The following is a 59,042-nucleotide window of genomic DNA, read 5'->3' as shown; positions in this document are numbered from 1 at the left end:
GGGGCAGCTTGAGGACACCATCTCCATAGAGGCCTATGGTGGTAAGGCATCGTGGAACTCCGAGCCACTTCTTTAAGTAGCTCGTGGCTCCTCTTTCCATCTTCTCCACTGTTGAGATTGGAACCTCATACACTGCTAGGGGCCACAACACCCGGGGTAGGAGACCAAACTGCAGACACCAGGCCTTTAACTTTCCAGGTAGCTGGGTGTTGTCGATGGACTGTAGGCTACTACTGATGTCTTTGCGCAGCTGTTGCACCTGGTCTTTGTCCTTCAGGCTTGCATCATACCACCTTCCAAGGCTTTTTACCGGCTGCTCAGACACTGTTGGGATTTGGTCATCTCCGATGAAGAATTTCAGGTCACAGAGTACTCCCTTCACAATCGAGATGCTGCGTGACTTGGATGGTTTAATCTTCATACGGGCCCAGCTGATGTTCTCCTCGAGTTTTCTGAGCAGTCTCCTGGTGCATGGGACAGTGGTGGTCAATGTTGTAATGTCGTCCATGTAGGCTCTGAGTGGAGGGAGGCGAAAACCAGAGTCGACTCGCTGTCCACCAGCAACCCATTTTGAGGATCTGATGATAACCTCCATTGCCATTATGAATGCCAATGGAGAAATGGTACATCCCGCCATTATACCTACATTCAGGCATTGCCATGAGGTGGTGAACTCTGAGGTGGTGAAGCAGAACTGCAGATCCTGAAAGTACGACTTCACCAGGGTTGTGATGGTGTCCGGTATGTGGAAAAATCTGAAGGCAGACCACAGGAGTTCATGGGGCACAGAGCCAAATGCATTGGCGAGGTCGAGGAAGACTACATGGAGGTCCCTTTTCTCCACCTTGGCCATTTGGATCTGGTGCCAGATCATGCTGGAATGTTCCAAGCAGCCAGAGAACCCTGATATTCCTGCCTTCTGTACAGATGTATTGACGTACGCATTCCTTTGCAGGTACTCGGCCATCCTCTGGGCAATGATCCTAAAGAAGATTTTACCCTCGACATTCAGTAAGGAGATTGGGCGGAATTGGCTGATGTTCACTGCATCCTTCTCCTTAGGGATCAGGACCCCGCCTGCCCTACGCCACACTTTGGGTATTATCTTCTTTTGCCAAGCTGTTCTCATAAGCCTCCAGAGGAACCTCAGAACGTCTGGTGCGTTCTTATACACTTTGTACGGGACTCCATTTGGCCCCGGGGCTGATGCTGTTCTTGCCCTTCGAACTGTGTTTTCCACCTCTTTCCATGTCGGAGGGCTGGTCTCAATATGATGTTCCGGGGGTTCAATGGGTGGGATATCTGATGGGATGGCCAGATGTTCATGTCGCTTTGAGTCAAAGTTTGTTGTTCTCAGGTGCTCTTCTAAGTCTTTCTTTGTTGTTTTTAGAACTCCACTTTTTTCCTTCGTGAAGAGACTTTTAAGGAACTTGAAGGGATCTTTATAGAATCGAGTTCTAGTTTGTTCTTTCTTCCTTCTGCGCTTCCGTAGGTTCTCTGCTCTACGGAGGGATGCCAACCGGGTTTTGATGTCAGCCTGAAGTGCCTCTATGCCCTCCTTTTCCACTTCCGAGGCTTTCTTCCACTGTTTCTTAAGCTGTCTCCTTTCTTGAACTCGAAGTCACAGAGTTCGTTGCGCAGCGCGCTAACCACGGCGCCACCGCTCTCGGCATTTACAGCCTGTTCACCCACCACACGCACACAGTGACACGTGTGGGGGTGTGTGTGTATGTGCACTGTGAATTTTCGGTACTTTCCTAGACCCCGCCGAGATATATATAAGCGAGCCAAGGTTCCTGGTTGTGAGTGCTTATTTCATTATATGTTTTTTTTAATTTCCACTGCGGAACTGAAAGCAATTTGCTGCCATCTCGGCTGGACGAGAAGAGCAAAGGCAACGGCACTTGAACGGACCCCAACGAGTCACAACTGGGGGTGACTTCAAGGGATTCGGGGACTAAAAGCATCTGGGAGAAGGGGAACTTCCTCTGCGCAGGTAAGGCTACCTAATGTTTGAGTGCGTGTGTGGTTGTGTGTGTGTTGTTGTGTGTGTTGTTGTTGTGTGTGTGTGTTTGATTCCCGCTCACGGCCAACACCGGTGACGATTATTCTGAACCTGTTCTAGGTCTCCTCCTCTAGGTCGACTCAGCCTCAAATGAGTACCTGGTGCGGTGTGTAAACATCGCCACTGGGGAGACAAAGGCGGCCGGGCGTGGTGCTGGCCACCCACCCCCTCCTCTGTCGTTCCGGTCTTTATAGGTGCTACTCGCTAACAGCACTTGCCCCAACAGTTTGTTACAGGCTACACGGGGGATCTTTGTCTGTTTTTGGTGAGAGCGGTGGTGCAGTGCTTAGCGCGTAGCGGTGATGCCACTCGTTCTGACACCGTGGCCTCGACTAAGCATGGGCGCATATTGGTATCTGAAACCTTTTCATTCGTGGGCCTCCCCTAGGGTGACTCGGCGTTAAACGATGGGATTCTCTGGTGGTGTCTGCGTGTGAAACATCAGCAGCGCCTCGTGATGTGCCGTGCATCCCTAAACGGCACTTGCCCCAACAGCTCGTTGAGGCTATAGGGCGGGGGGGGGATCTTTGTCTTTGTGATGTGTGTGTTGAACTTCTTTCGCACCGTACGTAGCCAAACCCCGTTGCTCATGGGGGAGAAAGGATACACAGGAAAGAAGCAAGTAGTGAGCTTTCTCTGTCAAGAAATTTGTTTTGTTTTCACATCAAATCGGTGTCGCAATTGTTCTGAACGTACGCGCGCGTGCCACTCCTTGTTGCTAAATCCACTGCTGGATGAGTGGCTGCCGTGTGCATTCGTCAGTGCGTGTGCCACAGCGCGTGTTGTTTTATGTTTCCCAGCGAAGGGCGACTGCGTTTGTCGTCGGAACAAACAGCTATCGTGCTGTGACGGGTCCACCTGAAGACGGAAGCTTGTTCTAGATTTGAAGCTTTCGTGACTGCAAATATTCATATTCTTATGTTTTTTTTTTAGGTTTTTTTTTACCGAAAAAACCTAAGAATACGGAAGCTTGTGTTGCCTCTGAAACGTCGTGATTTTTATAAAAAATGTATTTTACTTTTATTAATTTAAATCTACATTTTTTATCTACGTGACTTTACCGAAAAAACCTAAGAATATGTCGGGCACGACGTTGCCACCGTAGGTTTAACCAGCCCTCTGGGTTGTTCGCAATGCCCTGTTGTTAACTCCACTGCTGGATGAGGGCAATTGCCACGTCGTGATTGGGGGGGGGGGGGGGGCTCACTGTGAAGTTCTCAATGCGATGTCATTGTCAGAGCTCGCGGGTGCGTCTCTACGCAGCAGTGTTTTCGTCGACGTTTCGGGCAATGGTCCTTCTGCACGGAACATGAATTGTGCTTGTGGATCATTGTGTCGATCGGGGCGGGGGGGGGGCATTGCAGAACAACAACAACAACACCGTGCGGCGTGAGTGGCGTTTGCTGCGGGACACGTAAACGTGCAACAGCTGTACTCAACAATACAGTCGTACTGTGGAGGGGTGGGTCCACATGTCTTGTGGTCCCCATTTAATTCTATGAAACTTATTATTTTTGTTTGAAATAAGTGTTGTTTAAAACAGAAATGAACGTCGTGTAAAGGGATAAACAAAAAAAATTGGTAAATTAATTGGGGGTCACAAGACATCTGGACCATCATGTGTACGCAATGCACACAGAGCTTGTCAAGGTGTATATGTATCAATGTGCATGGTGTTGGACCAGATGACGCCAAAAGGCACACGGCCTTTTGGTTCAACCCATGTGAGACTAGGCTCTAAGGAAAGCTGTTTCGGGTGTGGATCAATCAACTTCAAGGACAGTGCATACATTATCAGAGTTATGTTTTTTTGTTTGTATTATGACTGCAGGTATTGTGGTCTATGCAAACATGACTCATCGTAAAAAAGGTGTCAGTTGTGTTGCCAGATAAAAGGGTAAAAAAACAATTATATTTTTTACTGGCAAATGAGGTACCAAAGGTATGGCACTGATAAGGGGTTGACAGCTTCGGTGTATGAGTGTTAAGAGATTACAGTGGCAGCATAAGTCGGCGTGGTGGTCAGTGCACCGCGCTCCCACTTCACGTTCCCGACTCCAGCGTCGGTTGATTCCAGTCCACGCCTAAAATCCAATGGGCAAGTTGTGGTGAAGTATGGTCAAAACCCCCTCACCGTAACAAACCCCACCCCCCCCCCCCCCCCCCCAAGATATTATCACAAGAGACAGACGGCGATTTGCAAAAGATAATGAACCTCAGCTGGCTGTCACCCCCGCAAGAGAGAGATCCCGGTGCGGCGTGTGAACGTCAGCACTGGGGGAGACAAAGGTGGACGGGCGTGGGTTGTCCCCCCCCTCCCCCCGGCCACACCACCACCAGCCAACACCATCGTACGCTGTGCCAGCTGCTGGCAAGCGGCCCTTGCCCCCACAAGTCTGCTGAAGGCTATACGGGGGACCTTTGTCTGTGTAAGTGCACACAGGTCACCTGGAAATCCCCCCCCCCCATTCACCCATTCACGTACGCAGGCTTCTGTCATCTTCCACCACGGGGAAATGAACTCGTAAAGGTGCCGCTGTTCCGACGTTTGAGGAACTCTTAGCCGGACTCCGGGTCACGCTCAACCTTTAGTCCAGGGTGTGTTTAAACTGTGAACGATTTTGATTTGTGTTGAGTGGGGAACACAGGAGCTCCGCCTGCCAGTCACCTCCGGTCATTCTGTGGCCCCTCTGTGTATAATAGAGGCTTCTGGCTGTTGCCTGATGATGCCGGTTGTAATTACTGGCAAAACGTCGAACTCGGATTGTAAATGTTGTGGATTAGCTCTCCAACACACCGGTGTAGTGCTGTACGAGTAACGAATTGGCACGTTCTGTTTACGTGGCAAACCTTACGAATTGGCTGTGTCGGGTGGTGGCGGGTTTAACGACACATTTATATTTACGCGATCTAACCCCAAAAAAACCACGAGAGCTATACGGGGAACCTTTGTCTTTGTGTAAGGAGAGCTGGCAGGGTGGGTCTTGTCTGGCCTAGTGCGTCTTAAATGCGACCCTATGGGTTTGTGTTACCAGTACGTAACGCACGCTATAAATAGTAGAGGCGAGCTCAGTGTATGTGAGTCAGAGAGGCATGCCAGAGACACGCCATTGGCACAGACGCCATGGGAGTGGAGCGGCCGTCAAGCCCTGCAAGCCACCTGAGTTCGATTCCCGGGCCCGGCTATAAACTAAACTAAAACGATGCTTCTACGACGTTGTCTGCAACGTGCTGCTCGCAGCAGACATCACGGCTAGCGCGATTTTCACCTGAAGACGATGGCTTGTGTTGCGATCGAAACGTCGTGATTTATTTTGTTTCTTTTCTACCTACGCGATTTTACCGAAAGAACTACAGAGTATGGATTCCTGCAGTCACGAAAGCTTCAAATCAAGATTAAAACTATGCTATTGTTATTTTACCAGGTAAGGCCCACTGAGCTATGCCGCTCATTTTGAGAAGGGACCTGGCTTTCACGAATGATAGATCAGCGAAGTGGCTTATCGCGTGGAAATTTACATCAGCCCAATACTCTAAACGCGTGGTGATGTTGATTCTAAATGTGGAGGGGAGAACCGGAGGACCCGGAGAAAAGTCCACGCGACCACACTCCAAATATCCAGGCATCGAGGTCGGGATCGAACCCACCAACTCCTGTGTACCAGGCGAGGTAGTTAACATCTCACCACCAAAACATCAGTGGCGAGTAGAATCTGAACCGCCCCACTCCGGGACATGCTCTTTCATCAGCCCGCACCGACCGGCGTGGTGAAGTATGGTTAAATCACTGACACGGTGTGGGGGGATGCCTTCGTCCAGCAGTGGATTGACAAAGTAAAAAAAAATTTTACCCACGTCACTTTACCGAAAAAACCTAAGAATAAGATTGACAAAGTGTTGGAGCGCAGATGGACTAGGTTGGCACCGTTGTTACGGTAACGGCAGGTGAATGTGGACTCACATTGGCTCCAACATGCACTTTGACACTTTTATAGCTGGCGGAGGGGAATAGGGGAGCGAGTTGAGGTCACAGCAGACAACGTGTACTACTGTCGCCTGCATAACAAAGACAACGACCCCCGTGTAGCCTGTAACAGACTGTAGGGGCAAGTGCTGTTAGCGAGCAGCACCTATGAAGGCCGGAACGGCACACGAGGGGGTGGGTGGCCAGCACCACGCCCGACCGCCTTTGTATCCCCAGTAGCGATGTTTACTACACACCGAACCAGGTTCTCATTTGAGGCTGAGTTGACCTACGGGAGGACCAGATCTGTTTGAGATATTCGTCACGGGTCAGGAGTGCAGTGCGCTAACCACTGCACCACCACTCTTGCCCACCCCCCTCCAAAAGGGGCTGTACATGCACATCCCCTTCGATGGGAACATAGAAGTAGAGTACAACATGGACCACAACGTAGCGCCGAGTCTCGGCTCAGACTCCAGCGCAAACGAATACATAATTGCTTCGATATGAACGAGGATATTGACGTCGAAATTTTGGCAAGACATCAAGTTTCGCTTTTCTGCCAAAGTTCCCGTTTCTGCTGATGGAACTGCCACGTTTCACTTGGTAGGGTAGTGGCGCTGCGCCTGGGGCACTCGTGGTGTTTTGATTCCATCAAAGGTTTTATCCAGGCTCATCACCTGCTTGGCTTGCCGAGTTCAGTTCCCGGCCACGGCTAACATCAGTGGCGGCAGAGTCGTCGTCATCAACCGGTCCTGGGTGGCACTGCCCCTTCCCCCACGCCTCTCCCACAACTTCACCAAGCTGCACCGATAAGCGTCAAGTATGGTCAAACCACGGCCATGATCACAATGCCACTGGGAGGCCCTGTATCCAATGGTGGAGTTGCTGTCACACAAATCAAATCTCTGAAATGATCATTCCATCATTTCCGGTAACTCTAGAAATACTGTGTGAATATGTGTGTGCAGACGCTGCGCTCACAACCAAAAACAGTGGCGCATGTTTGAACCGGTCCTGATCCTCCCCGAGGTTGACTCAGCCAAAAACCCACGACGTGTCTCCGCAGCCTCCTTTGAAGCTGGCTGAAGGATGTGTTTTTGTGTTTCGATCCAACCCGGAGATAAGAGGGATCCGTGAGTCGGTAGTATCACAATTGCTGTGCACATGATACTCAATTTTACATCCGGTTAGGACCAGATTTTGCAACAGCATCATTTGCGCTATCTGCATCACTAACAGTAGTGAATTCGTGGTTGCGCCAAAACATTTTGCAACTAAATGCTGACAAGACCGAAGCCATATTCATCGGCTCCCCTCTGCATCTTTCTAAAATTGGTTCGTCTCGTTTGTTGATTGATGGTCACGATGTCAGTCCCACACGGGAGCTCAGTAACCTCGGGGTTCAGTATGAACGGTCATTATCCTTTGAGGCACAGATATCTAAGGTGCTCCAAATGTCATTTTACCACCTGAGAAATATTGCCAGAATGCATCGCTTCCCGTCACCTGCTGACTTGGAGAGACCGGTCCATGCTGTTGTGTTGTCCCGAATCGACCAATGCAAGGCCTCACTGGCTGGGATGCCGAGCGAAGTGCTGTGCAGACTCCAGCTCGTTCAGAATGCAGCTGCTCGAGTGCTCACATCACGTGCACCGTTACGTCAGCACATTACACCAGGTCCTCCATCTCTTCATTGGCTACCGGTCAAATTCCGAGTGGATTTTATGATACTGCTATGAACTTATGAGGCTTTAAATGGGCTCACCCCACATTGCTTGCAGGAACTAATAAATGTGTATGTTCCATCAAGGTGCTTAAGATCTTGTGATCTCCAACTACTCAGCACTCCCAGGTCTCGGTTGCGCTGTTTTGGCGATCGGTGCTTTTGTTAGCGTGGCAACCAAACTATGGGACGCCTCGCCACTTGAAATCAGGGCAATCAGAGTCGGTAGATAGATTTAAGTCCGCTTTGAAACCCCATCGCTTTAAAGTGGCCTTCCCTCTTTACTTCGGTCGGTTGCCCCTGGCTCTGTTTTTGTTTCCTGCTTTTCATGCATTGCGTATCGTGATCCTGGGATGAAATGCACATTCTACATTTTTATTATTATAGGAGGTGGAGGAAGAGGAGGAGGAGGGAGTCATGGACATGAACGGGGAGTTCTCTGTGGGCGCCGAGGAGGAAGCTCAGATGGAGGCTCCGCAAGTGTGCCCGGAGAAAACTGTGGAGGACTGTTCGGTGGACCTCTCGGACGAGGGCACCGGGCGGGCGATGTACGTAAAGGGTCCCAAGATCACTCGCGGAGACTCCGCGGGGACGAGCGCACGCAACGGCTGGAGTACGGGCGGCACGGAAACCATTCCCGGTATTCCCGAGAGGGTCCCAAGGCGCATCCCGCAGGTTTGTCCCGAGGACGAGGGGCGGGAAGCCTCGGAGAGCGCTCCGGAGGAAGAAGCAGCCGGAAGGTTTCCGCGGGACGGCCGCAAAGCGACGCCGCGGGGGGATCGGGAAACGTCGCCGGGAGCGGCGGACGGAGTCGCCGCTGCCACAGACTCGGCGGCGAGGGATCCCGAGGGGGGGCCGTCGCCGGCGCCCGACCCGGGGACCGGTGGCGCCGACGCCACCAAGCCGTGCGGCAACTGGTGAGAGAGGTGGCGCGTGCCGGGAGTCCGACGGTCAACTCGTCTTTAGCCGCTTTCCCGTTCCGGGAAGGTCTGCGGGTCGCAGGGTTGGTGGGTGTCCCGCTCACCGCCGTATCTCGCGACACGTGAGCCGATTCGGCGTTCGTTTTATTTAGAGATGCGTCGCAGCGCCCGTTGTTTTTTTAATTCGTTGTGCTCACCGCAGAGAACTGTAGCAGCACGACTGCGCTGTATGACAGCTGGCGCCAAACAGCGCCGCGCACCCTCCCCGTAGCCCCTTGTGGGAGCCGTGGTTCCAATTATTGGAATCAGAATTTGTATTTATACTGGAGGAATCGGATGAGCTATGAAGATATTTTTTTTACAGATGTCCAGTAGGGACGGGTAACAACGTTACAACAACAAACAACATAAAAACATGTTATGGCTCACGTGTGCACTTCATCGGAACGGAACAGAGAGGAAAAACTTAATGATGTCCAAGTACGTCTTCGGAATGGGAAAGGGTTAGGAATAATAGTCGTAATATTAGCAGTCATAATAATTAATTATTCAGTACTATTCGGACCCCCAGATTGTATTGCGCAAGGCTATCGCAAAGATGTTCACGACCTCACCTGGCGTGCAGGTGGTCGTTGGTTCGATTCCGACCCTGACGCCTGCTGCTGTATATTTGGAGTTTGCGTGTCTCTCTCTCTTCCCGTGGTCACGTGGATTTTTCCCAGGGTCCTCCGGTTTTTCCCTCCACACATTTGCAATCAACTTCACCACGCGTTTCAGAGTATTTAGCTGGCACTATAGATTTTGGCACGATAAGCCCACTTCGTTTGAGCCACCGTTTGTGATGGGCCGGGTCGCTTCTGAAAAAGACGCTACACAGCTCGGTGGGGCCTTACCTGGTCAAGTAAAAAATAGTTGAGTTTAGAATTAGTAACACTCCTCTCTGCTACTGGCCACATAGCGCTGCTGCTTGCGTCATCAGAATCAGAATAATTTATTTCGACTTTCAGGAGGAATCCGATGAGTTATGAAGCTCTTTTTCAGAGATGTCCAGTTGGGGCACGGGGTGAGCGAGTGACAACAACAACAACAACACAAAAGAAACCCGCTGGGAGCGCAAAGTCTAGGGACGCGAAGCAAGCCACTAAAAAATAAAGTATATAAGTAACAAATTCAGTGTGGCCTTTCCTGGTAAAGTAAAAAAGAACGAATTTTTATGAGTTTAGTTTTTATAGGCAGAGGCTGCGCTCCCGCGCCACGTTGGGGTCTCATTTATTGATTGGTCACGCGGACGGTCCCGTTCAGTCAGCCGTGTGGCGACGTCGCGTCGAGGCTCACCGAGATCCGTCGAGACGCACGGAGAGTCGTAGAGAGGTTGGTGGTGTACGCAGAGTCCGCGTGTTCCCGTTCACCCCGCACGCCCCCCCCCACCACGGCCACCAACACCGCTGACGATTATCTGAAACGGGTTCCTGTGCCTCCCCTAGGTCGACTCAGCCTCCATTGAGTACCTGGTGACAGTGTGTAGTAAACATCGCCACGAGGGAGACAAAGGCGGCCTGGTCGTGGTGCTGGCAACCCACCCCGTCGTGTGCCGTGCCGGCCTTCATGGGTGCGACTCGCTAACAGTACTTGCCCCAACAGCCTGTTGAGGCTACACGGGGGGTAGCTTTGTCTTTTGTTTGTCCCCGTGTCACCCCGCAGTCGGCATCTGATCGCCGTGAGCAACCTGTCCCTGCACGAGACGCACTGCTTCAGGAACCTGCTGGTGTGCGCGCGCTGTGAAGAGCGCGTGCCTCGCGCAGAAATGGAGGAGCACATGCAGAGCGAGCACACGGAGGTGAGGCAGCATGGGGCAGCACGGGGCAGCATGAGACAACATCAGACAGCACAGGGCAGCACGAGCTGCTCCCGATACGACGTAATTTTGAATGCTCTGTGTGTGAATGCGCACGTGTGTGCGTGCCTGGTACGGTGTGTTCAAATCATCAACAATGGGGAGACAAAGACGGGCGGGCAGGGTGCTGTCCACCCACCCCCTCGTGTGCTGCACTTGCCCCGGCAGTCTGTTTGAAGGCTACGCGGGGGATCTTTGTCTTTGTGCGTGCGCCGCAGGTGACGTGTAAGTGTGGAAAGGCCCTGGAGAGGTGCAAGTTGGAAGATCACGTGGTGAGTTGCGCGCTGTGTCCAGGCCTCCGTCTGCCGGGCGGCATGGAGGAGGCTGCAGCGACAATAATTATGATTCTATAATAGTTGTATTATAGTAACAGCGATAGAGGCACCCTCCTTTACGCCCGGGCGTCACGGAGCCGATTTACGCGCGGTAAATCCCATCTCATGTCAACACTAAACTACTCTGGATTTTCTCTTCTTCTCAACTAGAGTTGATGGTCGATTATCCAGCACCGCGCGATTATCCGGCTTGCAACGTTATCCCGCGGTTCCATTGCTGCCCAGCTAATGCTGCTGCTGCTGATACACTTGGGTGATGCCCATCTCCAAACCTTGATAAAGAGTTTCCCTTTAGAGGCTGACTCCTTTGCCTGATGACGACCGCTTGTGTTGTGATCAAATCGTCGTGATATTTTTATTCACTTTATTTTTATGATCAAATTTATCTACGTGACTATACCGAAAGAAACAAAGAATATACTCACACAGAGACACGTAGACTACTCACGCAAGACTCACAGACTCACACACAGAGACCCATAGAGACCCACACAGAGACCCACAGACTCACACAGCAGAGACCCACACACAAATCCAAAATGAAGCTTGCCAAGAGGCAGAACGACTTGGTTTCAAAACACGTTGGGGGCATCTCCATGAAATGCTTTCGACGCAAACCACGTGCGAAATCTGGAAAACCGTCAACCCTTCCCCCGCCGGCCCCACCGCCCGGCAATCCTCTCCCCCGCGCCGCCCCGCCAGGTCCAGGAGTGCCCGCGCCAGGCGGCGTTGTGCCGCTACTGCGGGCTGGAGCAGCCGCGCGCCACCACGCGGGAGCACGAGGACTTCTGCGGCGCTCGCACGGAGCGGTGCGCCGCCTGCCTCGTCTATGTGCAGAAGCAGGACGAGGAGGAGCACCGGCTCACGTGCCCCGGGCACCCGGTGGCGGCCCGCGACCCGGCCCGTGCCATCACGGACGCGGCCAACGCCTCCCTGGCCGCCCTGAGAGCTCTGCACGATGACCCCAACGTGATGTCTGAATATGAAGAGTTCCTGAAGCTCCTGGACAGCGACGATGGTGAGTGACGGTTATAAAAGTACAAAAAACTATAAAATGTTTATTTCGCCAGATGAGGCCCCGTTGAGCTGTGTAGTTCTTTTTCAGAGGTGATCTGGGTTCACAAATGACAGCTCAACAGAGTGGCTTATCGTCACGTGGAAATGTACAGCAGCCAAATACTCTAAACGCGTGGTGATGTTGATTATTAATGTGGGAGGAAAAATCAGAGGACTCGTAGAAAGTCACACGCGACCACGGGAAGAGAGACACGCTAACTCCAAATATAAAGCAGCAGGCGTCAGGGTCAGGATCGAACCCACGGCCTCCTGTATACCAGGCAAGGTAGTCAACATCTCCTAGCCACCGTGATGATGATGAGGGAGAGACACGCAAACTCCAAATATACAGCAACAGGCGTCAGGATTTGGATCGAACCCACGACATCCTACACACCAGGCGAGGTAGTCAACATCTCCTAGCCACCACGGCGCCCCTAACGGCGCGACGCTGCCGCCCGCAGACGAAGATGAGGAGGGGAGCCCGTTGGGCGGCAGAGCGTCGGCCTCCAGCCTGCGGGAGATGATGATGACGGCGGCGGCGGCGGCGGCCCAGTTCACCATGCCGGGGCTGCCATCCTCCACGCAGGGAGGGGGGGGCGCGGAGGAGGAGGAGGAGGGGGGAGAGGCCACGCAGCTCCTCCTGGAGGACGACCAGGAGCTGCTGCCGTGCGAGTTCTGCTCCAAGCCGGTGCCGGCGCACGAGCTGGTGCTGCACCAGGTGAGAGGGGGGGGGGGGTGTGAGGGGGGAGCTCGGGTTGGATGCATGGGGGACGCATGATGAAACTCGAGGACATGCATGCACCAACGCAAAGATCACCTCTCGTGTCGTCATTCACAGGCTGTTGGGGCTGTTAGCGAGCAGCACCTGTGAAGGCCAGCACTGTGGCACACGAGGGGGTGGGTGGCCAATGCCACGCCCGGCCGCCTTTGTCTCCCCCAGTGGCGATGTTTACTACACACCGCACCAGGTGCTCATTTGAGGCTTGATTTGGCGAGGTGTTAACTACCTCGCCTGGTGTACAGGAAGTCGTGGGTTTCAATCCCGACCCTGACGTCTGCTGCTGTATATTTGGATGTTCTCCCCGTGGTCGAGTGGCTTTTTTTTCCCCTCCACGTTTAGAATCAACATCACCACGCGTTCAGAGTGTTTGGCTGCTGCTATACATTTACACGTGATGAGAGCCACTTCGTTGAGTTATCATTGCTGATAGCCAGGCCGGTTCTGAGAAAGAGCTACACAGCTCAGTGGGGCCTTACCTCGTAACATGACAATAATAATTTTATAATTCACAGTTTTTTTTATAGTTTTGAGTTGACCTACAGATGCACTCATCAGGCTACACCCCGAACGGTGAGCATTCACGTTGCCTTGAGCCTCCCTCCCTCCCTCCCCGACCCGCCCTCTCGCAGAGTGGATGCAACCCGGACGTCGCTCACGCCCGAGTTCGATACTCGAACGGGGTGCCAACCTCAGGTCCCTCGCCGCCAGCAGCAGCAGCAGCAGCGCAGCCTCCGGGCGAGCAGCTGCCGTGCCAGTACTGCTACGAGCCCGTGGCGGCTCCCCTGCTGCAGGCTCACCAGGTGTGTGTGTGTGCGCCCACCAGGTCTCATTTGAGGCTGAGTCGACCTAGGGGAGGTCCACAAATACAGATTCCCCCCCCCCCACCATCGCCGTATAGCCCGGTACGAACTGTTGGGGGGTAGCGGCGAATGGTCTGCCTGTTTATTTACATAGTGGGTTGTACGCCACGTTGTGTATGTCGGTGTGTGTGTGTCGGTGTGTGTGTGTCGGTGTGTGTGTCGGTGTGTGTGTGTGTCGGAGTGTGTGTGTCAGTGTGTGTATCGGTGTGTGTGTGTCGGTGTGTGTGTGTGTCGGTGTGTGTGTGTGTCGGTGTGTGTGTTTGTCGGTGTGTGTGTGTGTCGGTGTGTGTGTGTGTATGTCGGTGTGTGTGTGTGTGTCGGTGTGTGTCAGTGTGTGTGTCAGTGTGTGTGAGTCGGTGTGTGTGTGTTGGTGTGTGTGTTGGTGTGTGTGTCGGTGTGTGTGTCGGTGTGTGTGTCGGTGTGTTGCGCGATCAGTGTGGGGAGCGGTCGCGTGGGGGTCAGCGTGCCGCGCTACGAACCCGGCGACCCGAGTTCAATTCCCGCTCACGGCCACCAACACCAGTGGCGATTATCTGAACCGGTCCTGGGCCTGCCCTAGGTCAACTCGGCCTCAAATGAGCACCTGGTGCGGTGTATGAAAAGCATCGCCACTGGGGAGACAAAGGCGGCCGGGATTGGTGCTGGCCACCCACCCCCTCGTGTGCCGCGCCGGTCTTCATAGGTGCAGCTACTCGCTAACAGCACTTGCCCCGACAGTCTCTTAAGGCTAAACGGGGGATCTTTGTCTTTGTTGCAGGATCGGTGTCTGAAGGAGCAGGAGAGTGCTTTCGCAAGGCTTCGTAATCAGCACCCAGTGTGGGCGCCCAGCAAGGAGGAGCCCGAACCGCTGGGTAAATTAGCAAGCGCCTAACGACCTGGAAATTAAAATGGATTCTTAGCTTTCGCGTGTGCAGGCGGTGTAACTGCACCACCCGTGGTAGTGTAGCGGTTGGCGTGCTGCGCTACGAACCCGGCGACCCGAGTTCGTCACCGGTGACGATTATCTGAACCGGTCCTGGGCTTCCCCTAGGTTGACTCCGCCTCAAATGAATACCTGGTGCGGTGTGTAAACATCGCCACTGGGGTGACAACGGCGGGCGGGCGTGGAGTTGGTCATCCACCTCCTCGTGTGCTGTGCCGGCCGACATCGGTGCTGCTGACAGCACTTGCCCCAACGGGTTTTTGCAGGCTATACGGGGATTTTTGTCTTTGTGTTTGGCACAGTAAGGGGGGACCACAGGTGGTGCATCTACCAGTGGCCATCTCAGTCAGTCAACCCATGGCACCTGCTGGGTCTGTCCCGTGACCTCCTGCCAGCAGAGAGCCTTCGACGCTTCACGTGGCCTCAAAGTGCACCTGGCCTGGCACAGGCGCCGTGGTGACGTCAACGCCACTTGGTGGCGAATGGCGGTTGTTGCCGTGTAGGAGCGGGAGTGTGGTGGAGGAGTGGCAGTGCCGTGGTGAGCGCTGCACTGCGCTACGAGCCTGGTGACCTGACTTACATTACTGCTCGCGACCAATAACAGTGACGAATATTCGAACCGGTCCCGAGCTTCCCCTAGGTCGACTCGGTGTTAAACGAGTACCAGGTGTAGTAAACATCGCCACGAGGGGAGACAAAAGGGGCCGGGCGCGGTTCTGGCCACACCACCCCGGCGTGTGCCGTGCCGGCCTTCGTAGGCACTGCTCACGAACAGCACTTGCCCCAACAGTCTGTTAGAGGCTATGAGGGGACCTTTTGTCTTTGTCTACTCCTGCAGACATCGGGGTGACGACGGAAGCAGCAGCGCCGGTCGCCGATGAAGGTGAGAGACGCGTCGCCTTGAATTGAGGGGTTCATTGTGCCGGGTTCATTACACGTTCGGGATTTCTAGCCTCTGCGATGTTTGTGTGTTTGCGTGCTGGGATACAAAAAAGTATAAACGGTCTGTTCTCCTATACCGCCGCGTGGTGTTCTCACGACGCGAATCGGATAGAAGGCGATCGAGTGAACGTTACTACGTCGCAGGAATAAGCGGTCGTGCGGCCGCCTCGGCGGAGCGTCATCGCACGAGGCCTCGGGATGTGGTGGATGCTGCCCAACACGCGCCTCGGTCTTTGTTCGGCCTGCGTACGCACCTCGCGCGTTTTATATATATATCATGATAGTAACGCGATTTTTCCACAAGGGGTTGTTCTTCAGGAGCGCAACTACTACTGCCGCGTTCTCGGAGAACAGACCGTACAGAGTAAAAGCGAGGGGCGGGGGCCTTCGGATGCCTCTTAGAGAATTCGGTGCCGACTCAACAGCGACTCTGATTCCCGGCACTGTGCGCATGTTTGCCTGCAGAGATGACGGAGATGGCGCCCTCCTCGTCAAGCGCAGGTAACTCGCTGCCCGGCTCGCTGGAGCGTCCCCAACGTGCAAGGTTCACGATGCCGCCTTCAGCTGTTACTCTGAGCCGAGTCAACGTCGAGCGGGACCCTCCCCCCACCGCACCCCCACACTCCCGGCGGACATCCTGAGCCGCTGGCGAAATTCCCTGTTCCCACGATTGCATTGGGGCGGCGACGCGGGGCCCAGCCGGTGGCGCGCTTGCCGGTCGGTGCAGCGATTTGCCGTTCAAGCCTCTTGGGCCGCACTCGGGTTGACGCTGCGGGGGGCGTTAAGCTGAAGTTCGCGTGGCGTTATTCTGAGTTAAGAACAAAAACGATATTTGAACGATCGAGATGGGCTGAGATCGTTACATATCGGGCTGGTCCGTGCCGCTGGCTTGCCCTCGAGGGGAGGCTCGTTTCCACTGACGACCGCCGAGGCCGAAACGGGCAGCGTCGGTGACGCGACCGGCGGTCGGAACGTCGTCTTTTGGACTCCGTTTGTGAGTGGCGCGTTTTGACCGCAGCTCGCTGGTGGCCGAGGCTATTGGCCAGGTGGCAGGCGAAGAAGAAGTCGCGCGGGGTCACGTCCGCCGTGGAGATGGAGCGGTGAAATCGCCTCCCGTGCAGGTGCCGGAGAACGGAGCGTCGCGCCGGGAGCCGTTTCGGAATGGACGGTGGCGGTGACTTGCGGGTTGGGGGGGGGGGAGCGAGAGAGGGGCCTTCATCCAGCAGTGGATAGATCGTGGCCGCTGACGATCATAGTTAATGTTTGTGTCCTGAGTAAATGGGCTTTTGTGTTTTGTTTCTGCAGATGCCGCAGAAACTTCCGTTTCACCAGGAGGTGATGCGAGATTTTTTAAATAAATGTTTGTTTTGTTTTTTTCTAATCTCTTGACGATTCCTCTCGTTCCTCGCTCCCGATGCCAAATTTACGAATCGCCTTTCTCGTCTCTCCACCCCTGAGCTGTGCGGCCGTGGTCACCACCCAGAACAGAACCACGGGGACACTCGCAACCACTCGACGCCCCATTCACTGAGAGGAAGGAGGCATCGTCACAGCAGCGATGATTCGCAACTCCGCGATTATCAACCACCTCAATGTTGCTCTACCTCAACATCAATCGTAGAAGACAGATCTATGGTTTTATACTAAGACCCATAGACTGACATAGAGGGCCATAGACTCACACAGAGACCCATGGATTTACACAGAGGTCTATAGACTCACATAGTGACCCAGAGACTCACACAGAGGTCTACACCACCGCATGGGGGTGGCGGCGGTGGTGGCGGTGGTGGCGGTGGTGGCGGTGGTGGCAGTGGCGGTGGTGGCGGCGGTGGTGGTGGTGGCGGTGGTGGTGGTGGTGGCGGTGCAGCGTCACGAGTCGACATTATCATCACGAACTGCCACCGGGCAGTGCCATGGCGCGCTTGCCCTGCACTCTTTGCGTTTGGTTGTGATGGGGGCGGGAAAATACTTAAATGATCTATCTTGACCTTCGCGGGTTTTAAGAGCCTTTGTATAAACTGGGCAACTCTAACCGGTGAACTCTTAAACCCTGCGACACTTTTGATGTTGTCTCCCCGCCCAGTCGCCCCTGACAAAGAGCTTCTCAGGGGGGCTTTACTCGGTGGGAAACAAACTTCGGATTCTTCTGAACTTTGCCCCAAATTCCCCAGAGGGAGACTAAGAATCGCGCACCTCAACCATCACCGTTGTAATTATTGTTGAACTGGCCAATGGTGTTCATGATAATCATAATAATAATAATCGCTGCTTATCGTCAACGCCATCGTCATCGTTCATGATCATCACCACCGCCGCCCGTGGCAATAACGTGCAAAGGTGTGCAGAAAGGCACGAGGCCCCACAATGCCGTGCACGAATGTCACGTGGACACCACGTCCAGGGCCCCGTTTAGGCTTTTGAGGGGTCGAAGGCTAATAACAATAACGATGCGTTATTATTACATATTGCAAATGTGTACTATGAACTCATCAAGCATTTATTTTCTCATGTAAAAGTAATGAATTCGTCTCTCGAGGTCAATTCGTACACCATAAATCATTCACTCCACTAATTTATTCCAGCAAATAACAATTTCCCTACTGTTCATGCCCCACGTGAATGTTTTTGTTTTTATCTCGCTGCAGATGTCAAGGACATGGAAACGTCCGCTCCGTTTGAAGGTAAGGCGTGGACTTATATGCACACATGCATAATATACAGTGTGTCCTTTAAGTCCCTATCTATTTTAAAACCAAAACTATGTTTATTTTTCTTGGTTCTTTCGGTAAAGTCACGTAAAAGGGAAATAATAAAATAAAAATATTTACTTTTTTCAAATTTTCTTGCTGTGGATTTCACACCTGATGATGATTGCTTGTGTTGCAGTCGAAACGTCGTGAGAATTTTATTGTTTTATATATTTTTTATTTTATTATTTCCCTTCTACGTGACTTTACCGAAAGAACAAGAATATGAATCCCTGTCGTCACGAAAGCTTTAAATCAAAATTTATGTTCATTTTACCAGGTAAGGGCTGTGTAGCTCTTTTTCAGAAGCGACCTGGCCTATCACAGATGATAGCTCGACGAAGTGGGCTTATCACCATCACGTGGACATCTATAGCAGCAGCCAAATACTCTCAAACACGTGGTGACGTTGATGTTGATTCTAAATGTGGAGGGGAAACCCGCAGGAGAAATCCACGCGCCCACGGGGAGAGAGACACGCAGACTCCAAATGTACAGCAGCAAGCGTCACGGTCGGGATCGGGATCGAACCCACGACCTCCTGTATACCAGGCGAGGTAGTCAACATCTAGCCACCGTGATGATGATGAGAGAGAGAGACACGCAAACTCCAAATATACGGCAGCAGGCGTCAGGGTCGGAATCGAGCCCACGACCTCCTGTATGCCAGGCGAGGTAGTTAACATCTCCTAGCCACCGTAATGATGATGAGATAGAGACACGCAAACTCCAAATATACAGCAGCAGGCGTCAGGGTCGGAATCGAGCCCACGACCTCCTGTATGCCAGGCGAGGTAGGTTGGGTTGAGAAACGAACGAACGAAGGGTCCTGAAAAGAAACATATATATACCATTAGTTCAATAAACATTGATCGGGATTCTTACGTACTGCGGCCAATGTAACTGTTGTTTCACTGCCCTTGATGCACCGCCACCGTCCCCGCGGTCCCCTCTCTCAGACCCAGGCTCCGCGTTTTAGCCGACGGCTTCGGGAGGACGAGTCCCGAGCGGAGTGCACTGGAGGAGTCAACGCGCGAGACGAGGGGATGCCGGATGTCTGTGGTTGTGAACTGTGAACCGCGGCCGCGAGTCACGAGCTGTGACCTGCGAGTCGGAGCCCCTCGCGATGTTTCTTTGTTTCGCACTATGGTGGGGCGGCTTTCAGACGCACTCTCTTCTATTAGTGCGTCAGCCTCAACGTGAACCCACAGCCTCAACACTGACACACAGACTCAACACTGACACACAGACTCAACACTGACACACAGACTCAACACTGACACACAGACTCAACACTGACACACAGACTCAACACTGACACACAGACTCAACACTGACACACAGACTCAACACTGACACACAGACTCAACACTGACACACAGACTCAACACTGACACACAGTCTCAACACTGACACACAGACTCAACACTGACACACAGACTCAACACTGACCTACAACCTCAACACTGACACACAGTCTCAACACTGACCCACAGCCTCAACACTGACCCACAGCCTCAACACTGACCCATGTTGCAATCTCGAATGAATCAATTTGTTTTTCAAAAAAATGCACATAATCACAACTGTCATATATCAAAGGCCTCTTTTGAATCGGGCTTTGTATAGTTAATATTTACACGTGAGCATCATTGTCCAAGCCAAAGCACCTTCATGGTTCTGTATGGAACGGGAGTAAGGATTCTGTAATTAGATAATTGTAATTCGTATACTGTATATCTAGAGGTTTGTATTGATTGGTACGAGGGTTTCCATATTGCATGAGATGCGATCTCTATACCGGGCGAGACGAGGGATGCATGCGGGACGAGACGGCTGTTTTGTGCCAGCCCAGGCAACGGGTTGAGTGCTGGATGTGACGGAAGTTCCGTCCTCTCTGTAGCGTGTGGCAAGTATGTGAAAAGCCTGCAGTTCTGCACTGGATGTGCCGGATGGGAAATTGCATTTGACAAATCAGAAGGGGGATGCGGGTTCCGTATGGGATGAGGCAGGTTTTGCCTCGGATGAGACGAGGCTTTTGTATCGTACAAAATGTAACACATCTTTGTTCATGTAACGTTAAAGTCCCTTCCGCTTCTTGATGCTTACCGTAAGGTTACTGTTCACGCAATGATTCTGCCGCTCTGCCCGTACCGAGCGCACGTACGAATGTTGAACTTTCTTTCGCACCGTACGTAGCAAACCGTGAAGCGGCAACTGTTGTTAGCGAGCACCTGTTAGGGGTGGAATGGCACACGGAGTGGCGTCGCGTAGCCGTTACACGCAACCGCGAGCCTTTCTTATTTGACCAGGTACCAGAGGTCGCAACCGGGTACCCGATACCCGTACCCTACCCGATACTCGGCTACCCATACCCGGCCGGGTACCCGTTTGCGACCCTGGTGCGGCCGGGTACGGGTACGGGTAAGGAATCAAAACCCGTTTGCGACCTCTGCCAGGTACGGCCCCCTGAGCGATGTCGCTCTCTCTCGGAAGAGACTTTTGCTACCACAGATGGTAGCTCAACGAAGCGGCTTATCACCACGTGGACATTTGAACCTCATGGCGGGACCCCGTGGACCCATAAGCCCCGGGCTCTCGCATAAACTTCGTTGCGACGTTATTTTACGTCTGTTGAAGGCGAACGGTGCGGGGATCTGTTCCTCTGGACGAGCTCTACACGATGCGCTAATCAAAGTTTAAAAGTTTTGTTTACGACTACGGCAATTTTGGCAACGGCGGGTGCTTGGTGAAGAACGAGAGGATTGATTCCTGGTGGGTGGCGGCGTTTATGTGAGCGGTGTGGGACGGAGTCGTCAAAAATAAATCAATAAATTGCGATTTTCACTTCCGTTTATTCGGGATCCCGGGGTCCCGCCATGAGGTTCATTTATAGCAGCCAAATACTCTAAACGCATGTTTCGAAATGTGGAGGGAGAAACCGGTGGATCCGGAGAAAAATCAACGCAGCTGCGGGGAGAGAGACACGCAAAACTCTAAATATTCAGCAGCAGCAGGCGTCAGGGTCGGGATCGAAGCCACGACCTCCTGCACACCAGGCGAGGTAGTCAACATCTCCTCGCCACCGTAGCGCCCTCATCCAGTTTTGAATCCAGTCTGGTCACCGAAAGCTGCACAAACACCACCGCAGTAAATCTGGTGCTGCACTTCATGTGGCTGAAGTTGCAGCTCTGGTGAGAAGGAGCGGCGCTCCTGCCCGTGCCGGGGATCACCGGGACGAGGAACTCTCGGAGGTTCGATCCGCGGCTTCCTCTTCCGTGGGGCCCGTTTTTTTCCTGAGAGATCCGAGTGGATTCTTCGTCTCGTACGTCGCGTCACTCGTGTGCACGTGGAACTTGTGTCGTGTCACGTGGAACTTGTGTCGCACCGCACGTAGCCACCCGTGCTCATCGGAGGTGCGGGGAGGTGGGACAACAAACTCGACACAAACAGCCACGACAGCCCCCCACTACAGCCCCCCAGCCACCAGCCACGACAGCCCCCCACTACAGCCCCCCAGCCACCAGCCACGACAGCCCCCCACTACAGCCCCCCAGCCACCCACTGCCCCCCACCCCCGGGCTTAGTGTCCCAGCACCGCGTGTTTGCTCTCATGGACCCATTCTCGTCCAAGGTGGTGGTGGTGGTGATTCATGTTGCGCTGATTGTTGTATTTCGTTCGGCTGGGCTTTAATCGATGGGGAAAGTGGCACATTTGGGGGGTGCTATTTTGTTCGCTCGCTTTAAATAAAAGATGATGATTATGAAACCGGTACTGTGTTAAAACAATGTTTGCATTCATTGTTGTACATTTAACACATTTTTTAATTATAGCGCGCACACTTTTTTTTTCACAAGCACAGAAATGACGGTGACTCTGAGGCGTGGGACCGGTAAATGCGCTGTGTATGTGCTGTTTATGCGCTGTGTATGCGCTGTTTATGCGCTGTGTATGCGCTGTGTATGTGCTGTGTATGCGCTGTGTATGCGCTGTTTATGCGCTGTGTATGCGCTGTGTATGCGCTGTTTATGCGCTGTGTATGCGCTGTGTATGCGCTGTTTATGCGCTGTGTATGCGCTGTTTATGCGCTGTGTATGCGCTGTGTATGTGCTGTGTATGCGCTGTTTATGCGCTGTTTATGCGCTGTGTATGTGCTGTGTATGCGCTGTGTATGCGCTGTTTATGCGCTGTGTATGCGCTGTGTATGCGCTGTTTATGCGTTGTGTATGCGCTGTGTATGTGCTGTGTATGCGCTGTTTATGCGCTGTTTATGCGCTGTGTATGCGCTGTTTATGCGCTGTGTATGCGCTGTTTATGCGCTGTGTATGCGCTGTGTATGCGCTGTTTATGCGCTGTGTATGCGCTGTGTATGTGCTGTGTATGCGCTGTTTATGCGCTGTGTATGCGCTGTGTATGCGCTGTTTATGCGCTGTGTATGCGCTGTGTACGCGCTGTGTACGTGCTGTGTATGCGCTGTGTATGTGCTGTGTATGTGCTGTATATGCGCTGTGTATGTGCAGCTACGTGTATACTGTCAGGATGTTTGTGTACATTATTTTCGTTGGAACGAGCCCGATTTTGTAGCCGAGTATGGGGTTGAGCCTGGATAGCTAGGAGTTGTTGGGATGGGCGGTGGCTAGAAAATGTTGACTACCTCGCCTGGTGTGCAGGAGGTCGTGGGTTCGATCCAATCCTGACGCCTGTTGCTGTATATTTCGAGTTTGTGTGTATCTCTCTCTCTCCCATCATCATCACGGTGGCTAGGAGATGTTAACTACCTCGCCTGGTATGCAGGAGGTCGTGGGTTCAATCCAAATCCTGACGCCTGCTGCTGCTGTATATTTGGAGTCTGCGGTGTCTCTCTCCCCGTAGTCGCGTGGATTTGTCTCCGGTTCCTCCGGTTTCTCTCTCCCACATTTAGAATCAACATCACCACGCGTTTAGAGTATTCGGCCGCTATTAATTTCCACGCAATTCTGACAATCCACTTTGTTGACCTGTCATCTGTGATAGCCAGGTCGATTCTGAACAAGAGCTACATAGCTCAGTGGGCCTTACGTGTTAAAATGAAAAAATAGTTAAATTTAGCAAATCGGGTAGTTTATTGGTTTGCGCTGATGTCGTCTGCTGGCCGAGTCGCGATTGAAAATGAGCGTCTTAGCTCCACGGGCTTTACTCGGGGAATACATTTCTTAACAACTTCCTATTCTGCTTGACTCGGCGAGGCTTTTCTGTATCATAGAATCTCACCCAGACCCAGAGGAACGCTGCTGCTGCTGTGCGAACAGAGTGGAGCAATGCAGGCGTCCAGAATACACATCTCAATCATCATCTCCTCCTGGCTTTGACATCCCCTCTGCCCTTCGAAGTCTCCCGTGGAGATTCAACCGCTTCATCAGAACATCAACAGCGGGCTCATGCTGCACCACATCCCAGAACATGGGAAATCAGAGACAAGCCACCGCAGTGTGATTGTGGGTACGCAGACCAAACTATGAATCACACAGTGAACACCCACTGCGTAATATAAGAATAGGTGTTTCACCTTTCTAGCAATAAAACAGTTGTGTTAAGATGTTAAAACACCAAACAGAAACCTTTTGCAAGGAATCCTGTCTGCATTAACCACACACACGTAAAATTTCGATTTAAAGATTTCGTGACTGCAGGGATTCATCTTCTTGGTTCTTTCGGTAAAGTCACGTAGAATGGAAATAATAAAATAATAAAAATTAAACATAATAAAATAATTTCTCCACCTGAGGACGGCTGCTTGCGTTGTGGCCGAAACGTCGTGAGAATTATTTAATGTTTTATTTTTATTATTTTATTATTTCCATTCTACGTGACTTTACCGAAAGAACCAAGAAGACACACACACGTACTTGTGGTGAACATGCAAACAAAACAACACGCTCTGGTAGGATATGATGATGCATTGTCTTTCAAACGGATTGGCACACACCAGAGGCAGCTTTCTTTAGAGCCTCGTCTCAGTGTGAGACCAGGGGACGCCAAAAGGCGAACAGCACAAAGACAATGCCACAATGCCAGGGCATTGAGACACCCGATTGTGGTCTGCGCTCTTTCAATGGAGGAGGAACAGCGGGCACGACACGAACTCTCTCCCTGGTCAAGCCCTCTCGTCATGGCTGTAGCGGCAGGAACCGGACATTGCTACTGAGCTTCTAGAACGCGCATCGCCATTCGCTAAAGATGACAGCGGAGACTTTTAAGTCGTACTACAAGTACAGAAAAGCACACAAAAATGGCAAAAGCCAAACACGTTTTAAAAAGTGCAGCAAATGAAGCAAATAGAAGACGACCACGTAGGCTTTGGTGACCAATATCATCCATAATAGGGTTTTTTTTGGGTTAGATCGCGTGAATAATAGAAATGTGTCGTTAAACCCGCCACCACCCGACACAGCCAATTAGTAAGGGTTGTCACGTAAACAGAACGTGGCCAATTCGTTATTAGGGGCCGTCCATAAATGACGTCACGCACCTAGGGGGTGGGAGGGGGGTTAGACATTTGTGACGATGTGTGACGAGGGGGGAGGGGGGGTTTGAGAAATGTGACGTCACATACAAATGCGCAACTTCAAATAAATATAAATTAAATAACGATTGTTATAACAACACTAATTTTCATTAATTGTCATTAACTATTTGATTATTTAAATTTACTAAGGTCACCTTTTATTTATTTCATGAAGGAGCATTTTGGTTCTCCATGGGAGAATGGAGAAGCATACATTTAGAATGTTTTTTAATGATTGTTATTAAACATTTTGATTCTAATGATTCTACCAGGGCTTTTCATTTTGTGGAATGAATATGTGATTGTTATAATTGTACTCTCCATTTTGCTTCGTTCTACTACAAAGTTTCAAGTATTTTTTTCGTTATAATTACTGTTAAAATTTTTATAATTATAAGAGAGTTTCAATATAATATTCTGAACAACTGCAGTTTTAGTTAGACGTTGAATATTTTAATATGAATTTTATGCAAAATTTCAGCTTTCCAACGCCTCCTTTTTAATAAATGTTTTCTCCTCCGACATCAGAGTGCAGCGCCACATTAAACAGTCCCTCCAGAAAAACGCGGAGTTTTTTGGTGATTGTTGCGGGCAAAAATCGTTGATTATGCGGCACGTTTTCTTAAAAAATGCGATGGAATATGCGGGATATTTATGCAATTTTATGCGATTAAATACGCATTACAATGACAACAGTTTTAGTTTAAAGTGATTTGAAGCATGTTTTATTTTAAAATTTGAAATATGGGTTGGGGGGGGGGGACAGAGCTTTGTGACGTCATATTTGAGGGGGGGTCTGACTCTTTGTGACGCCGTGTGACGAAGGGGGGGAGGGGGAGGTCAAAAAGCGGCCAAAATAGCGTGACGTCATTTATGGACGGTCCCTTATTTCAGCAGCAATGTGTCGGAGAGAAAACCCCCAACATTTACAATCTGAGTACGGCGTTATTATTTTTTAATTGTTATCTTTTAATAATAATTCTTTTGAACAATTATTATCTTTTAATAATTACAAAAATGTAAGTCCACGGCAGAGGAATTCGCGTAAACTTAACAAGATGGCCGCCTGCTCTCAGGGACGGGGCCGCCATTGGGGTGGGGGGGACACACTGAACTAATGACGTCACGTCCTGTATATTGTTTTTTTTTTACACAAAATTATTTAGCATTTAAATGATAAAAAGAAAGGCAAACGGACGACGCGTCTCCTGCACCTATCCGTCTCTCTGTATAAATACAAAAACAATTATTTACTTCGTTGGGGAAGGCTCGCCGGCGGTGACGTCACGGCCGCGCGTGCGCGTTTACGGTGGCGCGCGCAAACGCGAATTTTGTTCCCGCGACCGCCGCAACAGCCCCCCCCTCCTCGCTCGCCGTGCCCCCCACTCCGCCCCCCACCGTGCCCCCCACCGTGCCCCCCACCGTGCCCCCCACTCCGCCCCCACCGTGCCCCCCACTCCGCCACCCACCGTGTCCCCCACCGTGCCCCCCACTCCGCCCCCCACCGTGCCCCCCACCGTGCCCCCCACGACCTCGGGGCCCGGGTCTTCCATGATCTGGGGGGGGCATCAGCGCTGCCGAATCCGTGAGACGCCAACTCGCGCTCACCGTATCCCACGACAATTACCACCAACGACGATCATCGCTGTGCGTTGTTACATCGATTATGTTTGAATCAATGATTCTGCGGTTTGTTGATGTCAAGAGAGCAACACCTGCTGATGTTGTTACATCGAGGTGGTCGAAGGAGGCAGATGATTGCGTCAGGAGTAGCTAGCGGTGTGATGATGCTTCATTCATATGGGTCTCTATGTGGGTATATGGGTCTCTATGTGGGTCTATGTGTCTCTGTGTGAGTCTATGAGTCTATGTGAGTCGATGGGTCTCTATGTGGGTCTATGGGTCTATGTGAGTCAATGGATCTCTATGTGAGTCTATGGGTCTCTGTGTGAGTCTCTGAGTCTCTGTGAGTCTATGGATCTCTGTGGGTCTATGTGAGTCGATGGGTCTCTATGTGAGTCAATGTGTCTCTCTGTGAGTCGATGGGTCTCTGTGAGTCGATGGTTCTCTGTGAGTCAATGGATCTCTATGTGAGTCTATGGTTCTCTATGTGAGTCGATGGGTTTCTATGTGAGTATATGGGTCTCTATCTGAGTCTATGGGTCTCTTGAGTCGATGGTTCTCTGTGAGTCAATGGATCTCTATGTGAGTCTATGGTTCTCTATGTGAGTCGATGGGTTTCTATGTGAGTCTATGGGTCTCTGTGAGTCGATGGTTCTCTGTGAGTCGATGGGTCTATATGTGAGTCTCAGGGTCTCTGTGATTCGATGGGTCTCTATGTGAGTCAATGGATCTCTATGGGGGTCTATGGGTCTCTATGCGAGTCGATGGGTCGGGTCTCTGAGTCAATGGGTCTCTATGTGATCAATGGGTCTCTTTGTGAGTCAGTAAGTCACGATGTGAGTGGTTTTAGTGTGAGTCTGTGTGTCTGTCTATGGGTCTCTGAGTCTGGGTTTCGGTGTGTGGGTCAATGGGTCTTTACGTGACTTGATGGGTCTGAGTGTGAATCTACAGATCCGTCTTCTTCTATGGTTGATGTCGAGAAACATCGAGCTGATGGTTGATGGAACCGGGTGATTGTGGAGTTAGGAGCAGCGGAGTGGTGAATCGTCGCTGTTGTGATGTCTCCTTCTGTGAATGGGGCACCAAGTCGATGTCACGAGTTGCCTCTGTTCGGGGTGGTGTGACCACAGTCTGGGTGGTGTGACCACAGTCTGGGCGGTGTGACCACTGTCTGGGCGGTGTGACCACAGTGTGACCACAGTCTGGGCGGTGTGATCACAGTCTGGGCGGTGTGACCACTGTCTGGGCGGTGTGACCACAGTGTGACCACAGTCTGGGCGGTGTGACCACAGTCTGGGCGGTGTGACCACAGTCTGGGCGGTGTGACCACAGTGTGACCACAGTCTGGGCGGTGTGATCACAGGCTCAGCACGTTGCCCCGTAGAGAGAGTTTGTAATTTCTCCTCAGTGCATCATCATGAACATCATCATCTGCTTCTGCTGCCGTGGTCCGTGCGGTGTTGTTGGCACAGTAGGGGACACGCAGCTGCTGGTGCATCAGCCAGTCATCGCAGTCGGTCTACTCATGGCGCTCCCTGGGTCTGTTCCGTGACCTCCTGCCAGCAGCGAGCCTTCGACACTTCACTTGGCCTCAAAAGAGCACCTAGCCTGGCACAGGCGCCGTGGTGAGGTCACCGCCACTTCGTGGTGAACGGCGGTTGTTGTTGTTGTTGCAGCGGATGCGGTTCGTGGGTTGTGTGGCCGCATGAGCATCAGGGCGGGAGATAGAAGCCAGGGCCATGGTGTGCATGCCCTGTGCGCCCTTCTCGAGGAGGGTGTTTGTGACCTCTCATTGTGAACTTCCCATTTGACTTTGCAGGCTTCGTTCGTCTGAGTTGACGCTTGCACCGTCTCACTCGTCACACGTGATGAGCGATGTATTACGTATTTAGTCATGATCGGTTTGTACACATTTATGATGGCAAGTCGGCCGGGGGGGCGAGAGGGGGGGTTAAGGGGAGGCTTTGTCGGGGGGGATTCATCATTTTAGTTTTCACGACGAGTGGGGAACCCGTTGTTGTTCTGTCACGGAAAATGATTGACAGCTGTCATTGCCATGCTGATCTCACTAAGCTCCTGTACTCAGAGCACATATAGTAACATCTACTTGTATATGTAATAATACAATGGCAAGATAATATGGATTGTGAGGGTTTGTTTTGACATTCAATAGGATTTAAATATATTTCGGCAAATTACATTAGTGGGAGCACGGATTAAAAAGTTAGAGCAACTTTAATTAGACCTTGGGATGAGTCTTTTGTATTTGCTACTGTCATTTCGTCGGTGTCGTTATCCATTATGTATAATCATGAAATGTCTTCTGAACTTCCGCCTTTTGAATTCAATGTTTGTTCGTTTCACGGAAAAACAAATAAGAACGTGTCGCCAGTTCCCCAGCTGTAGTTTCTGTGCCAACGGGCCCCAGCAGCCACGAACGGCAGCAGAGTTGGTGTCGGGGCGGTGCACTGGAGCCCAGCCAGCAGCCAGCCAGCCAGCCAGGAAACTCGAGGCATAGATTCTTGTTCCGAGTAGTATGATTGATTTTATTGAATATAAGCTCTTGTCACGCTTCACCGTGCTGTGTTATGGCAGAGGGTAGGAAGCGTTGGCGAGCCGTGGCGATTGGGATCAACCGCTTTGGCCGTGACCATTTGTCACGCACAGACAGCGAAGAATCTTTGTGCCAAACATGAACTGCTTTTGCTGCCATACACCGCCATCTCAAACGGATCATCTTATCTTCACGTGATTTGTAAAGTGCCTTGTTTGTAATGGTGGCGATGAGGTGAATGAAATAGGTGAGAGGAAGCAATGGGGGCAAATCTGTGATGATGATGCGTGAATTTGGCGAAAGCGAAATTGATGACAGTGACGATAAATGGATCGAATGAGTGGGGTTAATGAGTGGTAGCTGTGTAATGAGAATGTGAAGAGGGAACAGCAACGGTGGTGGTGGTTATGAGGGGGAGATTATAGGAGGGTCGTAGGGTAAGCTAGGTAACCATGAGTGAGTTTTGAGTGAGGAGGGCAAGCTAGTGATGAAAGGTGACTTCTTAATGTGGAGGGGAAGTTTGTTCCAGTGGCCATGATGGGGAGCGCCGTGATCTTGGACCGCCATCGTTGGTCATGCTGCTGCGCCTGCTTGTGCCTTGCGTTGCAGAGATATGATCAGCCCGGAGGGCAGCGTGCCCAAAGCACGGTGGGACTCGCAAGCGAAGCCCCGTGAGTTCAAGTTGCCGCACAGGGGTCGAGTCGGCTCATCGTCACCTCCATCGTCACCTCCGTCGTCACCTTCGTCGTCACCTCCGTCGTCACCTCCGTTGTCACCTCCGTCGTCACTTCCGTCGTCACCTCCGTCGTCACCTCCGTCGTCACCTCCGTCGTCACCTCCGTCGTCACCGCCGTCGTCACCTCCGTCGTCACCTCCGTCGTCACCTCCGTCGTCACCTCCGTCGTCACCTTCTTCGTCACCTCCGTCGTCACCTCCGTCGTCACCTCCGTCGTCACCTCCGTCGTCACCTCCGTCGTCACCTCCGTTGTCACCTCCGTCGTCACCTCCGTCGTCACCTCCGTCGTCACCTCCGTCGTCACCTCCGTCGTCACCTCCGTCGCGGCTGCGTGGTCCGCGCGACGGAACGCCACTTTGTGGGATGTCAAACAGCAGTGGCTGTCCCACGGGAAGTGAATAATAACAAATTGCATAAGTAACAAATTGCATAAGTATGTAAAATTCTTGCCGACTTTTCAACACTAATTGCAAGCAAAGGCACGGCATCAAAATGCACAGTGACCGCCCCCATCCCAGCACTATCCAGGCTCAACGCTGCTCAGCGTCCAGCATCTGATGAATATGGCGGAGGGGGGGGGGGCCCGCGCTTTGTGGGTGATTTGCTCATGTAAACAAAAACAAACAAACTAAAGATCGTAGAGGTCCTTGTGGGATGCTTGATTATGACGACAACGGGGGTTTAATCTTGTTTATTCACTTTCACGAGGCTCGATTTCCTTCTGCTTCGCGACGTTTGTCCACAGAGGCCGTGACGATGGCAGCGAATGTCTACACGATCGGCGGCACCAGGGTGGAGTTCCCGTGCGTGCCGTACCCATCGCAAGTGTCGCTCATGAACGCCGTGCGTAAACAATCGCTCGCCGCACTCCTCTCACCGCTCGCTAATCACTCTCTCTCGCCACTCTCTCTCGCCGCTCTCTCTCATTCCCCTCTCCGCACTCCCCTTCCTACCGAACCATTACCGAACGTCACCCATGAACGCCGTACTTACCCAGTCCCTCGCCACTCTCACCACTCGCTAATCGCTCTCTCACCGCCCTCTCACCGCTCTCTCTCACCGCTCTCTCACTGCTCTCTCACTACTCTCTCACCGCTCTCTCTAGCGTGCCCTTCCCCAGTGGCATCCAGGAACGCTGGGCGTGAGCAGTCCCTCGCCACTCTCACCACTCGCTAATCGCTCTCTCACCGCTCTCTCTCTCTCTGTGCGACACCAGATCATGAGTGGCCTCAACGGCAAGGAGCACTGCCTGCTGGAGAGCCCGACCGGTAGCGGAAAGAGCCTGGCTCTGCTCTGCTCCACGCTGGCCTGGCAGAAGCACCAGTACGGTACGCGATCAGTTTGGTTTGGTGTCCTTCCCCTGCACCTCCGATTAGCACGGTTGGCTACGTACGGCGCGAAAGAAGTTCAACATACACGCGTACGAACAGATGAGTGTAGCGCTTTAGAATTGCCACACGTGCATGGCAGCAGTGCTGAGTATCCCTGCGCGATCATGCACCCCCCACCCCCGAAGGTGACCACCGCAGTTGCGTAAATGATCTGGCGAGCTCCCCAGGGGATGTGCCGCTTACCCCGTGGGGAACACGCACCGACGGCTGGGAACCGCTGGGCACGCAAATCAACGCAGTGACCTGCACGAGTGAGCGAACCCCGAGCGGGTGTTTGTCTAAACTAAACGATTTAAACTATTTTTTTATTTTGCCCCTCTGAGCTATGTAGCTCTTTTTCGTAAGCGACCTGGCTATCACAAATGATAGCTCAGCGAAGTGGCTTATCGACGTGTGGAAATTTATCGCAGCCAAATACTTTAAACGCGTGGTGATGTTGATTCTAAATATGGAGGGAAACGCCGGAGGATCTGGAGAAAAATCCACACGACCACGGGGAGAGAGAGAGAGAGAGACGCAAACTCCAAATATACAGCAGCAGGCGTCAGGGTCACGATCGAACCCACGACCTCCCGCACACCAGGCGAGGTAGTCAACATCTCGCCACCGCGGCGCCCCCTTCTCACAGAGAAGCTGGCGAACGGAGACTCGGAGAAGGCCCCCGGAGAGGACAAGAGCTGCAAGGAGTCCGCGCCCCCCCAAACCCCCGCCCCGTGCGGTGGGGGGCCCTGCGACTGCTCCTGCCACTCGGCGCCCGGCGCCCAGGCGGGCGCTGCCCCCTCCGCTGCCGCCGAGGCCGGGAGCCGCTCCCCGTACTTCGGCACGAGCTGCCGTGCGCCCGGGGCCGCCCTCCCGGGCAACGGCGGCTCCCCCGTCACCTCGACTCTGACCCCCCCCGTGACCCCGGCGGTGGGCTCCCCCCTCGCGTCGCCGTACTTCCTGTCAGGTGGGTGGGGCCGTGTCTCTCCGTCCGTGCGTCAAGGGAAGACGCGAACACACAAACCACACGCAACACACGAACCACACGCAACACACGAACCACACGCAACACACGAAACACACGGACAACGGCTCGACTCTCGTGGTAACGCGCTGCGTGTATCGCTGACCGTCCAACGCCGGCACGAAGCTTCGTTAACCCGTTCCGAGATGCCTGCACGTTGCAGGGTGCTGGTCCCCATCACCGCCTAATCCCGGAGCGCGCTAGCGGGTTCAACGTTAATTTTATGTAGAGAGCCATTTAGATGATTTTATCAAAAGTATTCACCATCACATGGACTCGAACTCTAAACCTCGACTCCTAACTCGATCCATATCCTTCACCTCCGATTAGCACGGTTGGCTACGTAACGGCGCGAAAGGCGTTCAAGTTACATACGTACGTACGTACATTTACCGTATCATTAATCCTGCATGTAATTCTAACTCCCTCTCCCCCACTTCCTCCCCTTCCTCTGACTATGAACCCTACCCTGATCCCTTTTGGGGCAGGGGTGGTTCTCCACTCCCCATCTCTCTACCCCCCTGCTTTTTATAACCAGTTTAGTTTTATGTTGACGGTGTGTGTACGCGCGCGTCACCACGTGATGTCACGAAGCCGGGCATTTCCTAGATAATTCTTTTTTTCAAAGCCATGTAATTAAGATTTTAACGCAAATTCTAACTCCGAACGACATCATCGCGCTAACCCGGCCTCCACCGCTCTGCCCCACCCGTGTTTGTATCCCAGCGGCCCCGGGGATGAGTCGCCCTGGCAAGCGGGGGTCTCCCGTGGACGGAGATGACAAAGGGGATGACGATGATTTCCAGGTGGAGAAACGGCGGAACAGAACCCCCCACGGCAAGGCGCTGGTGGTACGGCCCGGTCGCGGCGTGGCTTCAGTGTTACCGCAAATGCAGCGGTCGGGGTTAGGAGTTGTCTGTGTTCGGGTTATGGGCAAAGTTCAGCTTAGAAAGGGTGTTAGGACTAGGGTTAGAGTTAAGTGTTCGGTTGAAGATTACGGTTTTACTCAGTCTTTATTAAGAGTTAGAATTGGGTGCCTCGATGGCGAGATGTTAACTCCCTTGCCTGGTATACAGCAGGTCGTGGGTTCAATCCTGACCCTGACGCCTGCTGCTGTATATTTGCAGTTTGCGTCTCTCTCTCTCCCCTTGGTCACGTGGATTTTTCTCCGGGTCCTCCGTTTTTTCCCTCCACGTTTAGAATCGACATCACCACGCGTTTAGAGTATTTGGCTGCGATAAATTTCCACGCGATAAGCCCCCACTTCGTTGAGCTAGCATTTGTGTCAGGGTTGGGATCGAACCCACAACTTGCTGCATAGCAGGCGAGGGAGTTAACATCTCGTAGCCACCGCGGCTCCCTTCTCCGTGGCAATAGGTGTTGGACGTGAGCCTGATGGTCGGGTGACGTCGTTGTTTCGTGGTCAGCAGATGAAAAGAGGCATTCCCAAGGGCGTGCATTACGATGACGACAGTGGTGGCGTAAGCGATGATGGCGCTGCTGGTGGAGCTGGTGGTGCTGGAGACAAGGCGGGCGGCGTTGGTCACCCGAGGCCTCTCATCACCCTGAACCAGAACGGTCAAATCCCCGCGTGGAGCCCCGTCGGCAAAACCGTGAGTGTTCTCACAAACGTTCGCTGACGTCACCGTGGTCATCACCCGTCACCTGTCACCTGCCACTATCACCGTCGTCATCGTCAGACGAGCACCGCACACCGTCGCCTCTCAGCCCGGTTAGCTATTTACGGTGTGAAAGAAAGTTCAACGTACATACATCTCCACCGCCGTCATGACAACCACAGTTACTGTGACGTCGACCGTTAAAATTGTCGTCACCGCCACTTCCATTACCACAGTCTGTGAGTGGGGAGTGGTGGTGTAGCGGTTAGCGCGCTGCGCTATGAACCCGGTGACGTTCGATTCCCACTCACGGCCAACAGCAGTGACGATTATCTGAACCGGTCCTGGGCCTGCCCTAGGTCGACTCAGCCTCAAAATGATTACCTGGTGCGGTGTGTAGTAAACATCGCCACTGGGGAGACAAAGGCGGCCGGGCGTGGTGCTGGCCACACACCCCCTCGTGTGCCGTTCCGGCCTTCATAGGTGCGCGCTAATAGCACTTGCCCCAACAGTCTAATTAAAGCTACACGGGGGATCTTTGTCTTTGTGTGTGCTCCACGCCCCCCCCCCCGCCCCCCCACCGCTCGCAGCCGTGCGGCGCCACCTGCTGCGGCTGCGGCTGCGGCTCGGCGGGAGTGGCGGCGGGGGCCCCGGGGGCCCCGGGGGCCCCGGGGGCCCCGGGGTCCAGCGGCCGCTGCGGCGGCCCGGACGGCGGCGGGGGCGGGCGGCGACCGACGCGGCCGCCCAAGATCTTCTTCGGCACGCGCACGCACCGGCAGATCACGCAGGTGGCGCGCGAGCTGCGGCGCACGGCGTACGCGGGCACGCGCATGACGGTGCTGTCGAGCCGCGAGCACACGTGCGTGCACCCCGTCGTGGCGGCCTCGCCGCACGGGCGCAACGAGGCCTGCAGGGAGCTGCTGGACAACAAGAACGTGAGTGGCCGTGGGCGGGGATGGGGGGGGGTGGTGCCGGGGGGGGGTCGGGGGTGGGGGCTACGTTCAACTGTACGTAGTGCAGTTGACCATTAGGTCTGCATGTGTCCTGATCCGACATGAGCCTGTGATGCGTCTATTTCTGCTGCACTCACTCCCACCTGGTGCCCCAGCCCGCGCAGGGTGCCACGTGCTCGTTCTTCCGCAACGTCTACAAGCTGGGCTGCCAGGCGGCGCTGCCGTCGCTGGGGCTGGCGTCCGCGTGGGACGTGGAGGACCTGGTGAAGGCTGGCCGGCGCGTCGGGGCCTGCCCGTACTTCTCCGCTCGCGAGCTCATGGAGGAGGCCGACATCGTCTTCTGCCCCTACAACTACCTCATCGACCCGCAGATACGGCAGAACGTGAGTTGCAGAGACAATTGGAGACCTGCTCTTGTATTTTGCTCACTCGCAGGGGGCTTACAACAGATCTGTGTGTGTGTGTGTCTCTTTGTGAGGCGGATTGGGCGTTGTGCTGGCCACCCCCCTCACCCCCCTCACCCCCCTCACCCCCCCCACCCCCCCCCCCCCCCACGCGAGCAGATGGAGATAAGCGTGCGGGATCAAGTGGTGGTGCTGGACGAGGCTCACAACATGGAGGACGCGGCGCGCGAGGCCGCCAGCGCCAGCGTGCCGCAGGATGCGCTGCGCCGCGCCCGCGACGAGGCCGGCTCCCTCGCCGCCGCCGGGGTGCGGCCCGACGAGCACACGCGGCTACAGGCCGTGTGCATCAGCCTGGACCGGTACGTGCACCGCCACCGCCACCGCCACCACCGCCACCACCGCCACTAGCGCTGGGGCACGCACGCACCGCCACCACCGCCACCACCCCTGGGGCACGCACCGCCACCACCGCCACCACCGCCACCGCTGGGTCACGCACGCACCGCTGGGGGACGCACCGCCACCACCACTGGGTCACTCACGCGGGTCACCCACCTGGGTCATGACCCGGGTCACCACCTCGGTGCAGGCGGGTTGGGCGAGTCAGGCTGGTCACTGAGTCAGCTGGGCCAACCGGGTCAGTCGGGACGACCCGGTCAGCCTGCTCAGCTGGCTCACGGCCAACATCGGTGGTGAATATCCAAACTGGCCCTTGGCCTCCCCTAAGAGTAGCTGGCACACCGTGCACACATCACGGGAAGACGAAGGCCGGCCGGGGCGTGGTGCCGGCCCCCCCCCCCCCCCCCCCCGCCTAAATAGGTGCTCACGAACAGCTAACAGCACTCGCCTCGGTTCCGTCCCCCGTCTCGCAGGTGGATGACGCAGAGCACTCACCTGTTGAAAAGCCACGACTTTGAGATGGACTGCCACAAGCTGAGCGGCCGCGAGATGCTGGAGGTGTTGCACACCTGGGGCGTCACGGCTCACACCTTCCCCGAGCTCAAGGTGCCCCCCCAGCACCTCGCGCTGCGCGGCGACAGCGACGGGACCTGCGGTTCTGTCTTCCCGTGGCGCGCGGTGCTCTTCGTGACGCGACGAATGTGTCGGGGAACGGAGTTTTTTTTTCTTTTTCTGATGCGGGCGAGATTTGGGTGCGTGTGACACGCGTGTGTGTGTGTGTGATGCGTGTCGGGCGGACGGAACTACGTCGCAGCGCGAGCGGAGATCGAGCGGTCGTGCAGCTGCCTCGGCGTAGCGTCGCTCGAGGAGGTTGGGATGCTGCTGGATGCGTCCAGAAGCTACTGCCCACGTGCCTCGGTCCTTTGTTCGGCCCGCGTACGCATCTCACGGCGCTGTCGCGGACTGTTATTTATCCCTACGTTATATGTGTTTATTACGACGCGATTTTTCCATCACGCGGTGTTCTTCAGGAACGCAAATGCTACCGCCGCGTTACAGGAGAACACGGCCGCATTTGCAAATAAGGAAATGCATTGCTGCTGGCCTCCTCAGGTGCAATTCCTTCAACAGTCTTTGTAGGCTACTCGGGGGATCTTTGTCTTTGTGTTTTTTTATTGTATAGCGTGGGGAGCGGTCGTGTCGCGGTCAGCACGCTGCAATCTGCGGCGAACGAATCCGGCTACCAGAGTTCGATTCCCGCTCACGGCCAACATCCGAACCGGTCCTGGGCCTCCCCTATGTCGGCTCAGCCTCAAATGAGTACCCGGCGCTCTGCGTGAACATCGAGGACGAAGGGCGGCCGGGCGTGCCGCTGGCCACCCCACCGCGTCCCGTCGCGTGGCCGTGCCGCCCTTCATAGCCAATGCTGCTGCTGCTCGCTCCTCGCGGCACTTGTGTGTGTGTGTGTACATGTGTGTGTACTGAGTGTGTGCACTATGTGTGTGTGTGTATTGTGTACACGTGTGTGCGTGCAGCGTAGCCTGGGGCGCGTGCTGGAGAAGGAGGAGACTGTGGCGGGCAAAGGGCGTGACAAGGGTCGGGCGGTGAGCGTCCCCATGCCGGTCGTCTCCGCGCCCTCACAGGTGCTGCTCGCAGCGCTCTTCCTCGTCCTCGACTTCATGTTCCGTGACGGCTCCAGGTGCGCGCGTGTGTGTGGTGTGTGTGTGGGGTGTGTGTGGTGTGTGTGTGGTGTGTGTGTGGTGTGTGTGGTGTGTGTGTGGTGTGTGGGTGTGTGTGTGTGGTGTGTGTGTGGTGTGTGTGTAATGTGTGGTGTGTGTGTGGTGTGTGTGTGGTGTGTGTGTGGTGTGTGTGTGTAATGTGTGGTGTGTGGTGTGAGTGTGTGGTGTGTTTGTGTAATGTGTGGTGTGTGGTGTGAGTGTGTGGTGTGTGTGTGGCTGTGTGTGTGGTGTGTGTAATGTGTGGTGTGTTTGTGGTGTGTGTGTAATGTGTGGTGTGTGTGTGGTGTGTGTGTGTAATGTGTGGTGTGTGGTGTGAGTGTGTGGTGTGTTTGTGTAATGTGTGGTGTGTGGTGTAAGTGTGTGTGGTGTGTGTAATGTGTGGTGTGTGTGTGGCTGTGTGCCCGGTTGCTCGCGGTTATCGGGGCCGCTGCCCATCGCGCACCGCGGCGTTCTGGTTGTCCTCATTCACGGTCGCGTCGCGGGTGCCACGGTGGCTGGTGGATGTTAGCGCCCTCGCCTGGTATGCAGGGGTAAGTGAGTACCTGGTGGATTTCTCTCAGGGTCCTCCGATTTTTCCTTTCACGTATATCATCAGCATCATGCTTTCAGAGTATTTGACTGCCCTACATTTCCACGTGATGATGATAGGCCACTTACTTTGTTGAGCTGCTATTTGTGGCCTGGTCGCTTCTGAAAAACAGCCACGTAGCTCAGTGGGGCCTTACCTAGTAAACAACAGACAACATTTTTTTTTTTTTTTCTTCCCACCCGTGCATGCGGCCGTGGCCATCGTGCCGTCCTTTGCACCGTGACCCCCCCTCCCCCCGCAGGTTCGCGGAGGATTACCGCGTGGTGCTGATGCGCACGCTGGCGTGGGGCGCTCCGGACCCGGACGTCCCCGACGCCGCGGGGTTCATCGCGCGGCCTCGACCCGGCTCGCGAGCGCGGCACAAGCGGCAGCTGCTCACGGTGCACTTCTGGTGCCAGAACCCAGCCGTGGTGAGTGTGGCCTTGCGCGCCTGCACGCTCGCGGCACCTCGGTCTGCCTACAGCAGAATCGGAATCATCCGTTCGCCTGGATATAAATCCTGGCTTTGTGTAAAATCGCTGGCAAAAGGTATCAGAGCCTTTGGTGCGACTCTCCTAGGTTTGCTTAGGCTCAAGCCGATGTCTGGTTTGTTTGTGTGTATACACCGGCACTGGGGAGACAAAGGCGAATGTGAATGGTTCACGGCCACACCACCCGCTGCATGCCAACCCGAGTAGCCGCTCGCGAACAGAACATTCCCCTGTGCTCTGTAAGCCCCAAGGGGCCATTGTATTTACGTGTGTGTGGCGCCTCAAGATGTGCTGCATGGAAAGTGCGGTATAAATAATAAATGATGGTAAATGATGATGCTTGTTTGTACTTGTGGGGGGGTGGTTAGACGCTGTGCGACGAACCCGGCGACCCGACTTCGATTCCCGCTCACGGCCAACGGCGGTGACGGTAATCCGAACCAGTCCTGGGCCTCCCCCTAGGTCGACTCAGCCTCAAATAAGTACCTGGTGCGATGTGTAAACAATTCCGCTAGGGATACAAAGGCGGCCGGGCGTGGTGCTTTCCATCCACCTCTCGTGTGCCGTGTCGGCCTTTATAGGTGCTGCTAAACGCTAACAGCACTTGCCCCAAAATTATGTTAAGGCTATACGGGGCATCTTTATCTTTGCGCGCGTGAAAACTGGTGACTAAGCGGTAGGAGCGGGTGAATCGCAATCCTAAGATTCGGTGTTGAAATCCTTGTTGAGGGGTTGACTCAGCCCATCATCCCCCCTTGGGTCAATAAATAGGTACCAGTTTGTGAGGGGGGGGGGGAGGAGGTGGTAGTCAACATCGGTCGTCCATTGGAGATACTCGCCCCCCCCCGTCGTCGTCATAGAAATGTGGATAATGTCCTTCCCGCCACGTCGCTCAAGAGCCGTTAACAGGCGACGAGCACCGATGCCCGTGTCCGTGCGCGTGTTCGTGCGCAGGCTTTCTCGGACCTGAGCGCCCACGCCCGCACCATCATCCTCACCTCGGGCACGCTGAGCCCCATGGCGTCGTTCTCCTCCGAGCTGGGAGTCTCCTTCACGATCCAGCGCGAGGCCACGCACGTCATCAACCCCTCGCAGGTGCGCGCGCGCGACGAGCCACGCGCGGCGCAGCCCAACGCGAACAGACGGACACAAACTCTGCCCCCTTGTAGGTGCTCTCTACTGGAGAGGAGTGTTGGTTTAGAAGGACACACGTGGGCGCCGCAGTGGCGGGACATTAACCACCTCGCCCGGTACGCAGGAGGTCGCGGGTTGAGAATCGGAATATTTAATCATGCTGGAAGAATCCGATGAGCTGTAAAGCTCTTTTTCACAGATGTGCAGTTCGGTCCCGACCCTGGCGACTGCTGTATATTTGGAGTTTGCATGTCCCTATCTCCCCGTGGTCACACGCATTTTTCACCGGGTGCTCTGGTTCGATCGCCGCTTTCATGGCAATCGTCGTGATTTCTCATTTATCAGAATGGGATGCGTTTAGGCTGCCATCTTCCACTCCAAATGCATGAATATCACAACAATGTGACCTTTTTGGTGCACCACCATAACGCTCTCGTACCAAGTCACTGTGTGCCACACTCCGGACACAATAGGGGGCTCGCAAAGCAGCGCTCTCATTGGCGCTCTCCTGTGCGACAAATCGAGAGGGATCCCTGTGTCTGTGGCACCCTGTGCGTGTCCGTCCCCCTCCCCTCTCCCCCCCGGTACCCCGCGGGTGAGGTGTGGGTGGGCACGGTAGGGCTGGGCCCCAGCGGGAGGGAGCTGTGCGCCACGTACTGCCACACCGAGACGTTCGACTTCCAGGACGAGCTGGGGGAGCTGCTGCTGAGCGTGTGCCAAACGGTGCCGCGAGGGGTGCTCTGCTTCCTGCCCTCGTACAAGGTACCGCCACCGCTGCCGCCACCGCCGCTCGCCACTCTGACCCTCTCCCGTTGGCACGGTTGGCTACGTACGGTGCGAAATGCGTTCTACCGTACTTACACGTGCGGGGCGGGTGTCCCGCTCAGCGCCGAATCATGGCAACGCGCGAGCGGGTGTGCATATGCACGATAACGCACGACAGTAAGCACACGCGCACAATCGGTACAAGCACGTGCACCTTCAGATGCGGTCACGTACACCGGTGGAGACAAGGCTAAGGTCTCCCGTTGTAGTCTGCAACAGGCTGTTAGGACAAATTGCTGTTTGTGAGCGCCTATTAAGGCGTGCCTAGGATCACGATGGGCTACCTTTGTCTTCTACACCCCAGCAGGTACTAATTTAAGGCGAAGTCGCCCGGGTCAGATGTTCACGAGTGATGTGACGGCGCTGAGCACGAACCGCTGCGCTACGTCACGTTTCCCTCCACTCACATTCACGCGCACACGGCTTCGGGGTGGCGCCCATCGCATGATGATCTCTGCGTGATCCTTCAACCCCACCTCTGAAGCCAGGTCCACACCCGAACGATCAGTTGCGCAATCTAATCTCTCCCGAAAGCCGTGCGGCTCGATCATCGCCTGCGACCGCTTTGTCCGCAATCTCAGCGGGAAGTTGCGTGACAAGGAGGTGGAGTCTGGGCGTGGCTGGAGTATATGGCCACGCCCCTTGCCAACAGAGCCCCGCCCCTCAGTCTGGATAGCTCCACCCACCCCTCCACGTCACCAATACGGCGAACAATCACAGTTCTCGAATGTGCAGCAACGCACTGATGAACCGCGTCGCGACAAATCGCGGAACGGATCGCCGCTTGAAAGTCAAGTCTCCACCTTTCTGCGAACAACCAGTTGAGGAATTTCTGCCTGCAACCGGTTGGGCAATTTCTGCCTGCAACCGGTTGCAGGGGACGTCCGCATGAAAGCCGTTCGGTTGCACGCAACCGATCGCTCAGGGTGCGGACCCTGTTGGTAACGACTCGATTCCAAGCTGTGTGCCAGGGTCATGGCACAAACCGACCCCTCCCTCCCTTCCCCCCTCCCTCCCTCCCTCCCGCTCCCCCTCCCTCCCGCTCCCCCTCCCTCCCTCCCACCTCCCTCCCTCCCTCCCACCTCCCTGTCTCCCACCTTGCTCTCCCCCCCTCCCCGTAGAGGGCAAATCGGTGGAGCGAGGGGGTGATGGACACCTGTTTTTGATAAGAATTGGGAGGAGGAGGAGGAGTAGGAGACGGAGAGCGGAGGGAGAGCGGGGGAGAGAGTGGGGATGAGATAACGCTGGAGGAGGAGGGGGACAGGGCAGAGCCAGGGATGATGAACGAGGGTCGGGAAAGTTGTAGGGGTAGTCCGGTAGAGGGAGCAGCGGTGCACGGGAGGGAGGGGAGTGCGGACAAGACCTAGCCAAGGAGTGTGCGTGAGGAGTGGATGATGGGAGTCGACTGGAGACGGGAGAGCGTGCTGGAGTTGAGTGGAGGTGCAGAGAGAGATTGTGAGAGCATCGGCGATGAGCAGTGAAGGAGGTATTGGTGTTGAGAGAGAAGAGTGAGATGGGAAGAGTTGGGAAGTGTGAGAGTGTGCAATGGAGCGGTCATGGAGGAAGGAGGGGGAGAGCGGGGAGATGGAGAGAGAGGATGGGAGGAGAGCGTGGCATGGAGGGGGTGGAGCGGTGGGACAGCGTTTGGCGCGCTGCGCTACGAATCCCGCGGATCTGAGTGTGATTCCCGTGGGCGCTGCTGGCGCCGGTGGCAACTCATGATGTCTGAAGCGTTGCCCGGCCCGCCGTCCACCACGCCAAACTCGCGCTGACTTAGCGCGGTGAAGTGCGGTCAAACAATATCGCTCCGCGTGACTGACACGGTGGAGGGAGGGGGTGGATTAACAAAGGCCTGTAAATTAAATGAACGTTACGGCATCGCGAGCGTCGGAGATGGGAGAGTGCGCATTAACGAGCATTACAGCGAGGAGTGGAGCGCATTAAAGGAGGTGGGGGGGAGGGGGGTTAAGATACTGAATTGAGAAGGGAGAGTGCAGAGAGAGAGAGAGCGCAAGGGGAGAGTTTGGCGAAGAGAGTTCGCAAGAAGGGCTGCGATTGTAAATCGCGGCGGAGGCATTACGGTGGCGCCGCGCGCCGCACGCGTCCCGGGGATTGCCAAAGTCTCCCCCCGTAAAAAACCAGACGCACAGCGCGGCACGCGGAGAAGTGGTGGTTCCGGGAGGGGGGGGGGTGTGGGGGAGAGATAGCGAGCGAGACAGACACACAGACGGACGCACGCACATCCCCGCTCGTAAATCCCACGGGCTGATGGGCTCGCTAAGCTCTGCGGCTCGCCAGTTCCTAAGTCATCTTTAAAGAAGGCCTCTTAAGAAGTCTGTCTTTTCCCTCTCTGTCTCTCTTCAAGTACCCCCCCCTCCACGCAGCGTCACCCCCCCACCCTCCTTATCTTCCCTCTCCGGTGTCTGTCGTATTCACTTTGTGATCTGCCACCCTAATGTGTGTCCTACCCCCTGTATATTGGGTTCTGCACGCGCTTCTGTGCCTTTCATTTGTCAGCGCTCCACTCCGTGAAATTCCTCTCTCGCTCGCTCTCTCTCTCGCTCGCTCTCTCTCTCGCTCGCTCTCGCTCGCTCTCTCTCTCTCTCGCTCGCTCTCTCGCTGTCCCTCTCTCGCTCGCTCTCGCTGTCGCTCTCTCTCGCTCGCATCTTTTCTCGCTCTCTCGCTCGCTCTCTCTCGCTGTCTCTCGCTCGCTCTATCTCTCGCTCCTCTCTCTCGCTGTCTCTCGCTCCTCTCGCTGTCTCTCTCGCTCGCTCTCTCTCGCTCGCTCTCTCTCGCTCGCTCTCTCCTCGCTGTCTCTCTCGCTGTCTCTCTCTCTGCTCTCTCTCCTGTCGCTCTCTCTCGCTGTCTCTCTCGCTCTCTCTCGCTGTCTTCGCCTCGCTTCTCGCTCTCGCTGTCTCTCGCTGTCTCTCTCTCGCTCTCTCTCGCTGTCTCTCGCTCGCTGCTCTCCCTCCTCTCTCGCTCCTCTCCTCTCGCTGTCTCTCTCCGCTCTCTCTCTCCTCTCTCGCTCTCTCTCGCTCGCTTGCTCCGCTCGCTCGCTCTCTCTCTCGCTGTCCTCTCTCGCTCTCTCCTCGCTATCTTTCTCTCGCTCGCTTGCTCTCCGCCTCTCTCCTCGCTGTCTCTCTCTCGCTCTCTCTCGCTCTCTTCTTCTTTCTCTCGCTCGCTTCTCTCCTCGCTCGCTCTCTCTCTGTCTCTCTCTCGCCTCTCTCGCTATCTTTCTCTCGCTCGCTGCTCTCTCTCTCGCGCTCTCTCGCTATCTTTCTCTCGCTCGCTTGCGCTCTCTCTCGCTCTCTCTCTCTGTCTCTCTCTCGCCTCTCTCTCGCTATCTTCCTCTCTCTCGCTGCTCTCTCTCGCTCTCTCTCGCTGTCTCTCTCTCGCTCTCTCTCGCTGTCTCTCTCCGCCTCTCTCGCTGTCTCTCTCTCGCTCTCTCGATATCTTCTCTCGCCGCCTCTCTCGCTCGCTCTCTCTTGCTGTCTCTCGCTCGCTCTGTCTCTCGTTCGCTCGCTCTCTCTTGCTCTCTCTTGCTCGCTCTCTCGCTGTTTTTCTCCTCGCTCTCTCGTTCTCCCTCATTGTCTCTTTCGCTGTCTCCCGCTCTCTTCTCTCGCTCTCTCTCGCTCGCTCTCATCTGCTGTCTCTCGCTCGCTCTGTCTCTCTCTCTCTCCTCGCTCTCTCTGCTGTCTCTCGTTCGCTCTCTCTCGCTCTCTCTCGCTCTCGCTCTCCTCTCACTGTCTCTCTCTCGCTCGCTCTCTCGCTGTCTCTCTCTTGCTCTCCTCCATCTGTCACACTCGTCATTCTATCTCACTATTCTCTCTCTTTCTCTCTCCCTTCCCTTTTTTGCATCACAGTTTCTCCTCTGTCTCTGATATCTCTCCTCTCCCTGCCTCTCCCACGTCTCTTCCTCCCCCGTACCCTTTACTTCGTCACCTTTCCTGTCACGCATCTCTCTCTCTCGTCCCGTGGTCACGTGCATTTTTCTCCGGGTACTCCGGTTTTCCCCTCCACATTTAGAACCAACGTCACCACGCGTTCAGAGTGTTTGGCTGCCACTATAAATTTCCAAGTGATGATCGTGATAAGCCACTTCTTTGAGCTATCAGCTGTGATTGGTCGCTTCTAAAAAAGAGCTACATAGCTCAGTGGGGCCTTACCTGGTGACATAAAAACAAGTCGTGATTTATCTCTCGCTCCCTTCTCTCTCCCTCCTTTATCTTTCCCTCCTCAATCTTTCCCTCCCTCACCTCCACCCCTTGCCGTCCTTTCTCTCTCTCTCCTGCATCCTCGCGTGCCTCCTCTCCTTTCCTCTCTCTTCACGTCACCTCGCCCCAAACTCCCCTCCCCCTCCCTCCCCTCCCTGCACCCCCCCCCCGCGTCGCCTCTGCAAGCTCCGGCCTCTGTCCCTCCACGCTGCGGGTGCCGTGTCCGCGGCGCCCGCTCGTGGGGTCGCGTCACGGCTGACGAGGGCGGCGGACTGCGCGCTGGCGTCGTGGTGGCGGTGCGAGCGCGCGGCGACCTGTCCGTGCTCCTCTTTACGGGCGGCTGGAGACGAACCAGGGGCGGCGCGATGAAAGGGTCGCCCGGCCCCCCCCCCCGCCCCCCCTGCCCCCCCCGCCCCCCCTGCCCCCCCCCCCCCCCGCCACCCCCTGCCCCCCCCCCGCTTTAGGACCTGGTCCGAATCGAGGGCCCCGTTTTGTAGGCGTCCACTGTTGGCATTTCCAGGTGCCGTGAGATGAAACGGAGACGGTTTTAAAATACATTTTTTTTTTGCTCGCTCGCTTGCATTCTGGATTAGGAGAAATCCCTCTTAAAAATGTTGAATGATCGCTCGCCCACTCGGGGCGTGCGCTTAGCGGAAATCCGTCTCAATAAAATGCTCCGATGTGAAAGGGCCGTTGCTCAAAACGCCAGCCTACCTCGGCACATTTTTCTTTTTTTTTTTGCTGCCACACGGCAGCACGGCAGCACGGCAACGATGAATGCGGTGCGTCGTGGCGAGTGCGCGGACGCTCTCGCCGACCGGCAAGCGCGGCCCCTCCGAATTCGTTTCGTGGTTCGCGAGACGTTCCACTTCCCCGGCAGCAGTGGGAAAGTGTCATCGTCACACCGGGCGATTGTACGGATCGTCGGAGTGTCGACTGCCCAGTAAGGAAGTTGCATCTCGCAATTGCCACAAGCTGGAATGGCAGCCAGCCCCAGCCAGGCGGCGAGCTGGCGCCTGCCTAACAATTGCCCCAAGCTCTGTCGTCCTCCGTACGTCAAGATGTTTCCCGACAAATTGAGGAGCGTTCTTACACGTGGGAGGAAACCCAGGCGTGCGATGGGGCAACGCTCTATCCCAAGCAGATGGTACAGCAAAGTGCGGATGTTGCTGTCCCAATTAATAACAACAACATTACAAAAGACTGATTTCCTCCTCAAATGATTACAGCGGGAGCGAGTCTCTCCATACAAAGTAAACTAAAAATTTTTACTAGATAAGGCCCACTGGGCTCGATAGCTCTTTTTTTGGAGTCTGCGTGTCTCTCTCCTCGTGGTTGTGTGGATTTTTCTCCGGGTCCTCCGGGTTTTCCCCTCCACATTTATAATCAACATCAACGTCACCACGTGTTTCAGAGTATTTAGCTGCTGCTATAAATATCCGTGATGATGATGATGATTAAAAGCCCACTTCGTTGAGCTATCTTCTGTGGCCAGATCGCCTCTGAAAAAAAAGAGCTACATTGCTCAGCGGGGCCTTACCTGGTCAAATACAAAATAGTTTGTAGTTTAGTTTCAGTCTCTCCCAAAACTGTCGGGGCGACCAGGCGGACCGCAGCACGACGAAGGCTGACAACCTGTACATGCGCTGCCCCCTCTTGCTGCCAATCCACTGCTTGATGAGTGTCGGGGTGGTTGTTGGTGAGGGGGGCTGGCGTTGGGCTTTGGATCGTAGTACACGGTACAACGTTGCCCCTCTTCCACCAACAGAATCCTGTCTCCCACTTGCCGCCGATCCGAGTGCTACCCAGGCTGAACCCTGCGGAGCTTCCGAGATCTGACCAAAACCCACGGCCAAACCACGCTTAATTTGGTGATTCGCTCGTAACCCAAGTCAAGCCAATTTAATTTCTTTGCATGCGCAGGTTTTTTGCCCCCATCACGTCGCACATCTGCCGCTCCAAAGCGCCATCGTCAGACCAAGACACCTGGGCACGTTGCTGAACGTTGTGCACAGGTGCGCCGAGAAAATAACAAACAAAAAACAATGATCATTGGGGGGCGGTGACGCGGCCCGGCCGGTTCGCGCGTTTGCCCGCTCGTCGCCGCGCAGCTCCGCGGCTCGAATCCGGCGGCCGTGCGTACAGATACGGATCGTGTGAAGATTTGCACAAGAAACTTTGCATTTGATCGTCGGTGTGCGGGAGCCGTAGTGCGGTGGTTAGCGCCACGGAACACGGCCACCCGAGTTCGACTCCCGCTCGAGGCCACCGACCCGTGACAACTTTCTGAATCGGTCCTGGACTTCAAACGAGTGCCCGGTGACGGCGCGTACAGCAGCGCCACTGGGGAGACAAAGGCGGCCGGGCGCGTCGCCGGCCACTCCGGCCTTCGTAGGTGTGCCGCCACTCGCCGACAGCGCTTGGCCCCCAGCAGTCTGTTGAGGCTACACGGGGGGGGGTGGGGGGGGATCTTTGTCGTGATTATGAGCACAGAAGCCAACGAGCAGCCATCAGGGCCCTGGTTGGGTGTTTTGCAAAGGGTTCTTATTTGCCGCTGGCTTGTGTCTCTCAGCTTTGGGGAAACCTCTTTGATCAACGTGGCCGACGAGCGAAGCTGACCCTTGACTCGAGCCTCCTTGATATTGCATCGTGTTTACGAGCGCCGGGGAGCCCTGTCCCCCCCCGCACCCCGTTGCGGACACGGCGGACGGACGAACGCGGCGTGGGCCCCCTTCCGCCTCGGTCGCAGAGCGTCGGCGGCGAAGAGGAACGGCCGTCCCTCGCGGCGGCCTCTGCGTCCGCTCCCGGCGGAGCCGCACACGGTAGGGCCAGTGGGCCAGTGTCGGGGCGCGCGCGCGTCTGGCAGCCCCAGGTTTATCATCATCGTCGTCGTCGTCGTCGTCGAGATCGGCCGCGTTCAATCCACTGCTGGATGAAACCCTCCCCCAAGTGACTGCTGCCGCCGCCGCTCGCGACGCTGCGACGTTATAATCTGAATATTTATTGACGTGCAGGAGGAATCCGACTAGCTGCAAAGCTCTTTTTCACAGATGGCGTTAACCCTTTGTGGGAGCTCTGCCTGCCGCCCGTATGCGCTGTCATATGTCCCCCCCCCCCCCCCATGCGATGTCCCCCCCCACCACCACCTCCCTCTCCCTCTCCTCCGCCCGTTAAACTCTTTACAAAGCGCAGAGCGTCTGGGCTCCCGGGCCGCCACGCCATCGTCTCCAGCAGCCGCCCTGGATCTCATTATGGCCGAGATGTCCGTTTGAGATGTGCCTGGGACCGGGGATTATGTGCGCGTGTGTGTGCGTCGGGGCAAGCGTGCCCGCGTGTGTGTGCGCGCATGCCGTGTGTGTGTCTGGGCACGCGTGTGCGCGTGCGTGCGTGTGTGCGTGTGTACGTGTGCGTCTGTGCGAGTTTCGGAATGGGGGGTGGAAGTGCGGTTGTTAGCGCGCGCTGCGCTTCGAACCTGGCCAACCGAGTTTTATTCACGCTCACAGCCAGCATCAGTGACAAGTATTTGAACCGGTCATGGTCCTTCCCATAGGTCGACTCAGCCTCAGTTGAGTACCTGATGCGGTGTGTAGTAAACATCGCCACTGGGGAGACGAAGGCGGCCTTCACAGGTGCTCGCTAACAGCACTTGCCCCAACAGTCTGTTATGGCCCACTGAGCTATATAGCCGCTCTATTACGTAAGCGACCTGGCCACAAGTGATAGCTCAATGTTGTGGCTTATTATGTGGAAATGCATAGGAGCCAAATACTCTAAACGTGTGATGTTGATTCTAAATGTGGAGGACCCGGAGAAAAAATCCACGGATTCACGGGGAGACCATGAAAAACTCCAAATATACAGCAGCAGCAGGCGTCAGGGTCGGGATCGAACCCACGGCCTCCTGCGTATCAGGCGAGGTAGTTAACATCTCCTAGCCACCGTGGCCCACTCTTTGTTGAATGAAATTGCTGCTGGGCAGGGGGCAGCGGGGTGGGGGAGGCGTCACCCCCGACGGGTGGAATGGGCGCCCGGTTCTCGAGACGCGTCCATGGCGGTCACGCGAGCGCATTCGGGCCCACATTTCGCCCGGCTCGCCCCCTTCAAATGCCCGCGGATGCTTCGTAATGTTTCAAGACGGCTCCTAAAAAATTAAAACGCACGCACAGACAGGGGGGCACGCAGCTGTCCTGACTTCTGTGAACAAAGAGCTTCATAGCTCATCGGATTCCTCCAGTCTAAATAAAGATTCCGATAAGAGATACGTGTCTCGACCGCGCGTCCCCGCGCATTCCCGCACGGCCATGAAACATTCGGAGCGGAGCTTGCCTACGTCTGGGGCTTGCCACGCGGCGCGATTGACGCGCCTCGGTTTGCCGAAGCGGTGCCCGCGGCAGACGAGTGAAAACGCACGCGCTGGTCGCACCCCGAGAATACGCGGACAGCGCCCGTGCCCTGCCCGCGTGCCCCCAGCGCGCCTGACGCGCCGCCATTCGAATCGGTCTCGGGCCCCTTCCCCGGGTCGACTCGGCCTCAAATGGGTACCCGGCGGCGGCGGGCAAACGACCTCGCCGGGGAGATGGCGTGGCGCCGGCCACCCGCCCCCTCGTGCGCAACGCCGGCCTTCGTGGGCGCCGCTCGCCGACGGCGCTCGCCCCGGCCGTCCGCCGAAGGCTACGTGGGGGATCTTTGTGCCGGGCGCCGCGTGCGCAGATGCTGCAGAAGGTGAGCGAGCGCTGGCAGAACACGGGGCTGTGGGCGGGCCTGGAGCGGCGCAAGCTGGTGATGAGCGAGCCCCAGCGCGGGGAGCGCGCCGAGTTCGACCGCCTGCTGGAGGTGTACTACGCGGCGGTGCACATGGAGGGCCAGCGCGGTACGCACCACCCCACCCCACCACCCCCCTCCTGCCCCCCCACCACCCCCACTCTATGTTTCTATGTATGTATGTGTGTGTATGTATGTGTGTGTCGTGTGTGTGCACGGCTCAGACGGCGCGCTGCTGTTGGCCGTGTGCCGGGGCAAGGTGAGCGAGGGGCTGGACTTTGCCGACGACAACGCGCGCGTGGTGCTCACCGTGGGCATCCCCTACCCCAACACGCGCGACCTGCAGGTGCCACGCGCAGCGCCACCACCACCAACACCACCACCACCCTCGTGTCACCGCCAAACACCCTCCATCACTACCCACCGTTACAACCCACCACCACCCACTATCATCACCACCCACCCAGCATCGTCACACACAATTACGACTCACCCACCACCACCACCACCACCACCCACTAGCGTCACCACCACCACCACCACCACCACCCACTATCGTCACCACCACCACCCACTATCGTCACCACCACCACCCACCATCGTCACCACCACCACCACCACACACCGTCACGTCCGTTCTAGTCCACGTGCAAGTCTTGTCAGTGCGGCAGTGTCGCGGCGAGCGCTACGCTGCCCTACGATCCCGGCCACCCGGTTCCGATTCCCGCTCACGGCCACCAACACCGGTGACGTTTATCCGAACCGGTCCTGGGCCTCCCCTAGGTCGACTCAGCCTGCACTGAGTACCTGGTGCGGTGGTGTGTAGTAAACATCGTCGCTGGGGAGACAAAGGAGTGGCCGGCCGTGGTGTTGGCCACTCGCTCTCTCGTAGGTGCTGCTCGTAAACAGCACAGGGGTGCCACGGTGGCGAGGAGATGTTGACTACCTCGCCTGGTGTGCAGGAGGTCGTGGGTTCGATCCTGACCCTGACGCCTGCTGCTGTATATTTGGAGTTTGCGTGTTTCTCTCTCTCTCCGTGGTTGCGTGGATTTTTCTCCGGGTCCTCCGGTTTTCCCCTCCACATTTAGAATCAACGTCACCACGCGGTTAGAATGAACATCACCAGGCGGTTAGAATCAACATCACCACGCGTTCAGAGTGTTTGGCTGCTGCTGTAAATTGAGAAGCCGCCACTTCGTTGAGCAGCCGTCATCTGTGGTGGCCAGGTCGCTTCTGAAAAATAAGTAAACGGCTGAGTGGGCTCTGCCTGGTAAGTAAAAGAAAATTGTTGTTGTATTTGCGTGTTTTTTTTAGTGAATTGTTTACCTCTCCTGTACTTTGCACTGTGTTCGTTGTTGTTGTAACGTTCTGACTCCGTGCCCCGACTGGACACCTGTGAAAAAAACTTAAATGCTTCATAGCTCATCGGATTCCACCCGCAGTCCAAATCGACGTTCCCACTGGGATTCGGCGCGTGCAGGTGAAGCTGAAGCGTGACTACAACGACCTGCACGTGCGCTCGCGCGGCCTGCTGCCCGGGAGCCGCTGGTACGAGGTGCAGGCCTTCCGCGCCCTCAACCAGGCCCTGGGCCGCTGCATCCGCCACCGCCACGACTGGGGGGCCCTGCTGCTGGTGGACGCTCGCTTCGGCAAGAACCCCGCCAAGTACACCGAGGGTACGGTGCCGGCGGCGGCGTCCGCCCGCCCCGATATCCGCCACGAGCACCCTCGTTTCCGCCACACGCGCGCACCCCCGATATGCACCGCGCTCACCGACGCGTGCTGCGCGCGTGCGTGTGCGCCCGCAGGTCTCTCCAAGTGGTTGCGACAGCGAGTGCGGCACTACGCCGACTTCCCCAGCGGCCTCCGCTCCCTCGCGGCCTTCACGGAGGCCTGCCGGGCCACGCTGAGCCCCGCCGATCCCGCCGGCCCCGTCGCGGCCGGGCCCTCTCCCGGCCAACCCGCGGCCGCGATAGAGCCGGTCGCTCCCCCTCCCGGTCACGACGCCGCGTCGGACCGCGGCACGGCCGGATCTGGCAAGGCCGGCCTCGCGCACGACGGCGGCGGCGGCCCGGCGACGCCCGCCCGCGACCCCCCTCCGGCCACGCCGGCGCCCGCGTTGGGCACCCCCGGCGGGAGACGGCAGCAGGGGCAGCAGCGGCATTGGCGGGCGCGGGGACGGGGGGCGCGACACCGCGGCTTGGCGTCGATCGCCCGCTTCCTGTCGCCTCCCGGCGGCCGCGGTGGAGCCGGCGTCGGTGCCGAACGGCGCGAGGCGACGCCGGCGCCGTGGCCCCCGGGCTCGCGGCACGGCCTCCCAGCGGAGGGGGGCGACGTGGTCGCCGCCAACACCGCCGCTACCACCACCTCCGGGGTCACTGCCCCCACCACCGCCGCTACCCCCGCCACCACCGCTACCGCCGCACTCGTCCCTGCCGCTACCGCCGCCGCCGGGGTCACTGCCCCCACCACCGCCGCTACCCCCGCCACCACCGCTACCGCCGCACTCGTCCCTGCCGCTACCGCCGCCGCCGGGGTCACTGCCCCCGCCGCCGCCGGTGCCACGCTCGTCCCTGCCGTTACCGCCGTCGGCGCCGCGGCGCCGCCGTGCCGGGACGACGCCGACGACGCCGACGAGCGTCGGTGCTACACCCCGGAGATGTTTGAGCCGGAGTGGGAGGGGGCGGAGCGGGAGGAGAATCCGGAGCGCCGCTTTGCGGCTCCGACCGCCGCCGCCGCGGCGGCCGCCTCGGAGAGCGACGCGGCGGAGACGGCGGCGGGACCGGTGGGGTCGGCGGTCGGGGAGGTGGAAGCGGTCGCGGAGGACGAGCGGGAGGAGACGGAGGCACCGGCCCGCGGCTCGCCGACGAGCCCCGGGGACGGCGGCGACGGCGGCAACGGCGGGGACGGCGGGAACGGCGGTCTGTGCCGCAGGGTGAGGTTGTCCAAGACGAGGCAGCGGCGCGAGCGGCGCGAGTCGGGCGGCACCAGAACGCCGTCGTGGTGAGGAGGCGCGGGGGGGCCCTGATTCCTCGCTGCGAGCATCGATCTTGTTGTTTTCGACGTGACGCTAAAGTGCGCGTGCGTGTGTGACCGTCTGCGGCGGTCGCCCGCTCAAGGTTCTTTTTCGGGAAATTCCGTCGTGGCCCTCGGCCCGGGCGGAGCACGCTGTGTAAACGCGCCGCGGTGGCTCGGAGATGTTAACTACCTCGCCTGGTATACCGGAGGTCGTGGGTTCGATGCAGACCCAGACGACGCCTGCTGCTGTATCTTTGGAGTTTGCGTGTCTCTCTCGCTCTCTCCCCGTGGGCACGTGGATTTTTCTCCGTTGCGTTCGTTTCAAGCTCCCCCGGTGTTCACCCGGGGGGGGGGGCGGGGGGGGGAGCCGAGGGTGGAGGGGGCGCCGCCAACTCCAGGGCGAGTCCCTGAAAGTTTCACTTTGCCGGGGTCACCAAGCCGCCTCTCAAAATTCGGCCCTTTTGGCGTAACAAGTCAGTTGAGCTGGGAACGTCGATCTTATATCGAATATCCGTGAACGTTTACCGCTTTCTCAGGGCTTCCTCACTCCTCCGTCTCCTCTACCTTCTCTGCGTTTATCAATATTTTTGCCGACACGCTTAAAGTTATTGCGAAATAAAAACAAATCTGTTGCAATTTTTCGTCTTCTCCATCCACATTTCAAATGTTTGCCCTGAACGCTCCGAGATTTTTGTTCGCGTGACGAACGTCGACAGCGTTCAAGGTTCTTCACCACGAACGCGACGTGACCATGAAGATTCTGAAGGCGGCGTATCCCTGCACGGCACACAGCACACACGAGCGCTAATTCTGTACGCACGTCGGTTGGACTTGTAGCCAACCGTGCTAATCGGAGGTGCATTTATAATATGATGTTCATTTATATTATGATGTACAATTATAATGTGATAATTTATATTGTTCACTTACATTATGATGTACATTTATAATATGTTGTTCAAATATAATATGATGAACAATTATATTATGATGTTCATTTATAATGTGATGTACAATTATATTATGATGTACATTTATAATATGAAGTACAATTATAATATGTACAATTATATATTATATATGTGCATTTATATAATGAACCTCTTTATATTGAAATACCATGTTATGTTCTCCAAATAAAATATATATATTGCACTTGTATATATGTATATGTTCTTTACACGCTAAATAATTGCACGGTCCATTATGTGAAAGGTCCACACACCGCATGTCCAAGCAGCTAAACGATTACAATGACAACAACAACACAGTGCGTAGCCTTCAAATTAAAACTAAAACGTCATCGGTGACGGGTAGGGGCTGATGGGAATGACAGTCAGAACTTGTTCAATCTTGATTTAATCTTGACCAGAACGTGTTGTGTGACTCATGGCCCCAGTGTTGCTAAACAGGCGAATGAATCGTGACACTTGGGAGTGGAGCGATTGAGTAAGCAGACAACAACAGCAGTCAACTCGACGACCTGGGCGAATGAACAGCAGCAGCAGTCGATAGGAGACGCGACTTTGCCAGCCGGACTCGTGACCACGGCAGCAGTAGATGCACCTGATGATGATTCACCTGATGATGATGCACCTGATGATGATGCACCTGATGATGATGATGATGCACAAATGGTTACCGATTACAAACTCCCTCCTCGTGTGTCGGTGGCGACTGCGGCCATCCAGAGCAGAGGCAGTGGTGCCTCTGCTCTGGATGGCCGCAGTCGCTGCAGAGAGTCGCCACCAGGGGTCGCGCGCGGCCCGCGCGTGGCCGCGGCGCGGCGCTGTGCAGGTGAGTGAGCAGGTGAGTGGTGAGCAGGTGAGTGATGAACAGAGGTGAGTGAGTAGGTGAGTGAGCAGGTGAGTGAGCAGGTGAGTGCTGAGCAGGTGAGTGATGAACAGAGGTGAGTGAGCAGGTGAGTGAGCAGGTGAGTGAGCAGGTGAGTGAGCAGGTGAGTGAGCAGGTGAGTGGTGAGCAGGTGAGTGATGAACAGAGGTGAGTGAGTAGGTGAGTGAGCAGGTGAGTGAGCAGGTGAGTGCTGAGCAGGTGAGTGATGAACAGAGGTGAGTGAGCAGGTGAGTGAGCAGGTGAGTGAGCAGGTGAGTGAGCAGGTGAGTGCTGAGCAGGTGAGTGATGAACAGAGGTGAGTGAGCAGGTGAGTGAGCAGGTGAGTGAGCAGGTGAGTGAGCAGGTGAGTGGTGAGCAGGTGAGTGATGAACAGAGGTGAGTGAGCAGGTGAGTGAGCAGGTGAGTGAGCAGGTGAGCGAGCAGGTGAGTGCAGGTGAGTGACGAACAGAGGTGAGTGAGCAGGTGAGCGAGCGGACAGAGGTGAGTGACGAACAGAGGTGAGCGAACAGGCGAGTGAGTGGACAGGTGAGTGAGCGGGCAGGTGAGTGAGCAGGTGAGTGAGTGGACCGGTAAGATTTTGTTCTGGTGACTAGCCAGGCTGATGAACGGGCGAACGGGTGAGTTGGGGCGAGTGAGTTGAACAGGTAAATATATAATGTGAATGGACAGGTGAGCGGACAGGTAGGTGAGTAGAGAGAAAGGCCGCTCAGTTCACTAAGCCCATAGCGGCCAATCACCAATATAGGTCGACTCAGCCTTTAATAAGTTCCTGGTGCGGTGTGTAAACATCGCCACTGGGGAGACAAAGGCGGCCGGGCGAATGTGGTGCTGACCACCCACCCCTCGTGTGCCACAGTGATGGCCCTTCATAGGTGCTGATGGGGCACTTGCCCCAACAGTCTGTGCAAGGCTACAGGGGGGATCTTTGTCTTTGTGTAGCTCACACACATGGTCTGTTCGGGTTCGATTCCTGCCCAAGCATCAGCACCAGTGGCAAATTCGTACTCCGAACCTGGCCTGGACCTCTTCTAGGTCCACTCGGCCTAAAGGTCGCACCGCTGGTACTGCGGAGTCACAAACAATGGCGCTGCACTGCGGAGAGACAAAGACGGCCGGGCTGTCAGTGTCTCTCCGTGGAGTGGAAGCCTTATCCTGACTTCAGCCTTGGATGGTGAAGGGGCGGGGTGAGGGGGGAGGGGTGGGGGTGATAACCCCCAGCCCCTCCATTTCCCAAAGACGGCCCTCTCGTTAAATTCAAGATAACCTCTCACTCGCTCACACACCCCCCTCTCCTCTCCCCCCCTCTCTCTCTCCCCTCTCTCTCTACTCTCTCCCCCCCTCTTTCTCTACTCCACGATGGCTAGGAGATGTTGACTACCTCGCCTGGTCTACATGAGGTCGTGGGTTCGATCCCGACCCTGACGCCTGCTGCTGTATATTTGGATTTGCGTGTCTCCCTCTCCCCGTGGTCGCGTGGATTTTTCTCCGGGTCCTCCGGTTTTTCCCTCCCACATTTAGAATCAACATCACCACCACGCGTTCAGAGTGTTTGGCTGCTGCTATAAATCTCCACGCGATGAGCCGCCACTTGGTTGAGCTATGAATTGTGGCCGGGTGGCTTCTGAGAAAGAGTTACATAGCTCAGTGGGGCCTTACCTGGTCAAATACAAAGTCTAGTTTATTCATACTGATTTTCGTAACTATCCTATACATTACTTTACACTCCCATCGTGTTGTTGTAACTTGTTGACCCGCCCCTACTGGACGTCTGCGACAAAAGAGCTTGATGGCTCATCGGATTTCTCGAGGATAAATAAAGATGCCGATTCTGATGTTGTCTGCTGCTGCTGCAGCTGCACCAGCACGGACACCGCGTGCACAACAGCCCGCACACCGACACCACACAAGGCCATCCGTGGAACGATTTAAACAAACTCAGTCTTTAGCATTTTTAAGGCAGCAAATATTGACGAATGCGTTGATGTTTGTTGTTGTTGTCGTCGTTGTTGTTGTTGTCTGTGCGTGTGCACCGATGCTCACGGACCAGCAGCATCACCGAATGATTTAAAAACCCATGGGTGAGCTCACGGTCTCAGCTTGGCCACCGACGGCTGCATAAAAAAACCACAACAAACCCACGGCGTAAAAGCCGTGAATGGGTCTGCATTTGATTAAAATACATCCCCGCTCTGAGACTCAAACCTAGTTGCTGTACTGCCGTGCTGTGAACACTCCTCTCGGCGGGAGAACGGAGATGGGCACAAGCGCTGCCCCCGCCCGCGTCACTTGACGGGGCCTCGGAGGTAGCTCCCAGGGTGCCGCTTCCGCGGGACCTTACCACGCGACGCCGACAACACAACTGGGATCGCTTTCAGCAGATACTCAAGAGAGAGGCAGAGAGAGGGGAGAGTTAGAGATGGGAAGGGGGGGGGGGGCAGAGAGAGGGGAGAGTTAGAGATGGGGGGGGGGGCAGAGAGAGGGGAAAGTTAGAGATAGGGGGGGGGGGCAGAGAGAGGGGAGAGTTAGAGATAGGGGGGGCAGAGAGAGGGGGGAGTTAGAGATAGGGGGGGGGGGGGGTGGCAGAGAGAGGGAGAAAGTAAGACAGCGAGATGGGACATCGAGAGAGATTAGGGAGACGGAGAGAGAGATATGAGAGAGAGTTTAGGGAGCGTGAGAGGGAGCGCGAGGGAGGGTCAGGGGAGGGAGAAAGAGAGAGAGAGGGAGAGATAGAGAGAGTGGGTGAGTGAGAGAGTAAGAGGGCAGGATTAGGGCAGAGGGAGAGGGTGCAATGGGGGGGGGGGGGGGGGGGGGAGGAATGGGCGATGTTCAGGAGGAGCACTTCAAAGTGCACGAGGAATGCGCAGAGGTCGACTGGGGGCGAGTGAATCAGCGTCATCCCAGACTCGGCCCGAGCCTGATAAATGACGCGTCTCGCGAATAACAACAACAATAACAACAACAATAACAACAGCAGTGGCAGCAGCGGCACGGAGGCGCGAGGTGGGGGCGGTTGTGGGGGGGGGGCACCGTGGGGGGGGGGGGAGTCGTGGGGGGCGGGGCGGGCGGGGGACGTCACTCCTCGAGTTCCGAGCCGCGATGATCACAGCACGGCACGCGCCCAAACCATAAATCCACAAATTTTTTTTTTAATGTTTTTTTTTTATATTTATCCACGAAAGCCACAACTGAGGTGTCGGGCTTGTGTTCAGTAGGGCCCCTTGCTGCTGCTGCTACCGGCGGCATTTGATGTTTTATTGTTTAATATGAGGTTCTCCGCTTAGCGTGCCACTTTTGAGGAACGCATCGAACTATCCGCGTTAAGCGGGGACTACCTTGTTCTGTGTTGACTCGGACCGGCGTTTACCGCCACGCGGGGAGAGGTTGTGGGTTCCATCCCGACCCAGACGATGCCTGCTGCTCGCCACGTGGAGTCTCTCTTTCTCTCTCTCTCTCTCCCCGTGGTCCCGTGGGAATTTCCCCCGGGTTCTTCCGATTGTTACCCTCCACATTTTACAATGGACATCGCCACGCCTCTGGGGTTCATTGGCTGCCCCTAAAAGTGTGCACGTGATTTCGCTGAGCCGTCATTTGTGATAGGCCAGGTCGCTTCTGAAAAAAACTTTACGTGGTCAGAAATAAAAAAAATGTGGGGTCTAGTTTTCGTTGGAAACCTCCCGCAGCGCAATGCGAGAATTGTCCATCGCCACCTCGTGGTGACAGAGGACAGCGAATCACCTCCGGTGAGTCGTGCAGAGCCCCCCCCTCGCCCCGCTCCTTGCCGACGCAAGTTTCAAGTTTTCAAGTATCATGCATGAGGCATAGCCCTGTGAGTCATGCGGCTCTTGAGTCGGGTGCAACCGCAACAAGCAAAATATGAACAGAGAGCATCTTAAAGCGACGACGCGCAACAGAAACATCCTGGAATAAACCAGCAAATCTTCCAGAAGAAAAAAAACCCACGGGAATCCATCCAGCCCACGGATGTGATCTTACATTCTTTACACGGAGCGTTTCTGTTTAAAAAAAAAACAAGAGGCGCTTAACCCGTAAGTTTGAAGAAAGAGAGAAATAAAAAATACACAACCGGGCAATGACACGATTCAGCAGTAGACACTGTGGATGACGTCACACGTGTTCACCAGTAGACACTGTGGATGACGTCACACGTGTTCACCAGTAGACACAGTGGATGACGTCACACGTGTTCACCAGTAGACACTGTGGATTACGTCACACGTGTTCACCAGTAGACACTGTGGATGACGTCACACGTGTTCACCAGTAGACACAGTGGATGACGTCACACGTGTTCACCAGTAGACACTGTGGATGACGTCACACGTGTTCACCAGTAGACACAGTGGATGACGTCACACGTGTTCACCAGTAGACACAGTGGATGACGTCACACGTATTCACCAGTAAGCACTGTGGATGACGTCACACGTGTTCACCAGTAGACACAGTGGATGACGTCACACGTGTTCACCAGTAGACACAGTGGATGACGTCACACGTGTTCACCAGTAGACACAGTGGATGACGTCACACGTGTTCACCAGTAGACACAGTGGATGACGTCACACGTATTCACCAGTAGACACAGTGGATGACGTCACACGTGTTCACCAGTAGACACAGTGGATGACGTCACACGTGTTCACCAGTAGACACAGTGGATGACGTCACACGTGTTCACCAGTAGACACAGTGGATGACGTCACACGTGTTCACCAGTAGACACAGTGGATGACGTCACACGTGTTCACCAGTAGACACAGTGGATGACGTCACACGTGTTCACCAGTAGACACAGTGGATGACGTCACACGTGTTCACCAGTAGACACAGTGGATGACGTCACACGTATTCACCAGTAGACACAGTGGATGACGTCACACGTGTTCACCAGTAGACACAGTGGATGACGTCACACGTGTTCACCAGTAGACACCGTGGATGACGTCACACGTGTTCACCAGTAGACACAGTG

At 55.3% G+C, this 59,042-nt stretch overlaps 2 protein-coding genes across 10 annotated transcripts; both read left to right on the top strand.

Annotated features, from left to right (window-relative positions):
* Positions 1-1,726: 1,726 nt before the first annotated feature.
* Positions 1,727-21,990, top strand: LOC133348991 (TRAF-type zinc finger domain-containing protein 1-like). Of its 4 annotated transcripts, XR_009755861.1 has the most exons (14): positions 1,727-1,996; positions 8,143-8,672; positions 10,377-10,512; positions 10,788-10,841; positions 11,607-11,922; positions 12,425-12,681; positions 13,374-13,544; positions 14,362-14,455; positions 15,365-15,409; positions 15,934-15,969; positions 16,487-16,589; positions 16,774-16,803; positions 18,117-18,152; positions 19,178-19,207. XR_009755861.1 is itself a non-coding variant. In XM_061562180.1 (13 exons), exons 2-13 carry the CDS (start codon positions 8,173-8,175, stop codon positions 19,195-19,197), a joined length of 1,695 nt encoding a protein of 564 aa, XP_061418164.1. In that variant the 5' UTR covers positions 1,727-1,996; positions 8,143-8,172; the 3' UTR covers positions 19,198-21,990. The 4 variants fall into 4 exon arrangements, 2 of the variants coding, with proteins under 2 accessions (XP_061418164.1, XP_061418165.1); XR_009755860.1 differs by lacking the exon at positions 16,774-16,803 and having other exon boundaries at positions 19,178-21,990; XM_061562180.1 differs by lacking the exon at positions 16,487-16,589 and having other exon boundaries at positions 19,178-21,990.
* A 4,271-nt stretch (positions 21,991-26,261) lies between these two features.
* On the top strand, positions 26,262-52,520 carry BRIP1 (BRCA1 interacting helicase 1). Of its 6 annotated transcripts, XM_061562179.1 has the most exons (21): positions 26,262-26,410; positions 27,859-28,011; positions 29,550-29,611; positions 30,422-30,519; positions 30,893-31,004; positions 31,696-32,013; positions 32,797-32,921; positions 33,501-33,683; positions 34,280-34,624; positions 34,807-35,025; positions 35,206-35,405; positions 35,919-36,051; positions 36,981-37,144; positions 38,015-38,183; positions 39,198-39,338; positions 39,978-40,139; positions 49,127-49,286; positions 49,402-49,523; positions 50,658-50,853; positions 50,986-51,534; positions 51,612-51,844. In XM_061562179.1, exons 3-21 carry the CDS (start codon positions 29,554-29,556, stop codon positions 51,842-51,844), a joined length of 3,687 nt encoding a protein of 1,228 aa, XP_061418163.1. In that variant the 5' UTR covers positions 26,262-26,410; positions 27,859-28,011; positions 29,550-29,553. The 6 variants fall into 6 exon arrangements, with proteins under 6 accessions (XP_061418163.1, XP_061418159.1, XP_061418161.1 ...); XM_061562175.1 differs by having other exon boundaries at positions 27,862-28,011; positions 34,798-35,025; positions 50,986-52,520; XM_061562177.1 differs by having other exon boundaries at positions 27,859-28,008; positions 34,798-35,025; positions 50,986-52,520.
* The last annotated feature ends 6,522 nt before the right edge of the window (positions 52,521-59,042 follow it).

This window comes from Lethenteron reissneri, chromosome 28, assembly GCF_015708825.2.
Source record: "Lethenteron reissneri isolate LAM-NWPU_2019-01 chromosome 28, ASM1570882v1, whole genome shotgun sequence".
Lineage (NCBI taxonomy): Eukaryota > Metazoa > Chordata > Hyperoartia > Petromyzontiformes > Petromyzontidae > Lethenteron > Lethenteron reissneri.
The sequence above is the reverse complement of the archived record's forward strand: the minus strand, read 5'-3'. Positions and strand labels throughout refer to the sequence as shown.

Bases quoted from the DNA above. Each gene is read 5' to 3' on its own strand.
- LOC133348991 (XM_061562180.1), top strand. From the start codon at position 8,173: ATGGACATGAACGGGGAGTTCTCTGTGGGCGCCGAGGAGGAAGCTCAG. The intron at 10,513-10,787 runs GTGAGGCAGCAT...CGTGCGCCGCAG, and splicing joins TGCAGAGCGAGCACACGGAG to GTGACGTGTAAGTGTGGAAA. The intron at 14,456-15,364 runs GTAAATTAGCAA...CTACTCCTGCAG, and splicing joins GGAGGAGCCCGAACCGCTGG to ACATCGGGGTGACGACGGAA.
- BRIP1 (XM_061562174.1), top strand. From the start codon at position 29,554: ATGATCAGCCCGGAGGGCAGCGTGCCCAAAGCACGGTGGGACTCGCAA. The intron at 31,005-31,695 runs GTACGCGATCAG...CCCTTCTCACAG, and splicing joins CTGGCAGAAGCACCAGTACG to AGAAGCTGGCGAACGGAGAC. The intron at 49,524-50,657 runs GTGCCACGCGCA...CGGCGCGTGCAG, and splicing joins CCAACACGCGCGACCTGCAG to GTGAAGCTGAAGCGTGACTA.